At 42.4% G+C, this 72,089-nt stretch overlaps 1 protein-coding gene across 1 annotated transcript; it reads left to right on the top strand.

The window, feature by feature from the left end:
• The first annotated feature begins 62,196 nt into the window (after positions 1-62,196).
• On the top strand, positions 62,197-71,768 carry LOC127321970 (DNA (cytosine-5)-methyltransferase 1B). Its single transcript, XM_051350919.2, has 14 exons — positions 62,197-62,236; positions 63,258-63,349; positions 64,826-64,872; positions 65,834-67,283; positions 67,451-68,933; positions 69,108-69,272; positions 69,355-69,550; positions 69,636-69,747; positions 69,828-69,975; positions 70,070-70,267; positions 70,353-70,631; positions 70,720-70,881; positions 70,981-71,199; positions 71,306-71,768. The coding sequence occupies exons 3-14, from the start codon at positions 64,839-64,841 to the stop codon at positions 71,444-71,446; spliced, it is 4,587 nt and encodes a 1,528-aa protein (XP_051206879.1). The 5' UTR covers positions 62,197-62,236; positions 63,258-63,349; positions 64,826-64,838; the 3' UTR covers positions 71,447-71,768.
• Positions 71,769-72,089: the final 321 nt, after the last annotated feature.

Genomic DNA, 72,089 nt, shown 5'->3' with positions numbered 1-72,089 from the left:
TTTAAGCCTGTCAACACAGATGGTCGACATGGCCTCAAAACCAACAAGAATGAGTGGGTATAAGAGAAGGATGTAGCTAAGGGTAGATGATCCCAAGTTTTGAATTAAGTATGATTGAGCTATCTTGTACCACAAAGAGGAAGATCATGATGGCACACTCATGTTATCATCAGAAGAAGAGCTTGATGTAGTAAGAAGGAAAACAATTCTTCCTAAGCCACACATGTGTTTTATTTGGTGAGTTGCTGGTTTAACCACTAGAGGTGTTGTTCTTTGAGGTGGCTCAAGACAAAACTCAACAAGCAATCAAGACAATACATCTACCAACAGATCAAGGCAATTCATCACAACAAATAGATCAAGGCAATTCATCTAATTAGTCTTTTAGAAAAAAAAATTGTTCCCCCTAATTTTTGCAATAAGGACAATTAATCAAGGTTGCAAAAGTTGGGGTGTTATATGAATACTTTTTGGAAGTAAATGGATCTATAAAATTGATGGACTTGGATGAAATATCATTGAAGAAGCTCGACTTGTCGAAAAGTTGTTTACGACAAAGTTCAAAGAGTTGACTACGATAAGATTAGATCTTCCGTAGCAATGCTTATAGTCTATGTGGATTATTCTAGTAATCACTACATATTTCTTTTATGAGATATGCTAGTAGGATGGCAAGATACATTACTTAACAGAAGTGTGTATTAAAGGTGTATACAAGATACAACCAAAAGTTTTGCTAGTCCATGGAATACTAGATAGGTATACGAACTTCAATTGGATGAAGTAAGTATCGCGGAGTTGGAATCTTCACCAGATGAAATCTTCAAAGAGTTTTTGATTTCATCAGAGACGATGAAGAGGCTTGCATTTGCAAGAAATTAAGTGGGAGCGCTGAGACATATTTATAATACTTTATGTAGATGACATATAGTTGGTTATAAATAATGTAATTATATACTTGATTAAAAGATTTCATTGAGAATTAACTTCAATGAAAGGATATGGACTGAAACAAATTTAGTGTCAAGATCTATGAAGATAGATTGAAACACATAAATAAGTTTAAGTCAAAGTACATAGGATGGATATTGAAGTAGTTCAATATAGAAATATTAAGGAAATGTTCTTGTCATGTGAAGGTTTAACAAGACTTGAGTGTATCTGACACTCGATGAGTAAAAACACATGAGTGATTTTAGATCATGAATAATATGTACAAAATCAGATATCTTATGCTCTAAAAGTTAGGAGCATATACCAGAATGATTCATGTGATGAGTATTGAACAACAGTAAGAATATCCTTGAGTACTTTAGAAGAACCAAGGATATATATATATATATAATTTTGTATGGAGAAATGACAAACAAATCGCTGTAAGGTGTTGCACCGATATTGGTTTTGTCACATATAAAATACAATTTCAATCTCAAATTTGACAAAGTGTTGTTTAAAAGGTAGCACAATGAACTAGAAGTTGTCTATGTTAGATTTAGAAGAGTTCTAAATATTGTGATGGATTCTACAAACGAAAGGCAGAGTATGTCATTGATTTGACAATGACTGAGGATGTTACGTCAAAAGGTTCTTTGAAAACTTGGTGTAGTTCCGATAGTGTCAGAACTTTGAAGCTATATTGTGTATGACAATATTAGTGACATATTTCAGACCGCGGAATTAAGGTTCCACCAGAAGACCAAACATATTTAATGCCGAGTCATTTGGAAATGAGTGATGCGTTAAGACGCAAATGAATTACAAAATACATACGTTTCTGAGCGTGTCAGATCCGTTGACTAAAACCTCTCCCGTGAGCAAAACATGATAAAACACCGGAAGGCCAAGGTGTTATATCTTTACAAATGTAAACTATATTATTGACTCTAGTGCAAGTGGGAGACTGTTGGAGATATGCCCAAGAGGCAATAATAAATGGTTATTATATATCTTTGTGTTTATGATAATGTTTACATACCATGCTATAATTGTATTAACCGAAACATTGATACATGTGTGTTATGTGAACAACAAGGAGTCCCTAGTAAGCCTCTTGTATAACTAGCTTGTTGATTAATAGATGATCATGGTTTCGTGATCATAAACATTGGATGTTATTAATAACAAGGTTATGTCATTATATGAATGATGTAATGGACACACCCAATTAAGCGTAGCATAAGATCACGTCATTAAGTTTTTTGCTATAAGCTTTCGATACATAGTTACCTAGTCCTTATGACCATGAGATCATGTAAATCACTTATACCGAAAAGGTACTTTGATTACATCAAACGCCACTGCGTAAATGGGTGGTTATAAAGGTGGGATTAAGTATCCGGAAAGTATGAGTTGAGGCATATGGATCAACAGTGGGATTTGTCCATCCCGATGACGGATAGATATACTCTGGGCCCTCTCGGTGGAATGTCGTCTAATGTCTTGCAAGCATATGAATAAGTTCATAAGAGACCACATACCACAGTACGAGTAAAGAGTACTTGTCAGGAGACGAGGTTGAACAAGGTATAGAGTGATACCGATGATCAAACCTCGGACAAGTAAAATATCGCGTGACAAAGGGAATTGGTATCGTATGTGAATGGTTCATTCGATCACTAAGTCATCGTTGAATATGTGGGAGCCATTATGGATCTCCAGATCCCGCTATTGGTTATTGGTCGGAGAGAAGTCTCAACCATGTCTACATAGTTCACGAACCGTAGGGTGACACACTTAAGGTTTGATGTCGTTTAAGTAGATATGGAATATGGAATGGAGTTCGAAGTTTTGTTCGGAGTCTCGGATGGGATCCAGGACATCACGAGGAGTTCCGGAATGGTTCGGAGAATAAGATTCATATATAGGAAGTCATTTTCTAGGTTTGAAAATGATCCGGTATTTTCTCTGGAACGTTCTAGAAGGTTCTAGAAGAGTCCGGAAGAAATAAGGATGGAAGGTGAAGTCCCAGAGGGACTCCACCCACGTTGGCCGGCCAGCCTAAGGGAGGAGGAGTCCCAAGTGGACTCCCCACCATGGTGGCCGGCCACCCCACCAAGGAAAGGGGGGAGTCCCACTCCCCCTAGGTTTGGTCACATGGAAGGTTTTTATTGGGGTCTTATTCGGACACTTTGACCTAAACCTTGGGGCTTCCACCTATATAAAGAGGGGAGGAGAGGGGCTGGCCGGCCACCACAACATCACCATGGCCGCACCCCTCAAGGCTGCCCTAGCCGGCGCCCCCTCTCCCAAACCCTAGCGGTTCCCTCCTACCTCTCTCTCCCACATAGCTTAGGCGAAGCTCTGTCGGAGATCTCCACCACCACCGCCACCACGCCGTCATGCTACCGGGATTCCGAGGAGGATCTACTACTTCCGCTGCCCGCTGGAACGGGGAGAAGGACGTCGTCTTCATCAACACCGAACGTGTGACCGAGTACGGAGGTGCTGCCCGATCGTGGCACCGTGATCAAGATCTTCTACGCGCTTTTGCAAGCGGCAAGTGATCGTCTACCGCAGCGATAAGAGCCTACTCTTATAGGCTTTGGAAATCTTCAAGGGTTAGTCTCGTTCATCCCCTCGTTGCTCCCATCTTCTAGATTGCATCTTGGCTTGGATTGCGTTCTCGCGGTAGGAAATTTTTTGTTTTTCTATGCAACGAATCCCTACAATCCCAACCTACGGCAGTGTTCTCCCAACACCCGCCAGGCTCTATCAAGTCCGTTGGCGTGCAGGACGAAAAAGATACAGCTGACTTCCCCAGAGCCATTATATATCTTATGGTTTACGCGATATGTACGGCGCTAGAATCACTGAACGGCATTGGTACTTAGTCCTAGATGAATAGTACCCATGCAATGGAACCTCCACCATAAACACATACCATGGTTCCATTGCCCACCACATAGTCATATTCATAATTGTAAAATAATACTTTGCTTTTCAATGCAAGAGTGATAAGTATAGTACTTGCATATAGTTTGATAAAAATAATCAAATGACATGAGCAAGCGATGAACTTGCCTTTCTTGACTGCAAGATTATGCAGGCAAAAGCTACGATACGTGATAACTCCAAATTCTGAAATACCATTATCGTCCGATAAGGACAATGTTTAAAGAACTGGCAAAGATGCTATAATGCCTATTATGAGATGCAATCGCCCCGAGCATAACCTAACCCCGATGATTTAAGATTGGGTTAGTTGTAAAGATTTCTTTAGGGTGTGTTGCATTTTTAGAATGGTTCTCAAACAAGGTTATTATTAGGGTTGGTGATATTAATAGCATAAACAAGTAATATAATGTATTATAACAAGCATACACATAAAGGAATAGTGATTGCATAAGAAATCAAGAGTAGTTGTCCATTTTAAGTTCTACCGGACATGGTTGGTGATTACTTATATTATACTTCAAAAGAATAACTTTTTAAGAACAGGTTAAATAAGAATAATAACTACTATAAATAGAAGCTATGGAATTCTGGGGTTTACGATTGGATTCATTTAGTTTCACTAATAGGAACTAGTTGGTTCTTAACTTGGAATGGATTTCTATATAGCAAGTTTTGGTAGGTTTATTGCTATGGTTTCTTCTAAGCATCATATCAAAGGATGGTTATCAAGATGGTTCTATAAGTTAGCTATTAGGGTTTACTATGGTTTCTCATTTGCTTCACTAAGTAACCTCTAATGGCTTCTAAACTAGATGGTTTATTATTTCTTAAATAGGGTTTAGTTGGATAGGAGCATGTGTTGTGAATTGCTACACAAGGTTGATACTAGGGTTCATCATTATGGTTCTACTAGGATTTGATGGTTGAGGTTGATTCTAATGGTATGGTATATAGGAGTGGTGATCAATGGTACTAATCCAATTAACAAGTTAGGGTTTGCTCCTAAGTGATACTAGGGAATCATATAGGTTTTAACTAAGAATAGGGACATGAAATGATAATCTCATGGGACTTGGTTTTCTGCTAGTGGATCATAAGCATGCATTCAATTGTTGCTTATTAGGGTTCTATATGTTAAGTAAATCTCACATGATCACATGTGACACATAACTAAGGTTTTAGAGTTGCTTCTAAGGTGGAATGATCACATGAAATAATGGGATCAAGGTCTTACTCAAATTGAAACTAGGGTTTCTAAATTATGGTACAACTCCTAACTAATAATTGTCAACAAATGTGTGGTGACTAATTACTTTGAAACAAAATTAATAATGCTTTGGCATTTTATTAGTTTCACAATAATTAATAATTAAGGTAACTCTTATTTAGGTTTAATTTAGAAATGAGGGTTTAATAATTGTTATTAGGTTTTTTTAGTATTTAAATTTTTAACTAAAGATGTTTAAGTAAACAATTGTTGGGCTACCAAAATAATATTGGCTTTTAATATTTTCTTGAGTTATTACTATTTAAAGAAAATAGAAAATAGTAATATGCAAATTAGGGTTAATGAATTATCACTAATATTTAAGTGGATGCAATTATGATAAAGAAAATTAATCTTAACATTTTACTTAGTGACTGAATAGTTAAAATTTAATTTTGGAACTTCACTAATTATTGAATTCAAATTGTGTTTTAAATAAATGAAAAGGCATAATTAATAAAGTTAAAAATAAGTGAATTTTTATTTTGACACACATTTTTATTTTATAATTTATTTGAATAGAGTTTATTTTTGTGAGCATTTTGATATATTATTTATATTTTTCTGAGCAACAATGAATTTTATTTATTTTGACCAATTTTCAGTAATTTGCTGGTTTTTAAAAATAAAGAGAAATACTATTTATACCGACCTGGATCTAACCCAAGTGACCGACATGTGGGTCCTTTGACCAGGTCAAATGCCACGAGGGCAAAGACCAGTCAACTATACCTAGAGACCCCACCAGCCACGTCGAATTCGCCAGAGATGCGCCGGTGAGCGACGACGACGGCGTTCTGGCCACCCCGCGAGCGCGCGAAGTATACCAAACGAATCGCCTCTTCCTACTAAGCATGATAGTGGTGACGCCGCCACGAAAAGGTCACCGGAGCTAGCTCCGGCGTGTGTCTCCGCGGCGGTGCACGCCGGTATGATCTCGAAATCGAGCTACAAGCGATGCCGAGAAGGATTGGAGGGTGCTAGAGGTGCGCAATCTCACCAGGAAGCGATTGGAGTGGTCGATGGTGTCGATGGTGGACTAGAGCTGGCCCTATTTCGCCATTCCCGGTGATGGCCGGAGAAAAGGGAACACAGAAATTGGCGTCGCTCCGAGCTCCCCTTCTCGATTCCCTCCGCCAGGAGGATCTACGGCGTCAGGCGCATCCAACGAGCTACTACACGGAGTTTGGGGTGGTCTCCTCCGTCGAATTCGTCCTCGACTCCGACGACAGTGCTGAGACGATGCTGAGGGTTTGGGAGAACTAGAGAGGGATTGGAAGGGCAGCGAAGAACAAGGACTACACGACGATGCCACAGGGGTATTTATAGAGCTAGGGAAGCTCTCTAGCGGCGGCACGACGACGGAGATGGCCGGGATGTGTCGGTGCGTGAGGTGCACGATTTGGGCACGAATCGGGACGCACTGAAGATAAGACGGACGCGAGATCGACAGTGTGCGGTTCTGGAGGGTTTGGTGACGTCCGGGCCGAGGTTATCCGCAACGAGGACGTGGCCGGGGCTCTTCTCTGCGCCGTCGTCCCCGGAGAGGAAGACGACGACGCCTCCCTTCTTTCTTTAACGCGAAGCATTACAGCGGGTTGGGGTGGCTTCCTTCTTGGGCTGGCTTGGCAACGTGGGCTGCGGTGGCCTGCTGCGGCTGCTAAGCAAGGTAAGGCTTTCCCTCTCTTTTCTCTTTTAAATTTCTGTTTTGAATTTTGTTTTCTATTTTCTTGTTTGAATTCAAATTTAAATTCTGTTTTCTTTTGCAGGTTGTAAATTATTTGAACATCAAAACAATTTGATAAGGATACTCATTGTGTTGTTTTATTCAAACAAATATGTAACCTTTGATTAAATTTGTGTTGTTGTGAAGGGTATTCAATATTTCAAGTAGATATTGGTTAAGTGTCTGTCTGAATTACTTTTATTTAGAAACCAAATATATTCCAATGGTTTGAAAATTTATAACCTCTGCATGATAAACTCATGATTAGATTTTACTAGTACTTAGTAATATGGATTGTTTACATATTTTAATTATGGCTAGGGTTTAGCGAATGGTAAAGGAAATGGGATTGGTTCATGATTTTATGTGAATAATGGTTTTTAGGGTTTAATAAGAGTGGTTGCATAAACTCTATATTTTCTAGTCTTGCTTAGCACTTATAGTTTGAATTACTTAGAATAAATCCTAAGCTCATCCTGGTTAATTCAATTGCTAAGGTGATGGTCCAAACTATAACACATTATTCCTATTGGTCAACTAATCAATTATTTGGAATATCAAATAGGATTGGATATTGGTTTCACTCTACTCCCCAAATGACATTTAGTTCTAAAGTATGTATGGCTTGGCTTATACTTGTGATCCATGATACACAAGTTAGGGTACAATATTTTATGTGGAGTATGTCCTATGTGAAAGGGTTTAGGGTTTTGCACAAGCTTCACTAAATGGAAGTATAAATAAGCATGAGGTATGGCAGGGTTCTACTCATAATCCCAAGTGGTACTTGGATTGAAATTCAAAGGTAGTCTAGGGTTTTGGTTTATGTTTCATTAATTAAAACATAAATAGAAATGGGGTATGGTGGTGTTCTACTTAGGATCCCAATTGATTCTCAATTTGGATTGAGATATAAGCATGAGCTATGGTTCTACTTAATTGGCTAGGGTTACTCTTCCTCACTTAAGTAAGATGCTTGTATCAAGGCAATGCTAGATTGTCTCAGTTATTTGGATAAGCAAGGTTTAAATACAATATCAAGAATACTCTACACAAGGCATGAGGATTGGTCTGGGTGTAATTGTTAAGGATCTATCAATTTATGGGGTGGATGATATCTGATTATCTCACAATTTTATCTTATCATCTAAATCAACAAAGTAAGATCATGCATTAGACATGATCAACTTATTCCTCACTAATCTCTCTTCTCTAATACTTCTCTTAACACACTCACTTAGATTCTTAGGGTTTATGATCATCACCCAATTTGTAATGATCAAAGTATTGGCCTCATAATAATTCATTAGTGAATCATGGTTCTCTTCTCCAAGATCAAGTGTAAGTCAATATACTTGAGTATACCTCTTTAGGTTGAGCTCTTTTGAATAGTTAGGATTACTCTAGGGTTTATGATCATTACCAAGTTGTAATGATCATAATACTTGCTTCTCTTGGATCACTAATCCAACAAGTTCTTACTTACCACCAAAGGTTGGCTAGGTCAAGTAGGGTTTAATACTTGACTTGTACTCCTTATAGCATTAATTAATATCAATGGCTTACCTCACTTAAACAGGGTTTGAATATTAACATGTGGCTCTACTCAATGAATGGTATAAACATAATAAAATGATCCTCTCCTTTCTCTGAGGCTTAATAGGAATGAGTTGAGAAACAAGGTTGGAATGATCAAAGGTTAATGAAGAATGAATATGAATGTTCTTGACTTGGTTCAAGCATTGTAGTTGAAAAGATATACCAGGTGACTCCTGGTAAGAATTACTTATTTAGTTAAAAGACTTGGAAAAGATAAGTAAAGAATAGTTTCTTATTTAATTGCGTTTTTAGAATTATAATTGAATAATTATTCATGTGTTGTTGTAAGGAATGTCATGTTGAGATCCTTTGTAAGATCTTGTAGTTGACCCTTACTTAAGGTGTTATTATTGTGAAGCTATTCCCATTTGATCTAGCCCATAGATCAAATCATCTCTACCCAAAACAGGGTTTTAGCAAAGATCACAGTGAAGTTTATAGCGCTTGACTTGATGATCTACTTCAATTCCAGCAAGTCAAGTGAAACTTCAGTTACTGTGGTAAGTTTTATTTGAAAGCGCAAAAATTCCCCGGATTTTCTATGCATGAATGCAATGCACACTTTGGTGTTCTCTCATTTTGTAGCCTCTAAACCTGGGATATTACAACGGCCTCCTGCGAACACTGAACAAATCGGCCTGCGGCAAAGGGATTTCCCTCTCATCCCCGTCAATAAACAACATTCTATAGACAATATTTTCTAAATTAGAGTTAGTTGTGACAAATTGGTGACCCTTCATAGCAGTAATATCAAGCTTAATAGGAGCTAATTTCTCATCAGTAGGATCAATAGAAAGACCTAGATATGCAACAATACGTGAGGCAACAATTCCTCCATAAATAGGTCCCTTACTAGCTAAGTGACGAGCAATGAGAGCACCAAGATGATAAGGTGTACTTCCAGTAAGTGCAGCAACCAGAAAAGCAAGATGATAACTAGAAATGTTGCTAGTGTTCTCCCTACCAAGAATGCTAGTAGCAATATAGTAAGTGAAATATCTAATGGCAGGGAGCTGAATGTTCCTTATCTTGTCGCGCTGAATGGTACGGTCATCATCGTTGGTAACTTCTCGATAGAGTTCCATCAAAGCTTTGGGACGGTTCTCGATCTTCTTCGTTGTACCTATAGGAGTAATGTCCAATGCAGCACAAAAATCACCCAACTTCATAGTAACAGGCATATCATAAACCTTAAATTTAACTGATGGTGTGAAAGGTGAGTTGCTGAATTTAAAGCTTTCAACAAAGATTTTAGTTAGCCTATAAAATTTGATCACTCTCATCTTCCATATAGGTGGATAAGCCCACCCCATTATTGAGAAACAAGAAGTCATCAAGTAGCCCTGCATTACGCAAGAAGTCAGTGCACGGAAAGGATGAAGCATTAGGAATCCCGTTGTCCTCTTCATCTTCAAAGCTAGGTGCAATGACATCCTCATCATAGGATCGCCTAACTCGAGTGGCTGCCCTTGAAGGCCTTGCCACTCTTGTCGTGTCCATTTCGAACACTTCTCCAAAGGTGTGGTTATGCATTTTCCTTTTCTGAAATTTTCAATAATCATTATGAAAGTTGATTTTGAGACATATAAATGAGGGAAACTACTATAGGAACTTGATAGAGTACTAAACATGCATCAAAACTAATTTCTACAACTTAGAACAAGCATGCAAACTCACTTAACATGTCACCTACAGCAGCAAAATACTCAAGATATACTCAACCAAACAAAATTCTATATGGATAATCGGAGGAGTCACATAGCGGAGAACAAATCCCAAAATCTCAGCAGCAAAGATGGGCTGAGCAAGGAGATCGAAAATCTCGAGCAAGAACAACAAGAAACTCAGGTTTGAACAATGGTGGTGTGTTTTCCCGTGGAAGAGAGTGGAGTGGTAGGTGGATAAGTGAGTGGAGGGCCAGGTGGGGCCCTCCACACAGGGCGGTGATGTCGAGGGTACTCCTCGGCAATGCCCTCCGATTGGGGCTTAGGGTTGACGGAATCCTGCAAGCTGACACGAGACATCGGTTCACAGACAAGCGGGGAGAGTGATTTACCCAGGTTCGGGGCCCTCGATGAGGTAAACCCTTACGTCCTGCCTGTCTGATATTTGATTATGAAGATATTGAGTTACAATGGGGTGCCGAATAGTTCGGCTGAGATCTCGTCGAGAGACTAAGTGCTATGGTGACCTAGCCCTAGATTTTTGGTGGCTAAGATTGCTAAGATTGATTGTGTCCCTCGGCAGCCCCTCTCCTGGCCTTTATATAAGGGGCCAGGTCTCAAGAGGTCTAACCGAGTACGACTAGGTTTACAGCAATTTTAAATCTAATCTTTCCTTGTTCGGCTGCCTCCTTGTCTTGCCCGCCAAGGAATCTTCTGGTGCGCCATCCAGGTGGCCCATCTTGCCTCCAAGTGCCTTCATGGGCCTCCAACTAGACAATACAGGATAGGGCAATGCCGGTTACCCGAAGGGTAATGCCCACGCCAGTAGCCCCCGAGTGTCTAGCCGAACATAGTTCGGGTAGAGACTGAAGCATGCCTCCTTTTAATGTTCTTCTCCTTAATTGTTCTTGTTCATCTTGAATCAGCATCATCTTCTTCTGTCGGGTGCGCGTCAGTGATGACCCACAAGTATAGGGGATCGCAACAGTCTTCGCGGGAAGTAAAACCCAATTTATTGATTCGACACAAGGGGAGACAAAGAATACTTGAAAGCCTTAACAACGGAGTTGTCAATTCAGCTGCACCTGGAAACAGAGTTGCTCGCAAGAGTTTATCAGTAGTAACAGTTTATAGCAGTAACAGTAGTGAAATAACAGCAGCAGTGGAACAAAGACAGCAGTAGTGATTATAGTAAACAGCAGGATTAAAATACTCATTTTAATAGAGTACCGGAGCAAAGCATTAACACTCCGTGAACACATGTGATCCTCACATAACTGTCTTCCCCTCCGGTTGTCCCAATTTCTGTCACTTTGGGGCCTCGGGTTCCGGACAGCGACATGTGTATACAACTTGCAGGTAAGATCATAAAACAATGCATATCATAATGAAACAATAACATGTTCAGATCTCAGATCATGGCACTCGGGCCCTAGTGACAAGCATTAAGCATAACAAGTTGCGACAATATCATCAAAGTACCAATTACGGACACTAGGCACTATGCCCTAACAATCTTATGCTATTACATGACCAATCTCATCCAATCCCTACCATCCCCTTCAGCCTACAGCGGGGGAATTACTCACACATGGATGGGGGAAACATTGCTGGTCGATGGAGAGGCGTCGGTAGTGATGATGGCGATGATCTCCTCCAATTCCCCGTCCCGGCGGAGTGCTAGAACGGAGTTTCTGGTCCCAAGACAGAGTTTCGCGACGGTGGCAGCGTACTGGATGGTTTCTGGCGACTTCGACTTCTTGTCTCGCGTTTTTAGGTCGAAACCCCTTAAGTAGTCCAGAGGGAGGCGTCAGAGGCCAGCCGAGGTGGCCACACAGTAGGGCGGCGCGCCCCCCCTCCTGGGCCGCGCCGGCCTAGTGTGTGGGGGCCTCGGGCCTCCACCTGGCTTGCCCTTCTGGCTCCGTAATTCTTCTGGAAAAATAAGACCTTCGACATAAATTCCGGGGATTTTCCTGAAAGTTGGATTTCTGCACAAAAAAGAGACACCAGAGCAATTCTGCTGAAAACAGCGTTAGTCCGTGTTAGTTGTATCCAAAATACACAAATTAGAGGCAAAACAATAGCAAAAGTGTTCGGGAAAGTAGATACGTTTTGGACGTATCAACTCCCCCCAAGCTTAGCTTATTGCTTGTCCTCAAGCAATTCGATTAACAAGCGAGTGCGATAAAAGAACTTTCACGAACACATTTGTTCATATGATGTAAATATTCTCATGATATGGACAAGTACTTAGGCAATTCATAATAAGATACATGCAAATAAGATCATCTAATAGCTATGTCAATCATGGAAAGGTACCAACAAATTAATAATAAGCATCATGAATCATGTCTATCAGGACTGCAATGTTCGTAAAAGGATATGATAAAGTGGTATCTCGCTTGCCCGTATTTGAATAGCAAAACATAAATGCTCAGGCACCTCTAAAGTTCATGGAAAGACTAGAAATAGAGATTGTCAAAGATAAAAGCATCAAAGTTATACCACAGTCAATCATATTTTGGGACAAGCATATTATACTAAGAATGACAGTTGTGCTCTCAAGAAAGTGCTCAAAGAAAGGATGGTGACACAACATGAAAGTAAAAGATTGACCCTTCGCAGAGGGAAGCAGGGATTAACATGCGCTAGAGCTTTTCATTTTTAAAACAGGAGTAAAATTATTTTGAGAGGTGTTTGTTGTTATCAACGAATGGTAATGGGTACACCAACTACCTCGCCAACCAGACTTTCAAGAGCGGCTCCCATGAAGGACGTTATTTCTACCAACAAGGTAGATCATCCCTCTTCTCTTTTGTTTACACACGTACTTTAGTTTTATTATGAGTGCCACTCCCCCCAACCTTTGCTTACACAAGCCATGGCTAACCGAATCCTCGGGTGCCTTCCATCAATCTCATACCATGGAGGAGTGTCTATTTGCAAAATTAAGTTGCTTACTGATGAATCAGAGAAAAACATGTGAAGAGAATTATTAATGAAGTTATTAATTAGGGCTGGGCACCCTGTTGCCAGCTCTTATTATGAAAGTCTGTCAAAAGTAAATGACAAGGTTGAAAGATAAACACCACATACTTCCTCATGAGCTATAAAACATTAACACAAATTGAGAAGCATTTTGAAGGTTTAAAGGTAGCGCATGAGAATTTACTTGGAATGGTTTGAAATGCCATGCATAGGTATTTATGGTGGACACTTTGGAACAACTTGGTTTTCAGGGGTTTGGAAGCACGAGCAACATTCCCGCTCAGCACAAGCGAAGGCTAGCAATAGACTGGGGAGCGACAAATCAAGAGAGCGGTCACTGTCATAATCATGCTTGCGGCAAAATAAATTAACGGGGGCATAAAAGTGATACAAGAACTCTGAGGCAAAGTAAATCATCAAGGCTTAATTGACTTTTGTTCAGTCATATGCATGCATGAGCATGTGCCAAGTCGATTCAAATGAATTATTCAGAGGAGGATACCACAATGTCATACCTATTTATGAATAAAACAATGCAAGCAAACATCCATGACATGCTACTCATATTAATAAAATGGAGCTAAACATGAGAGATCATGAACTACTAGACTTTCTTAAATGACATATACCTCACATGAACCAACTAAGCATGCTCACATGGATGAGTATATGTACAAAAATGAAAACAAATAGAGTTCATATCAGCCTCTCACCACAGTCGAATTGTCGTAGATCGTCATTATTGCCTTTCACTTGTGTAGCTTGAATAATATGAAATGAAAACCACGCTCCAGCCAACGAAGAACAGCAAATATTTTTGGTGTTTTCGAATTGGAAACAAGAACAAAAGGAAACAAGCAAACAAAGCAAAATATTTTTGGATTTTCTTATAGCAAACCGACGATAGCAAATAAAGCAAAATAAATGCACGAAACCAAAATAAACAAATGGTGAAGAGAAACAACAGAAATATTTTTGGTCTTTTTGTGTTTTAGGAAAGAAACAAAGCAAAAACAAGAAAATGAAAACTCGAAAAGTCACATAAACACAAAGCAGCAGGAATTCGTCAAACTTGACAGAAGTACAGTAATCGATTTTTAAGAAATTCTTCCGCTGCTCAGCTTGAAAAGTGTTCAACTAATGAAAGTTAGATAACAACCTGGAAACATGCACAAAAATTGGCTTTGCAAAATAACGTTCTGGATTTTTTTGAGGATTTTTTTGGTATCAGTCCAGAATCTGTTTTCAGGCAGCACCTCCCCAAATATCATCTCCCTCTTATTAGAAAACCACTTTAAGAAACTAAACAAGTATATACAAGTATCCAGCAACCATAATATGCAAAGAATGAGTGATGTCAGTATACCTCCCCCCAAGCTTAGGCTTTTGGCCTAAGTGGAGATCAACCCCAGCGAGGGTCGCTGCTCCACTCCGGTGGATCATACATGGCGTAGTCATAATAAGGTCCCGGTGCAGACGAAAAGGGTGAAGGCTCCACATGCCCAAAATGTTGATGCGAAGAGCTTGCTGCATCGGATGACGAGTCGAGGTGTTCCTCGGCCTCCTCCGTGTTGGCTCTTGCATGATGGCTCCTCCCTCTATGTATGCATTCAGTGCACCTTCCGTGACTGACCAATCCTCCCTGGAATCAAGGTTATATAGAACAGGTGGAGGAAATCCTACTAGTTTTTCAAATTTTCTTAGTTGTTCTCCAAGTTTTCTTGTAAAATGTTATCTTGTAAGACAGGTTACCCAAATTAGATGAATCAGAAACAAATTCATGTTTAATCATGGATACTATGTCAAGTTTCTCTATGGGAAGCTGAATATCAAGATGGTGAGGTTCTACACCATGCATAGCTAATAAACGAGAGGCGATGAGACCTCCACAAATTCCGCCCTTCTCACGGTTAGTAGCAAGTCTATAGGCTATCAAAGCACCCAAATTATAGGTCTTATTACCTTGCAGTGCAGCAGCTAGAAAAGCTAAATCTTGGATAGATAATTTACTTGCATTCTTTCTCGCAAGAATGCACTTAGTAATGAAATAAGCAAAGTAGCGAATAGCTGGGAGTTGAATGCTACTGATTTTACCACCATCCTCTGAGAAGCTTCTTCCATGACAAATCATCTTGAAGAGGTTCAAGAGCTCTTGCGGCGATCCCCTTATCTTCTCGCATGATCCCCATTGCGGCACTCTAATTGCTGCACAAAAATCATCGAATGGCAAGTTGACAGTTTTATTATAAATTTTGTACCGAACCATGGGGTTAGATTGCGACCAATTGAATTCAAAATCCTGCACTACACACATAGTCAATTTTGCATATTGGCATGGTTCACCAACAACAAAATCATCCAACCCTGCACGAGAAATTAGATTCTGAACATCTCGCAAGATTCCTGCACTTCTCATGAAATTTGTGCACGGGTAGTAAGAGGGGTATACTCCCTCTTCGCGGTTAACTCTCATGACTTGTTGCACCTCCAATTCTTGTTGGTTTAGTTGATGCCTATTCCACTCCATTTTCTGAAATTTTCAACAATCAATATAAAATTTGATTTGGTGACATATAATTGAGGGAAACTACTATAGGAACTTGCTAGGGTACTAATCATGCATCAAAACTAGTTTCTACAACTTAGAACAAGCATGCAAGCTCACTAAACATGTTACCTACAGCAGCAAAATATTCAAGATATACTCAACCAAACAAAATTCTACTTGGATAATCGGAGGAGTCACATACCGGAGAGCAAATGTGCCAAATTTCAGACAGAAATCTGGGCTGAGCAAAGAGATCGAGAAATCTTGAGCTCTTGAGCAGAAACGCGAGTGAGAGAAAACTGGTGCTGGCTTTTTCGGGAGAGAGAAGAGAATGGGAGGAAGAGATGAAGTAGTGGGGCAAGGAGGGGCCCACACACCAGGGTGGCGTGCCCCCCTTGCTGGCCGCGCCGGCCTGTGGGGTGCCACCCTGAGGTGCCCCACTGGTCATCCCCAGGTGCTCCCAGGTGCGTCTTCGAAAAATAGGACCAACGGTATAATTTTTGTGAATTTTTGAAAACTTTGAAAAAAGCACATTTCTGGGTATTAAATTTATATTACTGGGCAGAAAAAGATTTTGAAAACTCTAATTGACTAAATAACTTTGCAAAACAAAAAAGCTACATCAAGTAGAACAAGTGGAGGAAGAAAGAAATGTTGTTTACCTCCTCTATGCATATAAAAGGTATTTGTTAACAAGGTTGATAAAGTCTTGCCACCAAATAAATTTTACATAGCATAAGAAGAATTAAACCTCAAATCAATCATGTTACCTTGAATTGTATTGATAAGGATCCAATCATAATATTTTGATATCCTTTTTGGGTTCATATATAGGACAATCAATAGCTCCAACTTTGATAGTTCTCACATTAGAAATTGTATTAACTCCACATACTTTATCAATCCTCTTGGGAAAATAAACGGTATGCTCCTTGTCATCAACATTGAAAGTAACTTTTCCTTTATTGCAATCAATAACAACCCCTGCGGTGTTAAGAAAAGGTCTCCCAAGAATAATAGACATATTATCATCTTCAGGCATTTCCAACACAACAAAATCAGTTAATATCAAGCAGTTATTAGTAACTTGAACAGGAACATCCTCACATATACCAACAGGAATAGCAGTAGATTTATCAGCCATTTGCAAAGATATATCAGTAGGTATCAACTTATCTAAATAAAGTCTCTTGTAAAGAGAAAAAGGCATAACACTAACACCGGCTCCCAAATCACATAGAGCAGTTATAACATAATTATCCTTAATAGAACAAGGAATAGTCGGTATACCTGGGTCGCCCAACTTCTTTGGAACTTTGCCATTGAAAGAGTAATTAGCAAGCATAGTGGAAATCTCCTCATTAGGAATTTTCCTTTTATTAGAAACAATATCTTTCATATACTTTGAATAAGGAGGCAATTTAATAGCATCAGTCAAAGGGATTTGCAAGAATAAAGGTTTCATCCAATCGCAAAATTTATTATAATGTTCTTCTTCCTTTGATTTTAGTTTCTTAGCATGAAAAGGCATTTGCTTTTGAACCCAAGGTTCCCTTTCATTACCATGTTTCTTAGCAGTAAAATCTTCTTTAGTATACTTTTTATTTTTAGCATGCTTTTCAGGTTCATCTTCAACATCTTCTTTATCAGAAGCATCATTCCTATCATTATCTTTATCATGTTCATTACCACTTTCAGTTTCAACATCAGAAATAGAAATACTATTAGGATCATTAACAGGTTCAGAGGATTCTACAACATTTTTATGTTTCTTCTTCTTTTTCTTTGAAGGAGCACTGGGTTCAATTCGTTGAGAATCTTGTTCAACTCTGTTGGGATGCCCCTCAGGATATAGAGGATCCTGGGTAGAAACACCGCCTCTAGCTATTACTTCATAAGCATGTTTCTCTTTAGAATTATTTTTTAACAAGTCATTTTGCACTTTAGTGAGTTGATCAATTTGAGTTTGAACCATATGAAAATGTTTAACAAGCATCTTAACATCATTTGAGGTTCTCTCCATAATATCATGCAAATTGTTAATAGCTTGAGAATTTTCCATTAAATGATTCTCTACTCTCATATTAAAATTTTCTTGCTTAACAATATAATTATCAAACTCATCTAAGCATTGAGCAGGAGGTTTTGAATACGGAATATCTTCCCTAGTAAAGCGTTGAAGAGAGTTTACCTCGATCATGGATGAAGGGGGAATTATCTTGCATAAATCTTCTATGGGGGGTAAATTCTTCACATCTTCGGATTTAATACCTTTCTCCTTAAGAGATTTCTTGGCTTCCCTCATATCTTCATCATTTAATTTAATTAAACTCCTCTTCTTGAATATCGGCGTTGGAGTTGGTTCAGGTGTAGTCCAATCATCATGATTCCGGCCTATTTTAGCCAATAATTCTTCAGCTTCATCTGGAGTTCTTTTCCTGAAAACACAACCAGCACAACTATCCAAATATGCTCTAGACTCAACGGTTAGTCCACTATAAAATATATCAAGTAAATCATGCTTTTCCAAATCATGTCCAGGTCGAGCTCTGATAAGAGAGCAAAATCTTGCCCATGCTTCAGGCAATTTCTCTCCATCTTCCTGGTCAAAGCTATAAATTTTCTGTAAAGCAGCATGTTGAGCACTAGCAGGAAAGTATTTCCGAAAGAAAACATCAAGCAAATCACCTGGACTATTAATAGAACCAGGAGGCAAACTATTATACCAAGTTTTAGCATCATACTTTAATGAGAAAGGAAAAAATTTAGCAACAAAATAAGTGCGCATCTTGACATCATCAGAAAACAAGCTACTCATAGAAGAAAGTTCATTCATATGTTCTACAACACTTTCTTTTTCAGTACCACAAAAGGGTGTTTTCTCAACAATAGCTATATGAGATAGATCAAGAGAAAAATCATAATCTTTATCCTTAATGTTTATAGGAGATGTGGCAAATTTAGGATCAGGAGACAGCTTATATCTAACAGTATGTTGTGCGAGAAACTTTTTAATTTTTCTTGCATCAGTAATAGCATTGCATTTATCAGTAAAATCATCATCAAGCTCCACATAATCCTCATCGGGATCATCACTAGAGTATTCAAGCTCAGGTGAATTAACAGGTGTAGCAGTATTTTCATTAGGAGTTTCAGCATTTTCAATTTGTCTAGACCTAGCAATTGTAGCATCTAGAAAAGATCCCAATGAACCACTATCATCAAGCACAGCAGAAACATCATCAATATTAAAAGAATTTTCAGATTCAGCAGAAGTACCAGCAAGTGAAGCTTGTGGTGGTGAAACAAGTTGACTTATCACAGATGGTGAATCAAGAGCAGCAAAAGGTACTCAGAGTTGTACCTTTTCTTGTAGTGGATGGTAATATGGCGACTTTAGGATCGCGAGATTTACCCATGATGGAGAATTTGCAGCGAACAATATCAATCCAAGTGAACTTCGAAATAAAGCTATGCTCCCCGGCAACGGCGCCAGAAAATAGTCTTGATGACCCACAAGTACAGGGGATCGCAACAGTCTTCGCGGGAAGTAAAACCCAATTTATTGATTCTACACAAGGGGAGACAAAGAATACTTGAAAGCCTTAACAGCGGAGTTGTCAATTCAGCTGCACCTAGAAACAGACTTGCTCGCAAGAGTTTATCAGTAATGTGATTTATAGCGATAATGATAGTGAAATAACGACAGTGAGTGGAACAAAGACAGCAGTAGTGATTATAGTAAACAGCAGGATTAAAATACTGTAGGCACGGGGATGGATGACGGGCGTTGCATGGATGAGAGAAACTCATGTAACAATCAAAGCAGTGCATTTGCAGATAATAATAAAACGGTGTCCAAGTACTAAACAATCCATAGGCATGTGTTCCGTATATAGTCGTACGTGCTCGCAATGAGAAACTTGCACAACATCTTTTGTCCTACCAGCCGGTGGCAGCCGGGCCTCTAGGGAATCTACTGGATATTAAGGTACTCCTTTTAATAAAGTACCGAAGCAAAGCATTAACACTCGGGAACACATGTGATCCTCACATCACTGCCTTCCCCTCCGGTTGTCCCAATTTCTGTCACTTTGGGGCCTCGGGTTCCGGACAGCGACATGTGTATACAACTTGCAGGTAAGATCATAAAACAATGCATATCATCATGAAACAATAACATGTTCAGATCTGAGATCATGGCACTCGGGCCCTAGTGACAAGCATTAAGCATAACAAGTTGCAACAATATCATCAAAGTACCAATTACGGACACTAGGCACTATGCCCTAACAATCTTATGCTATTACATGACCAATCTCATCCAATCCCTACCATCCCCTTCAGCCTACAGCGGGGGAATTACTCACACATGGATGGGGGAAACATTGCTGGTCGATGGAGAGGCATCGGTGGTGATGATGGCGATGATCTCCTCCAATTCCCCGTCCCGGCGGAGTGCCAGAACGGAGTTTCTGGTCCTGAGACGGAGTTTCGCGACGGTGGCAGCGTACTGGATGGTTTCTGGCGACTTCGACTTCTTGTCTCGCGTTTTTAGGTCGAAACCCCTTAAGTAGTCCAGAGGGAGGCGTCAGAGGCCAACCGAGGTGGCCACACAGTAGGGCGGCGCGCCCCCCTCCTGGGCCGCGCCGGCCTAGTGTGTGGGGGCCTCGGGCCTCCACCTGGCTTGCCCTTCTGGCTCCGTAATTCTTCTGGAAAAATAAGACCTTCGACATAAATTCCGGGGATTTTCCTGAAAGTTGGATTTCTGTACAAAAACGAGACACCAGAGCAATTCTGGTGAAAACAGCGTTAGTCCGTGTTAGTTGTATCCAAAATACACAAATTAGAGGCAAAACAATAGCAAAAGTGTTCGGGAAAGTAGATACGTTTTGGACGTATCAGTCAGCACTCCCGATGGGAGTAGCCCCCGAGTCTAGGTACGGATGCTTGCAATTCGTGCGTAGACTCAAGTTGTACCACTCGAACGTTCTGCTCTGCCAAAGTTTTTCTGCAAGTCTTCATAGGTCATCCGATATATTTTCCGCATGCAAGGGATAATGAGTAACGTGCCCAACTTTTGATGGTTAACTACCGATGGCAAAACAACGTTACCCTACACAGAATCAAGTCCCCGGGCATGATCCTGGAGTGCAAAAAAGTTCTGTCGGGTGCGCGTCCAGCGCTCCCGATGGGAGTAGCCCCCGAGTCTGGGCACGGGTGCTTGCAACCGGGTGCAGACTCGACCTAAGCAATCATCTTTTTCTTCAATCTCTTTTCTTCGAGTCCTCATTATGTTGGGTGCGCGTTCAGCGCTCCCGATGGGAGTAGCCCCCGAGTGTGGGCACAAGACCATCCGATGTTTCTTCATTTTCTTCGACTGCTCACAACAATCTTTATGACATCACTGTTGACGTGCTGCTGCTGTGGTTTGATTGACAAGACTTGACCTGATGGGCCCACCCTAGTTCTGCGCGGGCAGTTTTTAGGAATTGACCAGTGCACGCGCGGCGACCGAGGCGTCTCCTCGATTCTCGCACAACGTGGGAATAATGGGCCGCCGGTTCCGTTCTTTCTTTAAACGCCACGTGTACAGCCAGATCTGATCCACCTCCCACGACGTCTGTGGGGTTATGGCCACGATCTTGCATAAATCCTTGCGGCATAAATAGAGGGCCTCCTCGTTTTTACTTTTCACGCCTCATACTGCTCATCTTCTCGTTCAAGCTTTCCTGCCTCCTCTGTTCCTCCTTCAGAAGCTCTGCACGCCATGGGCAAGAAGAAGAACGCCAGCACCTCGGACGCGGCCAAAGTCAGCCGCGACTGGAGCGCCTCCGCCATTTCCAATCGCGATGTGAACAAGCTGCGCACCCTCGGCTTCATCTCCGCATCTGATGACGACATTCGTCTTCCAGGTGTTGTTTCTCGCCCAAGGCCCCCGAAGGGCTTCACCGTCATGTTCGTTGCCTTCTTGTTCCGCGGTCTCTCTCTTCTAGCCCACGAGTTCCTTCGCTCCCTTCTTTTCTTCTATGGGATTCAGCTCTGGCAGCTGACCCCAAACTCCATTCTCCACCTCTCCATCTTTATCACCGTTTGTGAGGCCTTCCTTGGCATTGACCCCCACTGGGGTCTTTGGAGGAAGATCTTCTATGTGAAGCGTCACAACGACAGCAATGGCCCCCCCCCGTCGTCGGTGGCGTTGGCTTTGTCGTCAGGAAGGAGGTCGACTACTTCGACTACCCGATGAAGGAATCCGTCTAGGGCTGGCGCAACAAATGGTTTTACCTGCGAGATCCCGTGGTGCCTGGGCGGCGCTCAAATCTCCCTCCCTTTGAAGACGTCATGATAGCTCACCAGAAGAAGTCCTGGCGAAACGCCCTTTCTCCCGAAGAGAGGGTGACAGCCGACAGGCTGTTCGAGCAGATCGTCGTCCTGAAGAATTCGGGAGGCTTGACGATGTGCGGCACTGAAGTAGTTTCAGTGTTCTTGCAACGTCGAGTGCAGCCGCTAATGTCTCGACCCCACCAATTATGGCTTTATACTGGTAAGGGCGACAAGTCGAGGGTCAGCTCTACCGACTTGTCGGTAGACGAACTTCGAGACGAGGTTCACCGCTTGACGTGCCTCAGTATGAAGGATAATATTGTTTTGACATCGGCTCGTTCCCCTTATGACTTTGACCATCTCCCGACTGAGGTAATCTTTGCTGCTCCTTGCTTGCTTTCATCTCTTCTTTCTTCATTGTGCTTTACAAACTTCCCCTTTTTTTTTCTTGATAGGCCTCCTCCGTCGTTCAATGCTATCCTCCCACACCGGAAAGTGGTGTGGAACCAGAGGACGACGATGACGATTCTGAAGAGACCGAGGACGTCCAGCAGGTCTTTGAGGACAGCGATGTCCAAGAGGACGACACTGCCGAGGATGCTGCTTTCACCAGGAGCAAGCGTCGCAAGAAGATAGACGAAGATTTTATTACAACAGCTTAATCAAGTCCCAGCGAACACGTTGGAGCTTCTCCTGCCGACAAGGGGCCGTCAGGCTTCTTTGCTGCCGAAGATGACCTGGAACTGTGAGCATCTTTACTCCTTCGTAACTTGTCCTTTGTCATTCTGTATGCTAATCATTCTTTTTTTCTCAAGTAGCTCTGATGATGATCATGTTCCTCTCGCAAAGAGGGCTAAATTATCTGTCGAGAAAACGGCATCAGCTAAGGACCCGAATCCTTCTCCTTCCAAGTCGATGCCTCCCACAAGGACGGCCGTGGAAAAAATTCCAGTGTCGAAGGTTATTCCTCCTGGCGATGCTCCTACTTCGTCGGCTGCTCGCGACCACGTAAGTATTTAATCTACCTTGTTTTGCTGAGTTTTTTTTATATCAACTGAGTCTTCTTGATTTCCCTTGCTGCAGCCGATTTATGCCACAGTCGATGCTGTGGCAGATTTCGCTGAGCAGTTTACCCGACTAGAAGTTGAAAACGCCCAGCTTCGGAAGACTGTCAAATCTTTGGCTGATCAAGTGCTGGAGGCCAACAGGCTCGCCACCGATGTCAAGAATGAAAATGCCTTGCTGAAGGAGGAGTTGAAGAAGCTGAAGCGGCAGATGGAGGATGAATAGGATGCCAGGCATGCGGCAGCGCTTGCAACCGATAAGAAGGAAGGCGTCCTCCGCGAATCCATCAAGGATTTATTGGGTAAAATTCATGACACATAGTTTCTTTCTTGGTGTTTCCTTACTGGCTACTGATCTGTCTTTCTTTGAGAGGCCGCCAATATAACCATCACTCAACGCCATCAGCTTCGGGAGGACTCTACATCCGATGCCCTTTCGCTCGCAGCTGAGTCCAATGTCCAAGTCCTTGGACTTCTGCAAAAGACTAAAGGAGCATTGTCGAGGCTATACTCGATGATCTTCCCAAAGATGAAGCAGGACAAGATTCTTGGTGAGATGGTGGATGCTTTCCTTGTCGATTCTTCCGAGCCTGTGGAGGTATTGAAACACCGTTCCCGCTTGTTTGGGGCGGTCCTTACTTTCCAGCTGCTAATGGGCCATGGGATGGGGTCGGACTTAGAGAAGTTGTCTAAGGCATTGCCTGTGGATGATGACAATCATTTAATCGACCTTGAACCCTTCAAACGATCGGCAGTGACATGTGCCAATCAATTCCTGAAGTTGGTAGATGAAGCACATGCCAAGCCTATTCCTGAAGCTGCCCCTGGCTCATCATCGACGATTCCTTGAACTCTTTCTTGATTAATTGTAAATAAGACCAATCGCAATTTGCCTTAGTCCTGTTTTGTTTCGGCTTTGTTGCCAATTCGAACAATCTTTTGAATGTAACATATATGCCAAATGCTCCCGATGGGAGTTTTTATGTTAATGTCGTTCTGAACCAAAGATTGTACTGTAGATCCCTTCATCTTCTTCCCATGCCGAGTTTTTTCCAAATCCTTCGACTAACGATGAATCTGACCTTGTTCGCCGCTTACGTGACCAAGTGTCTCGTTTGAATAAAGACATCACTTCTCTTTGCGCAATGGCATCGTTGGTGAAGAAAAAGGGGGAAATAGCAACTGCTATTGAGCAATACGCTCTCGATGGCCTTCATGTCGCTACCGAAAGTTTGGGCTGTAAGTGTTAACCCATCTTCTGATTCCTGACGTAGCTTGGATATTCTTTTAACTGATATTCGTTCCTTTTCAGTCGTATCTTCAGATAAATCTGAGGAGAACAAGAAGATCCATGAAAAGGTCGAGGCAATGACTGACGTTGCTCACCCGAAGCACGATTTATGGCTGCATCGTCCGAAGGCTGTTATCATGGCTAAGTTTGAGTATCGAGTAGAGAAGCTGCATTACTACTTTGATAAGTTCCACGCCCATCTCACGATGGTTTGGAATACTTTGTTCCCTTTGGATCAGGCACCCGACACTTTGTCTGCTCTGTTTACCCGATTTAAATCTCCTGAAAGGATTCGACAGCTGGTGCGGAAAGAGCTTCTGGCTGGTGCTAAACTTGCCTTTGCTTCAGTTTTGGCATGTCATCCATCTTTAGACTTGAAGGCCGTAGCAAACATCGAAAGGAGTTTAGGTCAATCTTATGATATCGCTAGAGGTCCTGCATATACCATTATCTCTCGGATGGAGTTGGGCCTCGAGAGAGATCTGAGGGACCGAGGAGACCAGGGAGCCCAGTCATGAATGTAATAACCTTGTACCTGCATAAGATTATTTTGTATAAATTTACTCTGTGCGTTGCACACTATGTTAGTTCGATTGGTAATTTTTTGTCGGGGACAGCTGAGTGATCAGTTCAACCTGCTCTCCCGACGACTTCGTTGTGATTTGCAATTTTATTGCGAAGTCGATATGTAAGTTTTATAAGAGCGAGACCCATCGACTTAGTCGAGGGAATTAGACGCTTGGCTTCGTCACGCGGTGCACCGGTTTGAGCCTTATTTTGTGATAATGTAACCATCGACTACAGCACTCGCGTATTTTCTCGAGGCTTGGATTGGTTGTTTTTGTGTGTCATTAATCTTAGCTCCCGTTGAGAGTATTTAATTAATGACACTCTGTAAGCGTATTTTTTAGGCCAGCGCTCCCGATGGGAGTAGGAGCCAATGGTAGGGGCTCCGAACGATCTGTTTGGGTAATAGGGCCTGGATTAAGAAAAAAGGTAGAAAACCTGATTAGAACTTTATTCATAACGCAAAAGCAACCTTAAGGGCTGTCGAGTAATAAAAAACAATTGTATCCTATGTATAGAACCGTCGCAACTATGCGATGTTCCATGGATTCTCAACGTCTTTTCCTGAAGCTGGGTTTTTGAGCCGATATGCTCCTCCTGGTATCACTTCAGTGACGATATATGGTCCTTCCCATGGGGATTCAAGTTTCAAGGGTCTTTCTTGCTTCAGCCGAAGTACCATATCCCCAACATTAAAGCTTCGACTGCGTATTCGTCGGATGTGATAATTTCTCAACGCCTGTTGGTATACCGTTGATACGTCTCCGATGTATCGATAATTTCTTATGTTCCATGCCACATTATTGATGATATCTACATGTTTTATGCATACTTTATGTCATATTTATGCATTTTCTGAAACTAACCTATTGACGAGATGCCGAAGTGCCAGTTCCTGTTTTCTGCTGTTTTTGGTTTCAGAAATCCTAGTAAGGAAATATTCTCGGAATTGGACGAAATCAACGCCCAGCATCTTAGAATCCCCGGAAGCATCCAGAACACCCGAGAGCCGCCAGAGGGGGGCCACAGGGGCCCCAGATGACAGGGTGGCGCGGCCAGGGCCTGGGCCGCGCCCCCCTATTGTGTCATCGCCTCGTCGCCCCTCCGACTCCGCCTCTTCGCCTATAAAAAGGTCCCTGACCTAAAACATCGATCGGAAAAAGCCACGGTACGAGAAACCTTCCAGAGCCGCCGCCATCGCGAAGCCAAGATCTGGGGGACAGGAGTCTCTGTTCCGGCACGCCGCCGGGACGGGGAAGTGCCCCCGAAAGGCTTCTCCATCGACACCGCTGCCATCTCCACCGCCATCTTCATCAACGCTGCTATCTCCCATGAGGAGGGAGTAGTTCTCCATCGAGGCTAAGGGCTGTACCGGTAGCTATGTGGTTAATCTCTCTCCTATGTACTTCAATACAATGATCTCATGAGCTGCCTTACATGATTGAGATTCATATGAGTTTTGTATCACAATTCATCTATGTGCTACTCTAGTGATGTTATTAAAGTACTCTATTCCTCCTGCATGGTGTAAAGGTGGCAGTGTGTGCATCATGTAGTACTTGGCGTAGTTTATGATTGTGATCTCTTGTAGATTGTGAAGTTAACTATTACTATGATGGTATTGATGTGATCTATTTGGTTATGTTGATCTATCTTGCACTCTAAGGTTATTTAAATATGAACATTGAATATTGTGGAGCTTGTTAACTCCGGCATTGAGGGTTCGTGTAATCCTACACAATTAGTGGTGTTCATCATCCAACAAGAGGGTGTAGAGTCTAGCACCTATCTATTTATTCTGTTATGTGATCAATGTTGAGAGTGTCCACTAGTGAAAGTATGATCCCTAGGCCTTGTTCCTAAATACTGTTATCGCTGCTTGTTTACTGTTCTACTGTATTTGTACTGTCCGCAATATTACCACCATCAACCACACGCCAGTCCTGGATAGCAAAGCACTTTGCTGGCGCTGTTGCTACTGCTCATACTTATTCATACCACCTGTATTTCACTATCTCTTCGCCGAACTAGTGCACCTATTAGGTGTGTTGGGGACACAAGAGACTTCTTGCTTTGTGGTTGCAGGGTTGCATGAGAGGGATATCTTTGACCTCTTCCTCCCTGAGATCGATAAACCTTGGGTGATCCACTTAAGGGAAACTTGCTGCTGTTCTACAAACCTCTGCTCTTGGAGGCCCAACACTGTCTACAAGAATAGAAGCTCCCGTAGACATCAAGCACTTTTCTGGCGCCGTTGCCGGGGAGGAAAGGTAAAAGGCACTCATACTCCGGTTCCAGGTAACTAAGTACTTTTCTGGCGCCGTTGTGTTTGTGCTCAAAGCTATTTCCTTTAGATCCTGCAATTGCATCTTTTTGTTTCTTGTTTACACTAGTAAGGCATAATGGACAACAATGAGCTTCTTACTCTATTTCCTGATTTAAGACATGGATGGTTTGATCCGAAAATTAAAAAAACCCATGGAACATATTAGCATGAACACATTGAACACCATTGTTGCTAATGATATGGAAAATTCTAAGCTTGGGGAAGCTGGTTTTGATGAGCATGATCTTTTTAGTCCCCCAAGCATTGAGGAGAAAATTTTCTTTGATGATACTTTGCCTCCTATTTATGATGATTATAATGATAGTAGTCTTTTGGTACCACCTGTTATGGAGGATAAATTTGATTATGATTACAATATGCCTCCTATATTTGATGATGAGAATAATAATGATAGCTACTTTGTTGAATTTGCTCCCACTACAACTAATAAAATTGACTATGCTTATGTGGAGAGTAATAATTTTATGCATGAGACTCATGATAAGAATGCTTTATGTGATAGTTATATTGTTGAGTTTGCTCATGTTGCTACTGAAAGTTATTATGAGAGAGGAAAATATGGTGGTAGAAATTTTCATGTTACTAAAACACCTTTCTATGTGCTGAAATTTTTGAAGCTACACTTGTCTAGTTTTCCTATGCCTGTTGCATTATGCCTACAAAACTTGTTTATTTACAAGATTCCTTTTCATAGGAAGCATGTTAGACTTAAATGTGCTTTGAATTTGCTTCTTGATGCTCTCTTTTGCTTCAAATACTATTTCTTGGGAGTGCATCATTAAAACTGCTGAGCCCATCTTAATGGCTATAAAGAAAGAACTTCTTGGGAGATAACCCATGTGTTTTTTTTACTACAGTACTTTTATTTTATATTTGTGTCTTGGAAGTTGTTACTACTGTAGAAACCTCTCCTTATCTTAGTTTTGTGCATTGTTGTGCCAAGTAAAGTCGTTGATAGTAAGGTTCATACTAGATTTGGATTACTGCGCAGAAACAGATTTCTTTGCTGTCACGAATCTGGGCCAAATTCTCTGTAGGTAACTCAGAAAATTATGCCAATTTACGTGAGTGATCCTCAGATATGTACTCAACTTTCATTCAATTTGAGTATTTTCATTTAAGCAAGTCTGGTGCCTCAATAAAATTCGTCTTTACGGACTGTTCTGTTTTGACAGATTCTGCCTTTTATTTCGCATTGCCTCATTTGCTATGTGGGATGGACTTCTTTGTTCCATTGACTTCCAGTAGCTTTGAGCAATGTCCAGAAGTGTTAAGAATGATTGTGTCACCTCTGAACATGTGAGTTTTTGATTATGCACTAACCCTCTAATGAGTTGTTTTGAGTTTGGTGTGGAGGAAGTTTTCAAGGGTCAAGAGAGGAGGATGATACAATATGATCAAGAAGAGTGAAAGCTCTAAGCTTGGGGATGCCCCGGTGGTTCATCCCTGCATATTTCAAGAAGACTCAAGCATTTAAGCTTGGGGATGCCCCGGTGGTTCATCGACAAATTATCAGGTTCCTTCTCTTGAAACTATATTTTTATTCGGCCACATCTTATGTACTTTGCTTGGAGCGTCTGTTTGTTTTTGTTTTTGTTTTTGTTTGATTAAATGCTTGTGTGGGAGAGAGACACGCTCCGCTGGTTCGTATGAACACATGTGTTCTTAGCTTTTAATTTTCATGGCGAAAGTTGAAACTGCTTCGTTAATTGTTATATGGTTGGAAACGGGAAATGCTACATGTAGTAATTGGTATGATGTCTTGAATAATTTGATGCTTGGCAATTGTTGTGCTCATGATTAAGCTCTTGCATCATATACTTTGCACCTATTAATGAAGAAATACATAGAGCTTGCTAAAATTTGGTTTGCATATTTGGTCTCTCTAAAGTCTAGATAATTTCTAGTATTGAGTTTGAACAACAAGGAAGACGGTGTAGAGTCTTATAATGTTTACAATATGTCTTTTATGTGAGTTTTGCTGCACCGGTTCATCCTTGTGTTTGTTTCAAATAGCCTTGCTAGCCTAAGCCTTGTATCGAGAGGGAATACTTCTCATGCATCCAAAATCCTTGAGCCAACCACTATGCCATTTGTGTCCACCATACCTACCTACTACATGGTATTTCTCCGCCATTCCAAAGTAAATTGCTTGAGTGCTACATTTAAATTTCTATCCTTTACCTTTGCAATATATAGCTCATGGGACAAATAGCCTAAAAACTATTGTGGTATTGAATATGTACTTATGCACTTTATCTCTTATTAAGTTGCTTGTTGTGCGATAACCATGTTCCTGGGGACGCCATCAACTACTCTTTGTTGAATATCATGTGAGTTGCTATGCATGTTTGTCTTGTCTGAAGTAAGGGAGATTTACCACCAAAATGGTTAGAGCATTGCATACTGTTAGAGAAGAACATTGGCCGCTAACTAAAGCCATGATCCATGGTGGAAGTTTCAGTTTTGGACAAATATCCTCAATCTCATATGAGAAAATTAATTGTTGTTGAATGCTTAAGCATTAAAGAGGAGTCCATTATCTGTTGTGTATGTTGTCCCGGTATGGATGTCTAAGTTGAGAATAATCAATAGCGAGAAATCCGATGCGAGCTTTCTCCTTAGACCTTTGTACAGGCGGCATAGAGGTACCCCTTTGTGACACTTGGTTAAAACATGTGCATTGCGATGATAATCCAGGTAATCCGAGCTAATTAGGACAAGGTGCGGGCACTATTAGTATACTATGCATGAGGCTTGCAACTTGTAGGATATTATTTACATGATGCATATGCTTTATTACTACCGTTGACAAAATTGTTTCTTGTTTTCAAAATCAAAGCTCTAGCACAAATATAGCAATCGATGCTTCCCTCGTTGAAGGGCCTTTCTTCTACTTTTATGTTGAGTCAGTTCACCTATTTCTCTCCATCTCAAGAAGCAAACACTTGTGTGAACTGTGCATTGATTCCTACATACTTGCATATTGCACTTGTTATATTACTCTATGTTGACAACTATCCATGAGATATACATGTTACAAGTTGAAAGCAACCGCTGAAACTTAATCTTCCTTTGTGTTGCTTCAATACCTTTACTTTGAATTTATTGCTTTATGAGTTAACTCTTATGCAAGACTTATTGATGCTTGTCTTGAATGTACTATTCATGAAAAGTCTTTGCTATATGATTCAGTAGTTTACTCATGTCATTACCATTGTTCTGATCGCTGCATTCATTACATATGCTTACAATAGTATGATCAAGTTTACGATGGCATGTCACTCCAGAAATTATCTTTGTTATCGTTTACCTGCTCGGGACGAGCAGAAACTAAGCTTGGGGATGCTGATACGTCTCCGACGTATCGATAATTTCTTATGTTCCATGCCACATTATTGATGATATCTACATGTTTTATGCATACTTTATGTCATATTTATGCATTTTCTGGAACTAACCTATTGACAAGATGCCGAAGTGCCAGTTCCTGTTTTCTGCTATTTTTGGTTTCAGAAATCCTAGTAAGGAAATATTCTCGGAATTGGACGAAATCAACGCCCAGCATCTTAGAATCCCCGGAAGCATCCAGAACACCCGAGAGCCGCCAGGGGGGGGCCACAGGGGCCCCAGATGACAGGGTGGCGCGGCCAGGGCCTGGGCCGCGCCCCCCTATTGTGTCATCGCCTCGTCTCCCCTCCGACTCCGCCTCTTCGCCTATAAAAAGGTCCCTGACCTAAAACACCGATCGGAAAAAGCCACGGTACGAGAAACCTTCCAGAGCCGCCGCCATCGCGAAGCCAAGATCTGGGGGACAGGAGTCTCTGTTCCGGCACGCCGCCGGGACGGGGAAGTGCCCCCGGAAGTCTTCTCCATCGACACCGCTGCCATCTCCACCGCCATCTTCATCAACGCTGCTATCTCCCATGAGGAGGGAGTAGTTCTCCATCGAGGCTAAGGGCTGTACCGGTAGCTATGTGGTTAATCTCTCTCCTATGTACTTCAATACAATGATCTCATGAGCTGCCTTACATGATTGAGATTCATATGAGTTTTGTATCACAATTCATCTATGTGCTACTCTAGTGATGTTATTAAAGTACTCTATTCCTCCTGCATGGTGTAAAGGTGGCAGTGTGTGCATCATGTAGTACTTGGCGTAGTTTATGATTGTGATCTCTTGTAGATTGTGAAGTTAACTATTACTATGATGGTATTGATGTGATCTATTTGGTTATGTTGATCTATCTTGCACTCTAAGGTTATTTAAATATGAACATTGAATATTGTGGAGCTTGTTAACTCCGGCATTGAGGGTTCGTGTAATCCTACACAATTAGTGGTGTTCATCATCCAACAAGAGGGTGTAGAGTCTAGCACCTATCTATTTATTCTGTTATGTGATCAATGTTGAGAGTGTCCACTAGTGAAAGTATGATCCCTAGGCCTTGTTCCTAAATACTGTTATCGCTGCTTGTTTACTGTTCTACTGTATTTGTACTGTCCGCAATATTACCACCATCAACCACACGCCAGTCCTGGATAGCAAAGCACTTTGTTGGCGCTGTTGCTACTGCTCATACTTATTCATACCACCTGTATTTCACTATCTCTTCGCCGAACTAGTGCACCTATTAGGTGTGTTGGGGACACAAGAGACTTCTTGCTTTGTGGTTGCAGGGTTGCATGAGTGGGATATCTTTGACCTCTTCCTCCCTGAGATCGATAAACCTTGGGTGATCCACTTAAGGGAAACTTGCTGCTGTTCTACAAACCTCTGCTCTTGGAGGCCCAACACTGTCTACAAGAATAGAAGCTCCCGTAGACATCAACCGTCGTTCGTGCCAAGGCAATATCTCGTGCCTTGTCAAGGAGGTCCACAGCATCCTGCAGCGCGATGTTGGAAGAGGATTCTGTGTATGCTGTCACCCGAGGAGCTTCAAACCGAACATCGGCTGGCAGAACTGCTTCGGCTCCATGCACCAAGAAGAATGGGGTGTACTGAGTCGACCTCTTAGGTGTAGTACGCAAACTCCAGAGCACGGATGGTAACTCCTTGACCCAGGCTCCAGCTGCACCTGTAAGGTGTTTCTTGAGGCCATCCCCTATTAGACCATTGATCCTTTCCACCTAGTCGTTGGTCTGTGGGTGGGCTACTGATGCAAACTTCAATTTGATTCCTCCGTCATCACAAAATTTTCGAAACTCTTTGGAATCAAAGTTAGATCCGTTGTCTGTGACGATACTATGGGGCATACCAAATCGACAAGTTATTCCTCTGAAGAACTGAACTGTTGTTTCGGCTTTGTGGTTTCGAACGGGTACTGCCTCGATCCACTTGGTGAACTTGTCGACTGCGACCAATAAGTACGTGTGTCCTCCAGGCGACGACCTCGGCAGTGGTCCAACTTGGTCGAGTCCCCACTGAGCAAAGGGCCATGCCAGAGGTATTGTCATTAGATCTGTCCCAGGGGCGTGCGGCTTCGGAGAAAAGCGCTGACATGGGTCACATTTCATGACTAGATCTCGAGCATCCGACGCCGCCGTTGGCCAGTAAAATCCTGCCCTGAAGGCCTTTGCCACAAGGGCCCTGCTTCCTGCATGGTGTCCGCAAGTTCCCTCGTGTATCTCGCGCAACAGTGCTTTTCCATCGTCAATGGCGATACACCTTTGGAAGATACCCGAGATGTTGCGCTTATAAAGCTCGCCATTAACCACAGTGAAGGCTTTTGACCGTCTGACGATTCGCCTTGCTTCCACAGAATCCTCCGGCAACTCCTGCTTCGTCAGGTATGCTAGGAATGGTTTGGTCCATAATGGCTCGAGGAGGAGGACTTTCTCCGCTGATGGAGGTAAAGGTTCTTCAACAGTTTGTTGCTGGCTTGCCTCTGATTCATCAGTCGACAGTTTTAAGGGTGCCGAAGCTTTCTCTTTTATCGATCGCTGAGTAATGACTTCGTAGAACACTCCGTATGGAATGGGGGAGCACATGGACCCGATATTCGCCAGAGTGACGGCTTCCTCGTTGCTGGCTCTGCCGATATGTTTGGGCTCACATCCTTAAAATTTGGCTTCCATATTTTGATACAACTGTCGATAGGCGATCATGTTGTCACTGACCGCGTCACATAAGTTCATCGACAGCTGCACAACCAAGTTTGAGTCTCCGTAGATTTCTAGACGAGTTGCCCCGCATGCCTTCGCCATCTTCATTTCGTGCAGCAGTGCTTCGTATTCTGCTTCGTTGTTTGTTGGCAGGGAGAAATTCATACGTAGTATGTACTTCATCTTATCTCCCTGTGGTGATATCAATATCACTCCTGCTCCTGCGCCCGTGCTCCGTTTTGACCCATCGAAATACATTGTCCATGATCCCGACATGTCGGGTGCTGCTGGTGTCTGTGACTGGATCCAATCTGCCACGAAATCTGGAAGGACTTGGGATTTTATCACCGTTCGATTAACGTAAGTTATGTCGTATGGCGCTATCTCGATGGCCCATTGGGACACTCGACCCGTGGCTTCTGGGTTAGTCATTATGTTCTTCAATGGTGCTTCACTTACGACGACAATCGGGTGCTCCGTGAAATAATGTCGCAGCTTGCGAGCCGACTTCCATACTGCATATGCCAGCTTCTGATGATGAGGGTATCTTTGTTTTGCGGGTGTGAGTACTTCACTGAGGTAATAAACGGGCCTCTGAACACCCTGGACTTTTCCTGCTTCTTCTCGCTCAACAACCAAAACGCTGCTGAAGACTTGTGCTGTTGCAGCTATGTACATAAGCAGCGTTTATTTCTCGCGCGGGGTTACGAGGACCGGGGACGTCGACAAGATTTTCTTTAGGTTGTCGAAGGATTCCTGCGCCTCCTTTGTCCACTCGAACTTTTCTGACTTTTTCATCAGGTTGTAAAAAGGCAAAGCTTTTTCTCCTAGCTTGGCGATGAATCGAATAAGCGCTGCTAAGCGTCATGCCAATTGCTGCACTTGGTGCAGATTCTTTGGCGGCTCCATGCCGAGAATAGCTTTGATCTTCAAAGGGTTAGCTTCAATTCCTCTGGCTGAGATGAAGTACCCGAGTACTTGCCCCCCTGGCACTCCGAAGAAGCATTTTTTGGGATTCAACTTGATTTTGTACTTGTCTAGGTTGTGGAAAGTTTCCCGCAAATCATCGATGAGAGTGGCGGCGTGCGTCGTCTTCACCACGATATCGTCGATGTAAACTTCGATGTTCCTCCCAATCTGCTCTCCAAGGCAAGCCTGCATGCAATGTTGCTAAGTTGCCCCTGCGTTTTTCAACCCGAAGGTCATGACGTTGTAACAGAAAACGCCGTGTGGGGTGATGAACGCGGTTAGCTCCTGGTCTTCTTTCTTCAGCTTGATCTGATTATACCCGGAGTATGCATCAAGGAAGGAGAGGCGATCGCATCCAGCTGTGGAGTCGACTATCTGATCAATACGAGGCAGCGGGAAGTGGTCTTTCGGACAATGTTTATTAAGGCTGGTGTAGTCTATACACATGCGCAGAGCGGTGGTGTCCTTTTTGGGTAGCATGACAGGGTTGGCCACCCACTCGGCTTCCTTGAGCTCCCGAATGAATCCTGCTTTACGGAGTCGACTGATTTCCTCGCCAATTGCTCTTCTCTTTGGTTCGGAAAATCGGCGCATTGACTGCTGCACTGGTTTAGCTGTCGGGTCAACATTAAGGGCGTGCTCAGCGAGTTCCCTAGGGATACCTGGCATGTCGGATGGTTCCCATGCAAATATCTCCCAGCGCTCACGGTGGAACTCGATGAGCGCGCCTTCCTATGCGTCAGTAAGGTCAGCCGATGTATTGACCGTTTTCTTCGGGTCAGTGGGGTGCACCTGCAGCTTCTTGGCTTCCTTTGTAGCGTCAAACTCGTCGGATCTTACGTTTCGATTGTCGGCTGGTGGTTGCGTGTGATCTGTAACGGCGTCGACTGCGTTGAGTTCTTCCTTGGCTCCGAATTTCGAGGTGATCTTCTGGAAGTCCCTGTCGCAGTTATCTGATCGAGCAAAGCTTCCATGAACGGTTATCGGGGTCCCGTTGTTGCCTGGCATCTTCAGTTTTAAGTATGCATAATGGGGTACGGCCATGAATTTGGCAAACGCGGGCCTGCCGAGGATGGCGTGATACTGAGATTCCCAGTCAACTATTTCGAACTCGATCTTCTCTTTCCTGAAATTGTTGGGCGTGCCGAAGACCACATCCAATGATGTTTTACCAAGAGAATAAGCGGGTCGAGTCGGTATAATGCCGTGGAATCCTGTGTCGGACTCTCTTAGCATATCGACTGTTAGACCCATTGCTCTCATTGTGCTGGCGAATAATAGGTTCAGGCCACTTCCTCCATCCATTAATACTTTGCTCATATTGTACCCTCCAATCTGTGCTTCAAGAACAAGGGCTGCGTGACCAGGCCTCGGAACAGATTTCGGGTGATCCATCCCGCTGAAGGAGATACTCTGTTCTGACTAGTCGATGAAATCGGGTGTAACGACCATGGCAACTTCCGCATATTTTACTTCCCGGGAGAATTTTTTGATTTCTCTCTTTGAAAAGCTGGTTTTATGGATGATGTTGACTTGCCCGCATGGTTCCAGAAACACCTCAGTTGGTACATGCTCGCCTCCTCCTCCGGTACGTACGGTTCCGGTACGTATGGTTCTGGTGGATAGTTGTAGGGCCCTGCCCTTCTCTCCATTGCGTGAACTCTTGACATGGCCTCGGCTCTGAGGTCGTCGCATAACTGCCGAATTTCCAGAAAATGTCGACAGTTCCTTAACAGGTGACTGGATTTCTCTCGACCATCCTTCGGATCGATGTAAGAGTGGAGGTAACATGGTGCCTCAAGCTGCTCTGTAGCCGATAGATATGGTGAGCGGGTGCGACCCTTGATTGATAACGCGTCGTGGCATCCTTGTTCGAACTGACGAAGGTGAGCTGTTGTTCGTCCTTCCTCCTCGCGGTGCGAGTCCCTTCGTCTTTTCCTTCGCCCTGTCGTGACGTCGAAATTTCCTCGGTTGCTCTCTTGTATGTCCCTGGGTGGAACTTTTAGGGTTGCCATTGGAGGAACGCCTTCCGAAACCGCGGCCTTCAGGCCGGATGTGCTAGTCCTAGGGAGGCGAAGGAAGCCTCCGGAGTCGATGATGAAGTGGACACCAACGAAAGTAGCATCCATGTCGCCAGACGATCCTACAGGGATCAGGTGAGGCGCTTTGTTGTGCGGCACGAACTCGAAGGACCCGCAGCGGACTGAATCTCTTGGTTCTGCTGGCGTCGGTGATTCGAGTAAGAATGCCGCAGATGTGACTGGTACTGCCGATGACTTGCCGGGTGCCGACAGGCTTCCCACAGACGGCGCCAATTGTCGAGGGTACTCCTCGGCAATGCCCTCCAATTGGGTCTTAGGGTTGACAGAATCCTGCAAGCTGACACGAGACATCGGTTCACAGACAAGCGGGGAGAGCGATTTACCCAGGTTCGGGGCCCTCGATGAGGTAAAACCCTTACGTCATGCATGTCTGATCTTTGATTATGAAGATATTGGGTTACAATGGGGTGCCGAATAGTTCGGCTGAGATCTCGTCGAGAGGCTAAGTGCTATGGTGACCTAGCCCTAGACTTTTGGTGGCTAAGATTGATTGTGTCCCTCGGCAGCCCCTCTCCTGGCCTTTATATAAGGGGCCAGGTCTCAAGAGGTCTAACCGAGTACGACTAGATTTACAGCAAATTTAAATCTAATATTTCCTTGTTCGGCTGCCTCCTTGTCTTGCCCGCCAAGGAATCTTCTGGTGCGCCATCCAGGTGGCCTGTCTTGCCTCCAAGTGCCTTCATGGGCCTCCAACTAGATAATACAGGATAGGGCAATGTCGGTTACCCGAAGGGTAATGCCCACGTCAGGCGCGCCCCCCATGCTGTCCGCGCCTACACATGGGGTGCAGCCCTGGGGTGCCCCACTAGTCAGCCCCAGGCACTCCCAGGTTGCAAATTAAAAAAATAGGACCAGTGGTATATTTTTTGTAAATTTTTGAAAACTTCGAAAAATGCACATTTCTGGGTGTTAAAATAACTGTTTCAGGGCAGAAAAGGATTTTCAAAATTTTAAACAACTAAAGTATCTTGCAAAACAAGTAGTATTACAGAAAGTAAAACAAGTGTGGAGAAAGAAAGAAATGTTGTTCAGCTCTTCCATGCATTTAAAATGTACTTGTTAACAAGGTTGATCAAGTCTTGCCATCAAATAAATTTTACATGACATAAGAAGAAATAAACCTCAAATCAATCATGTTACCTTATATTGTATTGATATGGACCCAATCATAATATTTTGATATCCTTCTTTAGGCTCATATATAGGACAATCAATAACTCCCACTTTGATAGTTTTCAAATTAGAAATTGTATTAACTCCATATACTTTATCAGTCTTCTTTGGAAAATAAACACTATGCTCCTTGTCATCAACATTGAAAGTAACTTTTCCTTTATTGCAATCAATAACAGCCCCTGCAGTGTTAAGAAAAGGTCTTCCAAGAATAATAGACATATTATCATCTTCAGGCATTTCCAACACAACAAAATCAGTTAATATTAAGCAATTATTAGCAACTTGAACAGGAACATCCTCACATATACCAACAGGAACAACAGTAGATTTATCAGCCATTTGCAAAGATATACCAGTTGGTATCAACTTATCTAAATAAAGTCTCTTGTAAAGAGAAAAAGGCATAACACTAACTCCTGCTCCCAAATCACATAGAGCAATTCTAACATAATTATTCTTGATGGAACAAGGGATAGTCGGTATACATGGGTCTCCCAGCTTCTTTGGAACCTTGCCATTAAAAGAGTAATTAGCAAGCATAGTGGAAATCTCCTCATTAGGAATTTTCCTTTTGTTAGAGACAATATCTTTCATGTACTTTGAATAAGGAGGCAATTTAATAGCATCAGTCAAAGGAATTTGCAACAACAAAGGTTTCATCCAATCACAAAATTTATTATAGTGTTCTTCCTCCTTTGATTTAAGCTTCTTAACAGGAAAAGGCATTTGCTTTTGAACCCAAGGTTCTCTTTCATTACCATGTTTCTTAGCAATGAAATCTTCTTTAGTGTACTTTTATTTTTAGCATGCTTTTCAGGTTCATCTTCAACCTCTTCTTTATCAGAAACATCATTATCATTATCTTTATCATGTTCATTGCCACTTTCAGTTTCAGCATCAGAAATAGAAATACTATTAGGATCATTAATAGGTTCAGAAGATTCTACAACAGTTTTATGTTTCTTCTGAAGGAGATATGCCCTAGAGGCAATAATAAAGTGGTTATTATTTATATCTTTATGTTTATGATAAATGTTTATATATCATGCTATAATTGTATTAACCGAAACATTAGTACATGTGTGATATGTAGACAACAAGAAGTCCCTAGTATGCCTCTTAAACTAGCTTGTTGATTAATGGATGATTAGTTTCATAATCATGAACATTGGAGTTATTAATAACAAGGTTATGTCATTGTATGAATGATGTAATGGACACACCCAATTAAGCGTAGCATAAGATCTCGTCATTAAGTTATTTGCTATAAGCTTTCGATACATAGTTACCTAGTCCTTATGACCATGAGATCATGTAAATCACTTATACCGGAAAGGTACTTTGATTACACCAAACACCACTGCGTAAATGGGTGGTTATAAAGGTGGGATTAAGTATCCGGAAAGTATGAGTTGAGGCATATGGATCAACAGTGGGATTTGTCCATCCCGATGACGGATAGATATACTCTGGGCCCTCTCGGTGGAATGTCGTCTAATGTCTTGCAAGCATATGAATAAGTTCATAAGAGACCACATACCACGGTACGAGTAAAGAGTACTTGTCAGGAGACGAGGTTGAACAAGGTATAGAGTGATACCGAAGATCAAACCTCGGACAAGTAAAATATCGCGTGACAAAGGGAATTGGTATTGTATGTGAATGGTTCATTCGATCACTAAAGTCATCGTTGAATATGTGGGAGCCATTATGGATCTCCAGATCCCGCTATTGGTTATTGGTCGGAGTGAGTACTCAACCATGTCCGCATAGTTCACGAACCGTAGGGTGACACACTTAAAGTTGGATGTTGAAATGGTAGTACTTGAATATGGAATGGAGTTCGAATATTTGTTCGGAGTCCCGGATGAGATCCCGGACATCACGAGGAGTTCCGGAATGGTCCGGAGAATAAGATTCATATATAGGATGTCATTTTATGTGAATTAAAATGTCGCGGAAGGTTCTATGGAAGGTTCTAGAAGGTTCTAGAAAAGTCCGGAAGAAACCACCAAGGAAGGTGGAGTCCACATGGGACTCCACCTCCATGGCCGGCCAACCCTAGTGGGGGAGGAGTCCCAAGTGGACTCCCCCTTAGGGGGGCGGCCACCCCCCATATGGGAGGTGGAACTCCCACCTCTAGTGGGAGTCCTAGCTTGGCTAGGTTTCCCCTCCATATGGAAGGTTTTTGGTTCGGGTCTTATTCGAAGACTTGGAGACCAACTCTTGGGGATCCACCTATATAATGAGGGGCCGGCCACCCCAAGACCACAAGCTGGCCGCCCCCCTTGAAGTGGCCGGCCACCCCCTCCCAAACCCTAGCCGCCCCCTCTCCTCCATATCTCCCGCGTAGCTTTAGCGAAGCTCCGCCGGAGTTCTCCACCGCCACCGACACCACGCCGTCGTGCTGTCGGATTCAAGAGGAGCTACTACTTCCGCTGCCCGCTGGAACGGGAGGTGGACGTCGTCTTCATCAACAACCGAACGTGTGACCGAGTACGGAGGTGCTGCCCGTTCGTGGCGCCGGAACCGATCGTGATCAAGATCTTCTACGCGCTTTTGCAAGCGGCAAGTGAACGTCTACCACAGCAACAAGAGCCTCCTCTTGTAGGCTTTGGAATCTCTTCAAGGGTGAGACTCGATAAACCCCTCGTTGCTACCGTCTTCTAGATTGCATCTTGGCTTGGATTGCGTGTTCGCGGTAGGAATTTTTTTGTTTTCTATGCAACGTTATCCTACAGTGGTATCAGAGCCGTGTCTATGCATAGATGGTTGCACGAGTAGAACACAATGGTTTTGTGGGCGTTGATGCTCTTGTTATCTTTAGTTTGAGTACTTTGCATCTTTGTGGCATAGTGGGATGAAGCGGCTCGGACTAACTTTACATGACCGCGTTCATGAGACTTGTTCCTCGTTCGACATGCAACTTGTATTGCATAAGAGGCTTTGCGGGTGTCTGTCTCTCCTACTATAGTGAAGATTCAATTTACTCTTCTATTGAAAACATTAGTATCAACGTTGTGGTTCATGTTCGTAGGTAGATTAGATCTCTCTCGAAAACCCTAAACCACGTAAAATATGCAAACCAAATTAGAGACGTCTAACTTGTTTTTACAGGGTTTGGTGATGTGATATGGCCATAATGTGATGATGAATATGTATGAGATGATCATTATTGTATTGTGGCAACCGGCAGGAGCCTTATGGTTGTCTTTAAATTTCATGTTGAGTAGTATTTCAAAGTAGTTGTAATAGTTGCTACATGGAGGACAATCATGAAGACGGCGCCATTGACCTTGACGCTACGCCGACGATGATGGAGATCATGCCCGAAGATGATGGAGATCATGTCCGTGCTTTGGAGATGAAGATCAAAGGCGCAAAGACAAAAGGGCCATATCATATCACATATGAACTGCATGTGATGTTAATCCTTTTATGCATCTTATTTTGCTTAGATCGCGACGGTAGCATTATAAGATGATCCCTCACTAAAATCTCAAGATAATAAAGTGTTCATCCTTAGTAGCACCGTTACCAAGTCTTGTCGTTTCGAAGCATCTCGTGATGATCGGGTGTGATAGATTCAATAAGTACATACAACGGGTGCAAGACAGTTTTGCACATGCGGATACTAAGGTGGCCTTGACGAGCCTAGCATGTACAGACATGGTCTCGGAACACGTGATACCGAAAGGTAGAGCATGAATCATATGGTTGATATGATGAACACTTTGAGTGTTCACCATTGAAATCACACCTTTTCTCGTGATGATCGGGTTTAGGTGCGGTGGATTTGGTTCGTGTGATCACTAAGACAATGCGAGGGATATTGTTTTGAGTGGGAGTTCACCTAGATTTTTAATTATGTTGAATTAAAATTTCAACTCAATTTGTCATAAACTTAGTCTAAACTTTTGCAAATATATGTTGTAGAGATGGCGTCCCCAATCAATTTTAATCAGTTCCTAGAGAAAGAAAAACTTAAGAGCAACGGTAGCAACTTCACCGACTGGTTCCGTCATGTGAGGATCTTCCTCTCTGGCGGAAATATGCAATATGTGCTTGATGCACCGCTAGGCGACCCTCCTGCAGAAACTGAAACCGATGAAGTAAAAGTTGTTTACGAAACTCGGAAAATACGGTACTCTCAAGTTCAGTGTGCCATCCTATGCAGTCTGGAATCCGATCTTCAAAAACGTTTTGAGCACCACGATCCTCATGAGTTGATGAAAGAGCTGAAAGCTATTTTTGAGACTCATGCGGCCGTGGAATGCTATGAAGCATCGAAACAATTCTTCAGCTGCATGATGGAAGAAGGCAGCTCCGTTAGTGAGCACATGCTCGCCATGACCGGGCATGCGAAGAAACTCAGTGACTTGGAAATAGTGATTCCTAACAGACTGGGGATTAATCGTGTCCTTCAATCACTGCCACCAAGTTACAAGAACTTCGTGATGAACTACAATATGCAGAACATGAACAAGGAGTTACCTGAACTCTTTGGCATGCTAAAAGCTGCTGAGATTGAGATCAAGAAAGAGCACCAAGTGTTGATGGTCAACAAGACCACCAGTTTCAAGAAACAGGGCAAGTCTAAGGGAAAATTCAAGAAGGGTGGCAAGAAAGCTGCCACGCCTCCTGTGAAACCTAAGAACGGCCCTAAGCCTGATGCTGAGTGCTATTACTGCAAGGAGAAGGGACACTGGAAGCGTAATTGCTCCAAGTATCTGGCTGATCTGAAGAGCGGCCTTGTCAAGAAGAAGAAAGAAGGTATATCTGATATACATGTTATAGATGTTCATTTCACTGGTTCTCGTTCTAGTACCTGGGTATTTGATACTGGTTCGGTTGCTCATATTTGTAACTCGAAACAGGAACTAAAGAATAAACGACAACTGCTGAAAGATGAAGTGACGATGCGCGTTGGAAACGGATCCAAGGTCAATGTGATCGCAGTTGGCACACTTCCTCTACATCTACCTTCGGGATTAGTTTTAAGCCTAAATAATTGTTATTATGTACCTGCGTTGAGCATGAACATTATATCTGGATCTTGTTTAATGCAAGATGGTTATTCATTCAAGTCTGAGAATAATGGTTGTTCTATTTTTATGAATAATATCTTTTATGGTCGAGCACCACAAAAGAATGGCTTATTTCTGTTAGATCTCGATAGTAGTGATACGCACATACATAACGTAAATGCTAAACGAATTAAATTGAATGATAATTCTACTTATATGTGGCACTGTCGTCTTGGTCATATTGGAGTGAAACGCATGAAGAAACTCCATACTGATGGATTACTTGAATCACTTGACTTTGAGTCACTTGATAGATGCGAAGCATGTCTAATGGGAAAAATGACTAAGACTCCATTTTCTGGTATGATGGAGCGAGCTACTGACTTATTGGAAATTATATATACCGATGTATGCGGACCAATGAGCGTAGCATCGCGCGGTGGTTATCGTTATGTTCTAACCTTCACAGATGATCTGAGTAGATATGGGTATATCTATTTCATGAAACATAAATCCGAAACTTTCGAGAAGTTTAAGGAATTTCAAAGTAAAGTAGAAAATCAACGTAACAAGAAGATTAAATTTCTACGATCTGATCATGGAGGTGAATATCTGAGTTATGAGTTTGGCATGCATTTAAAGAAATGCGGAATACTTTCACAATTGACACCGCCGGGAACACCTCAACGTAACGGTGTGTCCGAACGTCGTAATCGAACTCTCTTAGATATGGTTCGTTCTATGATGTCTCTTACTGATTTGCCGTTATCATTTTGGAGTTATGCATTAGAGACAGCCGCATTCACTTTAAATAGAGCACCATCAAAATCCGTAGAAATGACACCGTATGAATTATGGTTTAATAAGAAACCTAAGCTGTCGTTCCTGAAAGTTTGGGGTTGCGAAGCCTATGTAAAGAAGTTACAACCGGACAAGCTAGAACCCAAAGCGGAGAAATGCGTCTTCATAGGATACCCTAAGGAAACTATAGGGTATACTTTCTATCACAAATCCGAAGGCAAAATCTTTGTTGCTAAGAACGGAACCTTTCTTGAGAAAGAATTTCTCACTAAATAAGTGACTGGAAGAAAAGTAGAACTCGATGAGATTGATGAATCTATACTCGTTGATCAGAGTAGCGCGATGCGGAAGTTGTACTGTACCACCTACACCGGCAACAGAGGAAGCTAATGATAATGATCATGAAACTTCGAACGAGGAAACTACTGAACCTCGCAGATCGACAAGGGAACGTACCACTCCTGATTGGTATGATCCTTGTCTAAATGTCATGATTGTGGATAACAATGATGAGGACCCTGCGACGTATGAAGAAGCGATGATGAGCCCAGATTCCAACAAATGGCAAGAAGCCATGAAATTCGAAATGGGATCCATGTATGATAACAAAGTATGGACTTTGGTAGACTTACCTGATAGCCGAAAGGCTGTCGAGAATAAATGGATCTTCAAGAGAAAAACAGATGCTGATGGTAATATTACTGTCTATAAAGCTCGACTTGTCGCAAAGGGTTTCCGACAAATTCAAGGAGTTGACTACGATGAGACTTTCTCACCTGTAGCGAAGCTAAAATCTGTGAGGATTTTGTTAGCAATAGCTGCATTTTTCGATAATGAGATTTGGCAGATGGATGTCAAAACGGCGTTCCTTAATGGAGACATTGAGGAAGAGTTGTATATGGTACAACCCAAAGGTTCTGTCGATCCTAAAAATGCTGACAAAGTATGCAAACTTCAGCGTTCAATCTATGGACTGAAGCAAGCATCGAGAAGTTGGAACCGACGCTTTGATAAGGTGATCAAAGACTTCGGGTTTATACAGTGTCATGGAGAGGCCTGTATTTACAAGAAAGTGAGTGGGAGCTCTGTAGCATTCCTGATATTATATGTAGATGACATATTGTTGATCGGAAATGATATAGAACTATGAAGCAGTGTTAAAGGTTATTTGAATAATAGTTTTTCAATGAAAGACCTTGGTGAAGCATCGTATATATTAGGCATCAAGATTTATAGAGATAGATCAAGACGCCTAATAGGGCTATCACAGAGTACATATCTGGACAAGATTCTAAAGAAGTTTAGAATGGACGAAAGTAAGAAAGGGTTCTTACCTATGTTACCGAGCAAAGTCTTGAGTAAGACTCAAGGACCGGCTACGAGAAGAAAGAGAAAGGATGAGTAAAATCCCCTATGCCTCGGCGATAGGGATCTATCATGTATGCCATGCTATGTACTAGACCGGATATAGCACATGTTGTTAGTTTGACTAGCAGATATCAAAGTGATCCAGGAATGGAACACTGGACAGCGGTCAAGAATATCCTGAAGTACTTGAAAAGAACTAAGGATATGTTTCTTTGTTATGGAGGTGACCAAGAGCTCGTTGTAAGTGGTTACACCGATGCAAGTTGGAACAACGATCCCGATGACTCTAAGTCACAATGCAGGTACGTGTTTATATTGAATGGTGTTGCGATAAGCTGGGCAAGCTCGAAGCGGTGCACGGTGGCGAAGTCTTCAACGAGAATCAGAGTACATAGCGGCTTCGGAGGCTTCATCGAAGCGGTATGGATGAAGAGGTTCATTATAGAGCTCGGTGTGGTTCCTAGTGCATTGGACCCATTAATCATTTCTTTGTGATAACATGGGTGCCATCGCCAATGCACAAGAGCCAAGGTCACACAAGAGGCTGAAGCATATCAAGCTGCGTTACCACTCGATTCGCGAGTACATCGAAGATGGAGAAGTAAAGATTTGCAAAGTACATACTGATCTGAATGTAGCAGATCCGTTGACTAAAGCTCTCCCTAGGGCAAAGCATGACCAACACCAGAATGCCATGGGTGTTAGGTATATTACAATGTAATCTAGATTATTGACTCTAGTGCAAGTGGGAGACTGAAGGAGATATGCCCTAGAGGCAATAATAAAGTGGTTATTATTTATATCTTTATGTTTATGATAAATGTTTATATATCATGCTATAATTGTATTAACCGAAACATTAGTACATGTGTGATATGTAGACAACAAGAAGTCCCTAGTATGCCTCTTAAACTAGCTTGTTGATTAATGGATGATTAGTTTCATAATCATGAACATTGGATGTTATTAATAACAAGGTTATGTCATTGTATGAATGATGTAATGGACACACCCAATTAAGCGTAGCATAAGATCTCGTCATTAAGTTATTTGCTATAAGCTTTCGATACATAGTTACCTAGTCCTTATGACCATGAGATCATGTAAATCACTTATACCGGAAAGGTACTTTGATTACACCAAACACCACTGCGTAAATGGGTGGTTATAAAGGTGGGATTAAGTATCCGGAAAGTATGAGTTGAGGCATATGGATCAACAGTGGGATTTGTCCATCCCGATGATGGATAGATATACTCTGGGCCCTCTCGGTGGAATGTTGTCTAATGTCTTGCAAGCATATGAATAAGTTCATAAGAGACCACATACCACGGTACGAGTAAAGAGTACTTGTCAGGAGACGAGGTTGAACAAGGTATAGAGTGATACCGAAGATCAAACCTCGGACAAGTAAAATATCGCATGACAAAGGGAATTGGTATTGTATGTGAATGGTTCATTCGATCACTAAAGTCATCATTGAATATGTGGGAGCCATTATGGATCTCCAGATCCCGCTATTGGTTATTGGTCGGAGTGAGTACTCAACCATGTCCGCATAGTTCACGAACTGTAGGGTGACACACTTAAAGTTGGATGTTGAAATGGTAGTACTTGAATATGGAATGGAGTTCGAATATTTGTTCGGAGTCCCGGATGAGATCCCGGGCATCACGAGGAGTTCCGGAATGGTCCGGAGAATAAGATTCATATATAGGATGTCATTTTATGTGAATTAAAATGTCACGGAAGGTTCTGTGGAAGGTTCTAGAAGGTTCTAGAAAAGTCCGGAAGAAACCACCAAGGAAGGTGGAGTCCACATGGGACTCCACCTCCATGGCCGGCCAACCCTAGTGGGGGAGGAGTCCCAAGTGGACTCCCCCTTAGGGGGCCGGCCACCCCCCCATATGGGAGGTGGAACTCCCACCTCTAGTGGGAGTCCTAGCTTGGCTAGGTTTCCCCTCCATATGGAAGGTTTTTGGTTCGGGTCTTATTCGAAGACTTGGAGACCAACTCTTGGGGATCCACCTATATAATGAGGGGCCAAGGGAGGGGGCCGGCCACCCCAAGACCACAAGCTGGCCGCCCCCCTTGAAGTGGCCGGCCACCCCCTCCCAAACCCTAGCCGCCCCCTCTCCTCCATATCTCCCGCGTAGCTTTAGCGAAGCTCCGCCGGAGTTCTCCACCACCACCGACACCACGCCGTCGTGCTGTCGGATTCAAGAGGAGCTACTACTTCCGCTGCCCGCTGGAACGGGAGGTGGACGTCGTCTTCATCAACAACCGAACGTGTGACCGAGTACGGAGGTGCTGCCCGTTCGTGGCGCCGGAACCGATCATGATCAAGATCTTCTACGCGCTTTTGCAAGCGGCAAGTGAACGTCTACCGCAGCAACAAGAGCCTCCTCTTGTAGGCTTTGGAATCTCTTCAAGGATGAGACTCGATAAACCCCTCGTTGCTACCGTCTTCTAGATTGCATCTTGGCTTGGATTGCGTGTTCGCGGTAGGAAATTTTTTGTTTTCTATGCAACGTTATCCTACATCTTCTTCTTTTTCTTAGAAGGAGCACTAGTTTCTTTAGCTCGTTGAGAATCTTGTTCAACTCTTTTGGGATGCCCCTCGGGATATAGAGGATCCTGAGTAGAAACACCACCTCTAGTTGTTACTTCATAAGCATGTTTTTCTTTAGAAGTATTTTTTAACAAGTCATTTTGCACTTTAGTGAGTTGATCAATTTGAGTTTGAACCATATGAAAATGTTTAACAAGCATCTTAACATCATTAGAGGTTCTCTCCACAATATCATGCAATTTACTAATAGCTTGAGAATTTTCCATTAAATGATTCTCTACTCTCATATTAAAGTTATCTTGCTTAACAACATAATTATCAAACTCATCTAAACATTGACCAGGAGGTTTTGAGTAAGGAATATCTTCTTTATCAAAGCGTTGAAGAGAATGTACCTCAATTGTGGATGAAGGAAGAGTTATCTTACATAAATCTTCTATGGGAGGTAAATTCTTCACATCTTCAGATTTAATACCTTTCTCTTTAAGAGATTTCTTGGCTTCCTTCATATCTTCATCATTTAATTCAATCATACCCCTCTTCTTCAATATTGGTGTTGGGGTTGGTTCAGGTGTAGTCCAATCATCATGATTTTGGCTTATTCTAGCCATTAATTTTTCAGCTTCGTCTGGAGTTCTTTTCCTGAAAACACAACCAGCACAACTGTCCAGGTATGCCCTAGACTCAATTGTTAGTCCACTATAAAATATATCAAGTAAGTCATGCTTTTCCAAATCATGTCCAGGCCGAGCTCTAAGAAGAGAGCAAAACCTTGCCCAAGCTTCAGGCAATTTCTCTCCATTATAAATTTTCTACAAAGCAATATGTTGAGCACTAGCAGGAAAATATTTTCGAAAGAAAACATCAAGCAAACCACTTGGACTATCAATAGAATCAGGAGGCAAACTATTATACTAAGTTTTAGCATCATCCTTTAATGAGAAAGGAAAAATTTAGCAACAAAATAAGTACGCTTCTTGATATCATCAGAAAAAAACTACTCAAAGTAGAAAGCTCATTCATGTGCTCTACAACACTTTCTTTTTCAGTACCACAAAAAGGTGTTTTCTCAACAATAGATATATGAGATAAATCAAGAGAAAAATCATAATCCTTATCCTTAATGTTTATAGGAGATGTGGCAAATTTAGGATCAGGAGACAGTTTATATCTAACATCATGTTGTGTAAGAAGCTTTTTAATGTTACTTGCACCAGTAGTAGCATTACATTTACCAATAAAATCATCATCAAGTTCCACATAATCTTCATCAAGGTCATCACTAGAGTATTCTACAGACTCAGGTGAATTAACAGGTGTAACAGTATTTTCATTAGGAATTTAAGTATTTTCAATTTGTCTAGACCTAGCAATTGTAGCATCTAGAAAAGGACCCAATGAACCATTATCATCAAGCACAGTAGAAGCATCATCAAAATTATCAAACCAATTTTCAGATTCAGCAAAAGTACCAACATGTGAAGCTTGTGGTGGTGAAACAAGTTGATTTATCACAGATGGTGAATCAAGAGCATCAGAGGTACTCAGAGTTGTACCTTTTCTTGTAGTGGATGGTAATATGGCGACTTTAGCACCGCGAGGTTTACCCATGATGGAGGATTTGCAGCGAACAATATCAATTCAGGTGAACTTGCAAATAAAGCTATGCTCCCCGGCAACGGCGCCAAAAAATAGTCTTGATGACCCACAAGTATAGGGGATCACAACAGTCTTCGAGGGAAGTAAAACCCAATTTATTAATTCGACACAAGGGGAGCCAAAGAATATTTGTAAGCCTTAACAGCGGAGTTGTCATTTCAGCTGCACCTGGAAACATACTTGCTCGCAAGAGTTTATCAGTAGCAACAGTTTTATAGCAGTAGCAGTAGTGAAATATAAGTAGCAGTGTAATAAAGACAGCAATAGTGATTATAGTAAACAGCAAGATTAAAATACTGTAGGCATAGGGATGGATGAACGGGCGCTGCATGGATAAGATGACTCATGTAATAATCAAGACAAGGCATTTGCAGATAATAATAAAACAGTATCCAAGTACTAAATAACCATAGGCATGTGTTCCGTATATAGTCGTACGTGCTCGCAATGAGAAACTTGCACAACATCTTTTGTCCTACCAGCCGGTGGCAGCCGGGCCTCTAGGGAAACTACTGGTAATTAAGGTACTGCTTTTAATAGAGTACCGGAGCAAAGCATTAACACTCCGTGAACACATGTGATCCTCATATCACAGCCTTCCCCTTCGGTTGTCCCAATTTCTGTCACTTTGGGACCTCGGGTTCCGGACAGCAATATGTGTATACAACTTGCAGGTAAGATCATAAAACAATGAATATCATCATGAATCAATAACATGTTCAGATCTGAAATCATGGCACTCGGGCCCTAGTGACAAGCATTAAGCATAACAAGTTGCAACAATATCATAAAAGTACCAACAACGGATACTAGGCACCATGCCCTAACAATCTTATGGCTATTACATGAACAATCTCATCCAATCCCTACCATCCCCTTCAGCCTATAGCGGAGATTTACTCACACATGGATGGGGCAAGCATGGATGGTTGATGGAGAGGCATCGGTGGCGATGATGGCGATGATCTCCTCCAATTCCCCGTCCCGGCAGGGTGCTAGAACGGAGTTTCTGATCCCGAAAATAGAGTTTACGATGGCGACGGAGTTCTGGATGTCTTCTGGCAAATTGGTCGAACCCCAGTGCGTTTTTAGGTCAAGGGCTTTAAGTAGTCCAGAGGGGAGCGTCGGGGGCTGGCCGAGGCGGCGTCACCATATGGCGGCGCGGCCCAGGGGCCCACCGCGCCGCCATGTGGTGTGCGCACCTCGCGCCCCCCTCCGTCTGGTCTTCTGGCTCCGTAGGTCTTCTGTGAAAATAGGACCATTGCAATTATTTCCGGAGATTGTCCTGAAAGTTGATTTTCTGCACAAAAATAAGACACCAGGGCAATTCTGCTGAAAACAGCGTTAGTCCGTGTTAGTTGTATCCAAAATACACAAATTAGAGGCAAAACAATAGCAAAAGTGTTCGGGAATGTAGATACGTTTTGGACGTATCAGTGGTGTAGGGCTGGGGAGGGCCGTGGCCGCCGGAGTAGCATCGGGCGGACGCCCGTGTCGCCTAACGCGTCGCTGGAGCTCATGCTCAATTGTGCCTAAATAATCGATCGACTCTGTTGATATTATTAAATCCAACTATGGCAACGATATTTATCTTGGCCCCACCACTATGTATTAAGAGTACTCCCTTTGTCAGCTCAATAAAAAAAGTACTCCCTTTGTCCCAGTTCACAAGGCTGACGCTTATTCCTAAGTCGTAAATTTGAACATGATAATACAAGATATATATATTGCAAAGCATATAGTATCATTACAAAGATCACATATTATACGCACAAATTCTATGAACTAGGACAGATGTAGTAGTGTGTGAACTAAGGGGTGGTTAAGGGATTTTTTCTGACAGGGTTCGGGCTCATAAGCTACGGAGTGTTGTGTTTAAGAGAATTTGTGAGGAGCTAAATCCCACATACCCACATGACCACTATTGTCCTTCCAATGTCTACCCCCAGAGTGCACCACTAACTATGGGAATCAGGATCTCCATTATTCATTTCTTGATGGTCGACAAATGAAAGGGGCAGATTCTGACACTGTTGTGCCAAATAACCCTGTCTTGCACCAGCAATAATGTCCCTCATGTTCATAAGGCAAATACTATGCGGCCAACGTTCACATAATAGTCTGAAGAACATAATCACACTTTATACTGCCTTGCAAACAATTCATATAGTATTTGCCTTGTGAACAATTCATGACACAGTGGATGTCATGGTATATGTTCCTCCTAAATGACAGGCTAGAGAGGCTTACTAAATTACCAAGGATGCCCTCCCACCTACCATGTGGGAGGGTAGTAAGGTTCATTTATTGCAAAATGACCAAAGATGTCCTCCCACCTACCATTTAGGAGGGTATTTATGGTCATTTATTGCGAAATAACCGATAATTTCCTCCCACCTACCATTTGGGGTGGTAGTTGGGGCCATTTCTTCCTAAATGACTGAGGCTGCCCTCCCACCTACCACGTGGGAGGGTAGTTCGGGTTATTTCTTGCTAAACAACCAAGGATGCCAGTCATGGTGGTAGGTAGGAGGGGTACCATGGTAAAGCTTGGTTCACTAGTCCATGATGGAATAAGAAATTTGTGTGGTGCATAGTTCATGATAGACTAGTTTCCCTAACACCTCACACTAATGGGTTCATTGCTCTCGAGTCTTTGTGTTGACTTTTTGACCATGAATTGGAGCTTTGACCTTGTTGACTATGACACGGTTGGGGGTCCTTGTTGACTATTGGGTTGATTTTTCTTGAATTTTGTCCATGTAGGCACCTAGTAAGCTTGGAGTCCCACTAGGAGGAGGGTGACACCCATTATTACAACACCAAAAAAAATGGATAAATAGATAAAAAACATGTCAAATACATACCACCTAAAAACCACCAACAGCTGCACACGGTTGGAGGTGATTAAATAATCGATAAAGGGGAAAGCTATATCGGGGTGAAATTTCCTCCATTTTCACTCTCTCTCATGTGTGTATATATATGCTCTCCCTCTCCTTCACCCCCTCCCCCCACACATACCGCCTCCTTCCTCCCTGGCTAATCTTAATGGCGATGAAGGGGAGACAATCTCAACCTTTCCCCTAGTAGATCCACCATACTTTGGTCCTTAATGTTTATTTTAGGTTTTCTCTCGTAGGATCAAAGAATCTGATGATATTCCTTCGTGACGTATATTGGGAATGCAATGTTTGTCTCCCACAGCGATGGTGGTGTCCAGGTTTGTCTTGATCCTGAGTTGTCTGAATTTGGTGCTTCATATTTATCATTGGTTGTTTCTGGTGGAAAATAAGTTGGGTCTTTGTTGATACGTCATGATCATCCTTCCTACACAACAATATGGTGCTCGTTCCTTGCCGCTTCCTTCCTTGAACGTTCTTTCTTAATAAACTTTCTACATGTCATAACTCGCCTCGAAACCAAGTTGCTTTTGGATATTTTTTACCGCGCTTCTTTCTCGTTGGGACGCGGTCTACTTTAAGAAGCTAAGCCTCCATATGAAACCCCTAATTACCCATTTGAGAGTTCAAACTGCACGATATTTCTTTATAGGACGCGCATTGGTCTCTCTACTGGTGTCTTGTTATGTGCAATTTTTTCCGGTTTGTGGATTTACGTCTTGCTCCCATGTTTCATTATTCATCAACCTTGGCACACATGTGATATTAAGTTGTAGACAAATGTGCTCCCTCTACTTTTCCATGCCCATGTGTTTTATTGTTTCTTTCTCCTGGTTCACAATTGAGCGTTGCATGGGAGGCATGCCTTCTCCAATTAATGTTGTTTGACATGAGCCTTTGGGTGACATATGAGTGTGTGAAATTTAGAGTTCATTGTGGCGGTGCTGATTATATCTTAGAATCCATCGGCGATGCCTCATTGTCAAATGTTCGCAGAAGATTGGCGTGTGTCATTTTGCTATCATGTATTGTACTGATGGCAAAGTTGTAATTTTTAATTGTGGTGTGGTATGTATGTATTGTGGATTGCCTTCCATTGTTAGTTCTTTGGACCTAGTTTGATCTTATCTAATGAATGATCTTTGTTAAAAAAACAATTGGTTAGCTATACGTTCCAAATAAGAAAAAGTGGGGCAAAAAATCGAACACAATCACGACCATTTACGCCTAAAATAAAAAATACCACCATATGGTTAGACGGCTTGTAGTGGGATCCTGATGACCCCACAAATTTTTAGAAGTTATTAAATCTATGATCTTGAGGGCTTAAGGTTTGCATCGATGGACGAAGAGGAATTGAGCTATCACTTTTTTGTGGGAAATAAGGTGGGCTTATAGAGTTGGCCCGAAAACCCAACTATTATAACCTAGACTTTGCTAGGCTTAGAGGGTATGATGCACATCATAAGTTCCGTGCCAATAGAGAGTTGCACAATTGGTGGCAAACCTTTTGTTGGGGTCGGAGGCTCACCCCGGGAGAGGGACAAGGTTCCAAACCTCGAATTCTCCAAGGAACCTTCGGGGGAAACAAAAAAATTCCCGCAAGTGTACAACCTTTTTGTGAAATGCAAAGACTTGCGTGAGGTTTTAAGCGCTAGAAATTTAGGGGACAACATGCAAATCATGTTTTGGACAAGTTGAAATACAGGAAGGATATGTCTTCCTTAATTAACTGAGGTATGTGGTTGCAATAGATCGGTGTATTTTATTTGCTTCACACCATTACCCTCCAACAAAGCAGACCCCTAATACGGTTTCCTAGCGATTAAAAACAATGAAACCGCCAATATGTTGTCTCTTATCATATTACGTTAGTTTGTTATTCATGTTGTCATCAACACCAATACCACACATGGGGGGATTTTCCTTTCAACTTTCATGGGTGATTTTGACATGTAATTAAGTGTAAAAGATCATGATTCGCCATGCAAAAGGTGGCTACTTGGAAGTGGTCTACCTTTTCTCACGCTCATTAACATGAATGAAACACACTTAGTTGTTCCACAAGAAAAGCCACTCTACTTCTACTTCCATTTTTTGGAGGAAGACTCTTACATGGTAGTGTAAAGTTTACAACCATCATCCTCTCTGTCGGAGGTGATCACTTGGAAACATGCAAACTTTTTTACACTCCCATTAACATGAATGACACACACTTGGTTCTTCCACAAGAAGAGACACTCGACTAGATGACACTAGTCGACTGCACAATCAAAAGTGAGATTGAAGATGATGAATCCCCAAAAGTTAACTTGATCTCTAGGTCCAAATGCTCGTCATCCTCGATAATATTCTTTACAAAGCTTCCACCATATATAAGTGCCACTACAAAGAAGATGTGATAAAATCCTCAAATAAATCCACAATGGTATGTGTGGCCACCACCTCACGATAAGATCCACCGTGTCCAAGGCACTAAGACCAGGATTGTATTAGCTAACCGTAGTTCAAGATGCCATTGAGATCATAGGCAAGTGTCAGTATTGAAAAAATGGCTTATCCACCAACGTGCATGTATCGACGATCACGAATATACTCATCACTTGACCCTTTTCCTCTTCGGAATGAACCTGCTCTAACCTTTCCCAATGACCAGAGAGTGGTACATTTACGTGGCGGTACCCATTGACTACTTCACCAAATGGATCAAAGTTGTGCCTCTCACTGCCATCACCTCACGAGATGTGCATAATTATTCTGGAATGACATCATACGCTGCTTTGGTGCCCCAAGGGAGATAAGCTTGGATAATGGAAAAAATCGTGTCATGACATTCAAAATTTCCATGATACAAGAGGCTATCATGACTACATAATATTACATACAAATTACACAACATAGAATTTTGAAACATACACATAGCATATATATTAGTGACATAAGGATAACATAATATCGGACCTCATCATATACGTACATTGATTTTTTGATAAAGACTTGCATCTAATGTTACCTTACCTCCTTTTAAAAACACCTAATATACACGATGAAATGAACGAATAAAACAAAAAAAACATGCCAAAGATAGACCACCTAAACACCACCACTAGTTGTACACAGTTGGAGGTGATTAAATAAATGTCCAGACGAGGAAATATATATCAGGTGACACCCCCTTTCACTTTATATCCTATATATCCCTGTTCCCCTCTTCTTCAGCTCCCCCAGTCGCCGCCTCCTCTCCCCCCAACTCATCTGAATGATGATGAAGGGGAGAGATGCTCGACCTTGCCTCCTTGTAGATCCACCCTAGTTCTCTCCTTAATGTTTGTTTTAGTGTTTCTCTCATAGGATCAAGGGGTTTGGCGAGATTCCTTTGTGATGTTCATTGGGCATGCATTCTCTTTCTCTCTCTTTCTCCCTCAACGACGGTGATGTCCAGGTTTGTCTTGATCTCGAGGTGTCCATATTTGGTGATTCATATATATCATTGGATGTTTTGTTGTTCGGGAAGGGGAGGGTGGGGGAGAAGTTTGGTCCTTGCCGAGAGTTCCTCATCATCCTCTTCGGCCTTGCGACAATTTGGTGCTCTCCCTTTGCCGCTTCTTTCCTCACCCATTATTTCTTAATAAACTTTCTACATGTGGCCACCCGCGCCATCTACTGGTAGTTTTTCTCAAAACCAAGTTGCTTTTGTGGATTTTTTCTGAACGTGCTTCCTTCTCACTGGGACGCGGTCTCTTTTGGGGAGCTACATCTCAATATATATGAAACCCCTAACCACCCATTTCAGACTAAATTGCTCGATCTGGCTTTAGAGGGCACACATTGATCTTTGTAGTGGCGCCTTGTCCTTATGCAACTTTGGCTGATGTGCGGCCCTCTAGCTTGCTCCGACATGTCCTTGTTGACACATAGATGATATTAAGTTGTCGATAAATGGGCTCATGCGATGTTCGTTTCTTCCTCTTGCTAACAATCGAGCGTTATATGGGAGGCAAAACGGTCCAACGATGTTTGGCTGTAGCCATTTTGGTGACATTTTTTCCAATCGATCCTCAAAGGGGATCGATTTTCATTACCATAATGATAGCGAAAAACATGTGTGAAACATAATAAATATGTGACATAAGGATAACATAATATCGTATCTCATCACATACATCTTTCGTTACCTAGCCACTTTTTAAAACACTCAATAGACCCTATTGTTTTAGTAATTGAACAAAAAATGGTAGGGATGCCTCACGTAGAATAGTATATGAGACACTAGTAGTTAGCGAGGGTATGTACGCCGGCCTAACAGGCGAAGTTCGTGGTACACCAACAATGATCGACATAACAATATTTTTTAAATATGGATGTCTGCCTCGACGGAGCGCAACTTGGTACTTTTTTGGGGGCAGAGCACCGAGTGAAGAGGCTACTTGTATGCGGCTTGGGTTGTCATGAACTTCCCAAGTGTCGTATCCAAGTGTTCCTCTTGTTGATGTTGGCCCGATTCATCATGAACTCAAGAGTTCCAAATGCTAGAACTTCTTGTCGTGAACTTGGAGCTCTAGCTCTCGCCTTTTGCATTTATTCATGTGAGAATGAACAATACATGTTTCCCATGAGTATCTATTTATAGGCTAGAGAGGCTTACTAAATTACCAAGGATGCCCTCCCACCTACCATGTGGGAGGGTAGTTAGGGTTATTTATTGCTAAATGACCAAAGATGTCCCACCTACCATTTAGGAAGGTATTTATGGCTATTTATTGCAAAATAACTGAGGATTTTCTCCCACCTACCATTTGGGATGGTAGCTGGGGTTATTTATTGCTAAATTACCAATTATGCCCTCCCACCTGCCATGTGGGAGGGTAGTTGGGGTCATTTCGTCCTAAATGACTCAGGCACCCTCCCACCTACCATTTGGGAGGGTAGTTCGGGTCATTTCTTGCTAACTGACCAAGGATGCCCTTCATGGTGGTAGGTAGGAGGGGTACCATGGTAAAACATGGTTCACTAGTCCATGGTGGAATAAGGAAGGTGTGTGGTGCATAGTTTATGGTAGACTAGTTTCCCTAACACCTCACACTAATGGGTTAATTGCTCTTGGTTCGTTTTACTTTTTGGCCATGAATTGGAGCTTTGACCTTGTTGACTATGACACGGCTGGGGGTCCTTATTGACTATTGGGTTGATTTTTCTTGAATTTTGTCCATGTAGGCGCCTAATAAGCTTGGAGTCCCACTAGGAGGAGGGTGATACCCATTCTTACAACACCAAAAATACGGATAAATAAATCAAAAAACATGTCAAAGACATACCACCTAAACACCACCACCAGCTGTACACAGTTGGAGGTGATTAAATAATCGAGGGGAAAGCTATATCGGGGTGACATTTCCCCTTTCACTCTCTCATGTGTATATATATGCTCCCCCTCTCCTTCACCCCCCACGCACCGCCTCCTTCCTCCCTGGCTAATCTCAATGGTGATGAAGGGGATACAATCACAACCTTTCCCCTAGTACACCCACCATATTTTGGTCCTTAATGTTTATTTTATGGTTTCTCTCGTAGGATCAAAGGATCTTACGATATTCCTTCGTGACGTCTATTGGGCATGCAATGTTTGTCTCCCTCAGCGACAACTGTGTCCAGGTTTGTCTTGATCCCGAGTTGTTTGAATTTGTTGCTTCATATTTATCATTGGTTGTTTCTGGTGGAAAATAAGTTGGGTCTTTGTCGATACGTCGTGAACATCCTTCCTACACAACAATATGGTGTGTGTTCCTTGCCGCTTCCTTCCTTGCATGTTCTTTCTTAATAAACTTTCTACATGTAACCACTAGCCATCTTTTGCTAGTTTTCCTCGAAACCAAGTTGCTTTTAGACATTTTACCGTGCTTCTTTCTCGTTGGGACGCGGTCTACTTTATGGAGCTAAGCCTCCATATGAAACCCCTAACCACCCATCTGTGAGTTCAAATTGCACAATATTTCTTTAGAGGACACACATTTTCATCTCTAGTGGTGTCTTGTTATGTGCAACTTTGTCCAGTTTGTGGATTTATGGCTTGCTCCCATGTTTCATTCTTCATCAACCTTGGCACACATGTGATCTCAAGTTGTAGAAAAATATGCCCCTTCTACTTTTCCATGCCCATGTGCTTTTTTGTTTCTTTCTCCTGGTTCACAATGGAGCGTTGTATGGGAGGCATGCCGCTCCAATGTTGTTTGACATGGGCCTTTGGGTGACATATGAATGTGTGAAATTTAGAGTTCATCGTGGCGGTGCTGATTATATCTTAGAATCCATCGGTGATGCCTCATTGTCAAATGTTTGCAAAAGATTAGCATGTGTCATTTTGCTATCATGCATTTTACTGATGGAAAAGTTGTAATTTTTAATTGCGGTGTGGTATGTATGTGTTGTGGATTGTGTTGCATCTTCAGTTCTTTGAACCTAATTTGATCTTATCTAATGAATTATCTTTGTTTTTTAAAAAACAACAACGATTGGTTAGATATACGTTCCAAATAAGAAAAGAAGGGGCAACAAATCAAACACAATCACATATGTTTATGCCTAAAAAAATACCACCATATGGTTAGATGGCTTGAAGTGGGATCTCGATGACCCGGTAAAATTTTAGAAGTTATTAAATTGATGATTTCGAATGCTTAAGGTTTGCATCGATGGACAGAGAGGAATTGAGTTGTCACCTTTTTGTGGGAAATAAGGTGGGCTTATATAGCTGTCCCGAAAACCCAATTGTCATAACCTAGACGTTGCAAGGCTTAGAGGGTATGATGCACATCAGAAGTTTCGTGCCAATAGAGAGTTGCAAAATTGGTGGCAAACCTTTTGTTGAGGTCAGAGACTCACCCCGGGAGAAAGACAAAGGTTTCAAACCTCGGATGCTCCAAGGAACCTTCGGGGGAAACAAAAAGTTTCCCGCAAGCGTTCAACCTTTTTGTGAAATGCAAAGGCTTGCCCGAGGTTTGAGCACTAGAAGTTCAGGAGACAACCTGCAAATCATGTTTTGGACAAGTTGAAATACGGGGAGGATATGTCTTCCTTAAATGAGGTATGTGGATGCAATGTATAAGTGTAGTTTATTTGATTCACACCATTACCTTCCAACAAAGCAGACCCCTAATACGGTTTCCTAACGACTCAATAAAATGAAACGACCAATATGTTGTCTCTTATCATATTAGGTTAGTTCATTATTCACGTTGTCAACAACACCAATACCCCACATGGAGGGATTTGCATTTCAACTTTCATGGGAGATTCTGACATGGAAGTGTAAAAAACAAAGATTCGCTTTGTGAAAGGTGGCTACTTGGAAGTGGTCGACCTTTTCACACACTCGTTAACATTAATGAAACACGCTTAGTTGTTCTACAAGAAGAGCCACTCTACTTGTACTGCCATTTTTTTGGGGAAGACTCTTACATGTCAGTGTAAAGTTTACAACCATCATCCTCTCTATCAGAGGGATCACTTGGAAACATCCAAACTTTTTTACACTCTCGTTAACATGAATGACACACACTTGGTCCTTCCACAAGAAGAGACACTCGACTAGATGACACCAATCGACTGCACAATCAAAGGCGAGATTGAAGATGACGAATCCCTGAAAGTCAACTTGATCTCTTGGCCCAAATGCTTGTCATCCTCGATAATATATTCTTTACAAAGATTCCACCATGTATAATTGCCTCTACAAAGAAGATGTGATAAATTCCTCAAATAAATCCACCATGGTATGGTGGCCACCACCTCGTGATAAGAGCCACCGTGGCCAAGGCACTAAGACAAGGATTGTATTAGCTAACCATAGTTCAAGATGCCATTGAGCTTATAGGGAAGTGTGTGAATATTGGAAAATGGCGAATCCACCAACGTGCATGCATGTATCGACGATCACGAATATGCTCATCACTTGGCCTTTTTTCCTCTTGGGAATGAACCCGCTCTAACCTTTCCCAATGACCAAAGAGTGATACATTTACGTGGTGGAACCCATCGATTACTTCACCAAATGGATCAAAGTTGTGCCTCTCACCGCCATCACCTCACGAGATGTGCATAATTATTCTGGAATAACATCATACGCTGCTTTGATATCCCAAGGGAGATAAGCTCGGATAATGGAAAAAAAATCGCGTCATGACATTCCAAATTTCCATGATACCATAGGCTATCGTGACTACGTAATATTACATACAAATTACGCAACACCGAATTTTAAAACATACGTTGAGCATATATATTAGTGACATAAGAATAACATAATATCGGACCTCATCACATACATGCATTTTTTTTGATAGAGACTTGCATCCAATGTTACCTCACCTCATTTTAAAAACACCTAATAGACACGATGAAATGAACGAACAAAACAAAAAAGAACATGCCAAAGATAGACCACCTAAACACCACCACCAGTTGTACACAGTTGGAGCTTGGAGGTGATTAAATAATTGTCCAGGCGAGGAAATATATATCAGGTGACACCCCTTTCACTATCTCTCCTATATATCCCTCTGACCCCACTTTTCTTCAGATCCCCCGCCACTCCGCCACCGCCGCCTCCTCCCTCCCCCCGACTCATCCGGATGATGAGGAAGGGGAGCAAGGCTCAACCTCGCCTCCTTGTAGATCCACCCTAGTTATCTCCTTAATGATTGTTTTAGGGTTTCTATCGTAGGATCAAGGGGTTTGGCGAGATTCCTTTGTGATGTTCATTGTGCCTGCAGTCTCTTTCTTCCTCAACGACGGTGATGTCCAGGTTTGTCTTGATCTTGAGGTGTCCATATTATTTGATTCATAAATATCATTGGATGTTTTGGGGTTCGGGAGGGGGGGGGGGAAGTTTGGCCCTTGTCGAGAGGTCCTCCTCATCCTCTCCTTGCGACAATTTGGTGCTATCCCTTTACCGCTTCTTTCCTCACCCATTATTTCCTAATAATCTTTCTACATGTGGCCACCCACGCCATCTATTGCTAGTTTTTCTCAAAACCAAGTTGCTTTTGTCGATTTTTTCTGACCGTGCTTCCTTCTCGCTGGGATGCAGTCTCTTTTAGGGAGCTACATCTCAATATATATGAAACCCCTAACCACCCATTTTGGGACTAAATTTCTCGATCTGGTTTTAGAGGGCACACATCGATCTCTGTAGTGGCTTCTTGTCCGGCTTCTTGTCCTTATGCGACTTTGGCTGATGTGCGGCCTTCTAGCTTGCTCCGTCATGTCCTTGTTGACACACACATGATCTTAAGTTGTCGACAAATGGGTTCATGCGATGTCCGTTTCTTCCTCTTGCTAACAATCGAGCGTTATATGGGAGGCAGAACGCTCCAACGATGTTTGGCTGGAGCCTTTTGGGTGACATTTTTTCCAAGCGACCCTCTAGGGGGATCGATTTTCATTACCATCATGATAACGGAAAACAAGGGTTATGGAGGGGGGAGGGGGGAGGGGGGGGGGGACTATATCTGATGGCAAAGTTGTCATTTTAAGGCTGTGGTATTGTCCCAAGTTGTGGATTGTTCGTCGTGGGTTATTTGATCCTGGTTTGACCTTATCCAATGAATGATTGTTGTTTTCAAAAAAAAAAAAGAACACAACAACAAAACAATCAGCTAGATCTAGGTTTGAAATATAGAAAAAAGGAGGGGCAACAAATCAATCACAATCACAACCGTTCTCACGCGAGATGATTGGACGGCTTGAAGTGGGATCACGATGACTGCGTCAAAATGAAGAAGGTATTAAACCTACGATTCAAATACAATTTTGTTCCTTGTAAACGTAGATTTCGATTCTGAAGGATAACTTTACTCCAACCATTTGAACCGATACATAATATGGAAGGAAACAGGTGGGCCGAGCTGTGAACGGCGTAAAATTGGAAATAAACTGGACAGAAAAGCAAAGACAGGATGGGTTTTAATTGCCTGGGATCTGGCAAATGCGGAGGGCAGTGGGCGGGGGCAACGGCAAAAAATTTGGGGTTTCGGCGCTCCTCCCGCCAAGGGAACCCGCCCAAGCCCCGTGCGCCGCCGCAAACCACCAAAACCTTCCCGTTCCGCGCCTCGCATCACGCCGTCCTGCCGTTGCCGCTATAAATCCCGCCACCACGCGCCCCAAACCCCCCTCCCCCTTTTTCGTTCGCCCGCCCGCCCGCGCCGCCGCTCTCGGGTCTGCTCCTCAGGCCTCCTTCCCCCCGTCGCCTTCGCCGCCGCCGGCGAGGACGCCGCGCAGGTAAACCCGCGACCTCGTTTTCCCCCTCTCGTTCATGCCTGTTTCCCTGTACGCGGATTGGTTACGAGGTCTGTGGGGGCCGCGCGTGCTCCGGTAGTCGCTAGGCTGCGCGCTGTCTGACTGCCGATTCGTGCTGCTCCGGTAGTCACTGCTCGCCGTGCCGTTTGACTGGCGGTTCCCGCGGGTTACCCGTTGTTTCCGCCGGCGAATCGCCCCCATGCTGCTCGGGCCCTGAATCCAGGCGGGGCAGGCCGATGGATTCCTTCGCCCCGCGGTTCGATTTAGAGGGGAGGGATTCAACCGCGCCCATTCCGGATCCTGGGTGCCGCCGCCGCTGCCGTGCCAGCTCTGTATCCCGGTGGGGATTTACTCGATTTATTATGTACCCATCTATTGGTTGCCGGTTAGGAGAGTTTGTCGTTATGTTGCTGCAATCGAGCGCTGCTTCTACTTGGAACAAGGGGGAACGGATAGGTTTTCAGTAGTAGATATTTTGTGCCGTGGTGCGATTTTTAGGATTTGCAGGTGGATTAGCAGCCGGAATCGCGTGGGCTGCTCTAGTTTTCTTTTTAGCTTTCTAGAAAGGTGGTGCGTCTTGTTGGGGCTGGGGCTAATGGGGCAGTTCCATGGGAACCGTGCCTGCCCATTTTCGGGCCGGATTTGTTCCGGTGTATCGCCCTTGTCGTCTTCTGATGTCTGTTGTGGAGGTTTTACCTTGGAGGGTCTGTGGTGCCAAAGTAACCAATCGTGCTTGCTTTGGTGTGCTTAGTTTGGCGGAGTTTCCCGTGCGCCTGACTATTCTTATACTAGTTGGTTTCTTTGAGGTGGTCTTTGTAGGGGGTTAGAAAATTGCTATGTTGTCAAGTGGTGATTTACGACTTTATGTACTCATGGTTCTTGCAAAAACGTTAACAGTCATTCTGCACTAGTGCTGGTGCTGCTTAAATTCTGTTTAAGTTGATATCTCCCCCAAATGTATTAACCTGTGCTTCTGCATCTTTGTGATATTTGTGCATTGCAGGAGTAGTGGATCAGTGTTTTGGGTTAACCTTCACCTTGAATTGTCTGTGGCCTCAATCTGCCTCTGATTGTTGCAGCTGGTGAATCTCCCAGGTAGTTCTGACTAACTCCATGCCATTTTAATGAATGCATCAGTTCATGAATTTCTGTTTTTTATATCATGTGGAGGTTGGGTTGAGCCAATAAATGAATCTGTATTTTCAATGGGTTTTATCAACAGTAGAACCAAACACTCATCTTAATGTGTTGTTTTGGAATTGCTATCAAGTGCAAATGGGTTTGTCTTCTTTGCATGGTTTAGAATTGTGCTTTTGGTTGTCAGCGGTCCAATGCGTTAAGCCTTTTTTTAATGTGATTCAGTTGTGTTTATGCTGTTACTGGTTTTTTTGTGACAAGTTTATGCTGTTACTGGTTTTTTTTGTGACAAACTAGTGCTAATCAACCTTTGATGTGTTTTATTATGGTCAGTGATGCATTTGTCGGAAGTTTTCATTACTCTACTGTTGAATAGGTTAATTTAGTACATTCTCTTAATGCAATATAGCTGGGTATTTTCACCAAATCTTCTGGATTTTCTATCTGTATTTGTGAAAAGAGCTATGTGCACTATCTTCAATTGGTGTGGTACTGCTAGGCTTGCTTCTGCTTTATTTAGTGGCTTGGTCCAACCTGAGCTGGTAGATTTTGTGCACCTTTTTTCATTTGCATATTGTTAGTTGTTTCTCTCCAGGGTAACATTTGACACATCTTTAACTGTGGTTACCTTGCTAAGTGCTACTTTCCAGGCAATTTGTGAACTTGTGGATACACTGATTTCATTATAGCTCTAGTATTTGTCAAAGTTTCCATGTTTGCGAACTGTAGTTGTTGAAATGTTACTACCATCATTGTATAATTTCTATATGGGAAGAAGACAAAAGTAAGGGTTTCATGATGGCTGTTACTTCCTACGCCCTATCATTGGTAGATGTTGAGGTCTACTTTCATAGTTTATCCTTTCCATAATATGCTGTTCTATGATTTGTTATCATTTTATCTTTAATTTTTTTAAATGCTATATGCTTTCTTAAACCATGTGCTACTGAAAAACTGCATTTAAGATGCATATTATATGTGTTGTTTCCATGCTATTTTCTCTATTCCAAATAAACGGACTACATAACTTAAAGATATGATGGAATCAAAATCCCATTCCTTTATAAGATACCCTGAAATAGCCTAGCAGGGCATTGCTGCTACCCCATTGTGTAGGCAGTATTTGTCTTCTCTGGGATTCTTCCCTTGTCCCTTCTAAAACAATCTGTAAATATGTTGCTCTTGTTAATTGAATAGGCAATATTCTTGGCAGTTTCCCCAGAAAAAAAAATCGCATCCCCTTACCTGTTTTGTATATGTTTCAACAATTCACTTTCAGTTTTTTCTTGTATAAAATTTTGACCTTTATACTTGTAATTTTGACAAATTGTGTTGCCCAGTTGATCTTTTGAAGTACTTAATTTGGACTGGCAGTAGGCTTACTGCATTTACTTTCTTACTGTTGACATGACTGACTAATTCTAAATTTTACAGGGAGACGTCAGTTATGGGGAAGAGTCCACGTTCTCCTGTTACCACAGGTCCTGTCCTCGATTACCTTCTTGTTACTTGTTGTCAGTCTTTCAGTTAATGGCATGGTTATATCTGTTTTCTGAGTACCGTGTAATACATCCAGTGTGCTTTTCTTGTACATATGCTCTGAGATTGTAAATTTGAGATCTCATCTGACTCTTGTTTGATGTTGATGTGTTACATGTCTCTATTTTACTGGCTCCCACCCAAGATTATAACACTTTAGAAACCAATGGTTCACTTTTAACACAAATATTCTGCCATGTCTTACATATCAGGTGAAAAAGAGTTCAACTATATGCATGATAGACATGGAATGCATGCTTAAGTTTCAACGATTCTTAGTAGCTAGATTATTTGCCTCTATGTTTTCAAGGATTGAATTTCTACCAGTATGGACATTATAGTTTTGCTTGTGTAGAAGCAAAGTTGGTTCCCTGATGATGAATGAACCAGCATCATGTTTAGTATTAGACCGCATAAAAATAGTAATTCACATACTTACTAATGTTGGCCAGTCGTCCAGTTAGTAGATGCCTTATTTGAAGCCTTCACTCAGATTGGAGATAGCAGACCGCTTAAGCTGCTATTACTGCTCTCTGTTGTTCTTTTCTCTTCTCACCCCTACATCTAAGTTGAACCTGTAGTTTGAATCAGCTTCAAGGATTGGGGTTGTATTTGCTAAGATGTAGAGATAGATATCCTTGCTTCCTATCCTTTGTTAGATACGATGTTTTAATATGGTAATGCCTTTGAGAGATATGGCTAAAGATGGTAACCTTCAATGGAAGGAGGCCCATCTATATAACAGTTTCTTATTAACACTTCAGATGGTTGAAATTCTGTTTCATTAATATCAATGATATCACTGCTCTCTGTTTCGTCCCTCTTGATTTTTTTTTCTTTTGTTAATCATTCTGGTTTCTTTCGGATTTAGTTTTTGATTATTTTCTGAATGGTGATTTTCAGGAACAAAAAGGTGCAGAGCAAAGCCACAAAAGAAGGGTGAAGAATCCACTGAAAATGGAAAATTGGAGAACAGCCCCCAGGATGCAACAAATGGTGTTGAAAAGGGTACTGGTACTGCTGCTCGGAAGAGGCCAAGGAGGGCAGCAGCCTGTTCTGATTTCAAAGAGAAATCTGTTCGTCTATCAGGAAAATCTTCTTCTGTCATGATCAAGAAAAATCGGATGGAAGAGGAGGAAATAGATGCAATCAACCTGACAAAACTAGGGCCAGAAGATTTACCTCCTTGCCGGAAGCTGATTGATTTCATATTGCATGATGCAGATGGGAATCTGCAGCCCTTTGAAATGTCTGAAATAGATGATTTTTTCATAACAGCTCTCATCATGCCTGCGGATGATGATCTAGAAAAAGAGCGTGAAAGAGGAGTACGCTGTGAAGGATTTGGACGCATTGAGGACTGGGCAATATCTGGTTATGATGAAGGTACTGCAGTGGTCTGGCTCTCAACAGAACTTGCTGACTATGAATGTGTGAAGCCAGCTGGCAATTACAAATCTTACTACAGCCACTTCTATGAGAAGGCACAGGTGTGTGTTGAAGTTTACAGAAAGCTCATGAGATCAGTAGGTGGGAATCCTAACCTGAGTCTGGAAGAACTGCTTGCTAGTGTTGTTCGTTCCATTAATGCTATAAAAGGTTACACTGGAACAATGAGCAAAGACTTTGTGATTGCCACTGGCGAGTTTGTATACAATCAGCTTATTGGATTGGATCAGACATCAGGCAGTGATGATCAGAAGCTTGCTACACTGCCGGTTCTTCTTGCTCTAAGAGATGAGTGCAAGTCTCGAGTGGAGCTAACCAAGAGGCTGTCTAACATCTCAAATGGAAGCCTGAAGATCAAGGATGTGAAATGTGAAGAGGTCGCTGAGGATGATGATGAGAAATTAGCAAGATTATTGCAAGAAGAAGAACAATGGAAGATGATGAAGAAACAGAGGGGTAAACCAACCCAAAAAAATGTCTACATCAAAATTAGTGAAGCTGAGATTGCAAATGACTATCCTCTGCCTGCATACTATAAACCATCTAGCCAGGAAATGGATGAGTATGTATTTGATAGTGAGGATAGCATGTTCTCTGGTGATGTGCCAGTAAGAATCCTCAACAACTGGGCTCTATACAATGCAGATTCCAGGCTTATCTCTCTGGAATTAATTCCTATGAAGTCTGGTGCCGAAAATGATATAGTTGTCTTTGGATCTGGGTTTATGAGAGAGGATGATGGCAGTTGCTGCTCCACTGCTGAGTCTGCAAACTCTTCGTCTTCCTCAAGTAAAGCTGATAACCAGGACTCAGGAGTTCCAATATATTTGAGCCCAATAAAGGAATGGGTTATAGAATTTGGTGGCTCAATGGTTTGCATAACCATTCGAACTGATGTGGCCTGGTAAATGTTCCAGCCAGTTCCTTTCAGCGTATTTTATCATCTAATCTTTATGGCACTGTCTGCTCAGTGGTCTCTTAGTTGAATCTTTTTATTTCTTTCTTTGGGCCATAGTTTTTAGCAATTTCTGCCTGCACTCCATTTGACCCTCCATTTGGCATGTATTTCAGGTACAAACTACGACAACCAATAAAGCAATATGCTCCTTGGTGTGAGCCTGTACTGAAAACAGCAAGGCTTGCTGTTAGCATCATCACCCTGCTAAAAGAGCAAAGCCGTGCCTCAAAGCTTTCTTTTGTTGATGTCATCAAGAAAGTGGCAGAGTTTGACAAAGGGGATCCTGCTTATGTATCGTCCAACATTGTGCTAGTTGAGAGATACATTGTGGTCCATGGACAGATCATACTTCAGCAGTTTACAGATTTCCCTGATGAAACTATCCGACGAAGTGCATTTGCCACTGGTTTGTTAATGAAGATGGAGGAGAGACGACATACAAAGTTGTCTGTGAAGAAGAAGGTTCAAGAAACGAGGGGGCAGAATCTGAACCCAATTGCAACTATGGGAACATCATCAAAAAGAAAAGCTATGCGTGCAACCACAACCAGATTGATCAACAGGATATGGAGTGATTACTATGCACACCATTTCCCAGAAGATTTGAAGGAGGAAGATGGAAATGAAGCAAAAGAAATTGATGATGAGCAAGAAGAAAATGAAGACGAGGAAGCTGAAGAAGAGGTACAGATTGAAGAAGAAAAGGTTCCAAAGACTCCACCATCAACACGGTCTCGAAAATTGAAATCACAAGCTATCAAAGAAATTAGATGGGAGGGTGCATCAACTGGGAAAACAGCTTCTGGAGAAGCTTTATACAAATGTGCATACTCTCGAGAACTCAGAATAGCTGTGGGAGGGGCAGTCACACTAGAAGATGATTCAGGAGAACTAGTGATATGCTTTGTTGAATACATGTTTCAGAAACCTGATGGTGGAGAAATAGTTCATGGAAGGATCCTACAAAAAGGTTCAGAGACTGTTCTCGGCAATGCTGCAAATGACAGGGATCTTTTCTTGACTAATGATTGTTTGGAGTTTGAATTGAAGGACATCAAAGAATTGGTGCCTGTTAATCTCCAATCAATGCCTTGGGGTCACAAGTATAGAAAAGCGAATGCTGAGGCTGATAAGATTGACCGGGCAAGAGTGGAAGAGAGGAAAAAGAAGGGTCTGCCAACGGAATATCTTTGTAGAAGTTTGTACTGGCCTGAGAAGGGCGCTTTCTTTTCACTACCACGTGATAAACTGGGTCTTGGTAGTGGTGTCTGTAGCTCTTGTGAGCATAGAGAACCAGATTGTGATGAGTTAAAAATACTCTCCAAGACCAGCTTCATCTACAAGGAAGTTACCTATAGTGTCAATGACTACTTGTACATTAGGCCAGATTTTTTCTCCCAAGAAGAGGATCGTGGTACATACAAGGCTGGAAGAAACATTGGCCTAAAGCCCTATGCAGTTTGCCATCTGCTGGATGTTCGTGAATCTGCTGGTTCTAAAAAAGTTGACCCTGCATCAACTAAAATCAGTGTTCGGAGATTTTATAGACCAGATGATATTTCATCAGCCAAAGCTTATTCATCAGACATCCGAGAGGTTAATATTGTTCTCCCTTTTTCTATATGTTTCTACGTTTGATGTTCAAGATACCATCATTAGTTCCTTGCATTACATACTAGATGTAGTAGAAGTCTAGTCTCGTACTTAGCAAGATCATTCTCCTTCAATTGCCTTCAATACATTCTCTTAACCTTTGTTTGCTTGATTCAGGTATACTATAGTGAAGATATAATTAATGTGCCTGTGGATATGATAGAGGGGAAATGCGAGGTCAGAAAGAAGGCAGATGTCTCAAATTCAGACCTTCCAGTGATGGTTGAACATGTATTCTTCTGTGAACATTTCTATGATCCTGCCACTGGAGCTCTCAAGCAGGTTAGTTAGCTGACGTGACTTTTTGATTCTGTAACTGCTAGATTTGATAGTTAACTGATTGTATGATGCATGCCTGGATCAGTTGCCTTCAAATGTAAAGCTCATGTCTGTGGTACGGAAAGCAACTGGTGCTTTGAAAAAGAACAAGGGAAAGCAGATTTGTGAAAATGATGAACATGATTCAGGCAAATGGACTGAGGTGCCCAAAGAGAACCGCATTGCAACTCTTGACATTTTTGCTGGCTGTGGAGGATTATCAGAAGGGTTGCAGCAAGCTGGTATGCACTTCCTTTAGTTTTTAGCATGAACATGTTGGCTTTCAAAGTTCAAACTGATTTATTTTCTCATTGTTAAATTCCTCAGGTGTATCTTTTACTAAATGGGCAATTGAATACGAAGAACCAGCTGGTGAAGCATTTAGGCAAAATCACCCGGAAGCTGCTGTGTTTGTGGATAACTGCAATGTCATTTTGAAGTAGGTGGAATTGTTTTATTTTCGTGTGCTTTACTTACTTAATTTCTGTAGCTCAATCAGGACTACTTGTGGTAATGCAGGGCGATTATGGACAAATGTGGTGATGCTGACGACTGTGTTTCAACTTCTGAAGCTGCTGAACAAGCAGCTAAACTTGCTGAAGAAAACATCAAGAACCTTCCTGTCCCTGGTGAAGTAGAATTCATAAATGGTGGTCCTCCCTGTCAGGTATATATTGTTTTGCTAAACATATGTAACCAAATTGCTGTCCATTTTTTTTAACCAATTGATTGACTTATGTATATTCTATTTCTGTTACCAGGGATTTTCTGGGATGAACAGATTCAACCAAAGTCCATGGAGTAAAGTTCAGTGCGAGATGATTTTAGCATTCCTCTCTTTTGCAGAATATTTCCGTCCCAGATACTTTCTTTTAGAAAATGTTAGGAACTTTGTTTCTTTCAACAAAGGGCAGACCTTCCGACTGGCAGTTGCATCTCTTCTGGAGATGGGATACCAGGTGCTGATTCTTGTCACTGTCTACTTAAAATGCTTATGTTAGCACTTTGAATCTGTATTTTAACAGTTGTTCATCTGTTCATTAGGTTCGGTTTGGAATCTTAGAAGCAGGGACTTTTGGTGTTGCACAGTCCAGGAAAAGGGCTTTCATTTGGGCTGCTGCTCCTGGAGAGACTCTTCCTGACTGGCCAGAACCTATGCATGTGTTTGCTAGCCCTGAACTGAAAATAACACTGCCTGATGGCAACTACTATGCGGCTGCCAAAAGCACAGCTGGTGGGGCACCTTTCCGTGCAATAACTGTTAGAGATACAATTGGGGATTTGCCAAAAGTAGAAAATGGTGCAAGTAAACTAATACTTGAGGTAAGTTTTACAACAATGTCATCATTATTTTTCTTTTCTTTTTGCTCTTGATCCCCACTTTAAGTGAATTCCCCTTCTTTTGATGTAGTATGGAGGTGAACCTGTCTCTTGGTTCCAGAAGAAGATAAGAGGTAGCACGATTGCATTGAATGATCACATATCAAAGGAGATGAATGAGCTAAATCTCATAAGATGCAAACACATCCCAAAGCGACCTGGCTGTGACTGGCATGACCTACCAGATGAGAAGGTAACGTTACTGTCCTCCACTCTGTAGATGCATTCACCATATTTCTGTTAATCTTAGTCTATGCCTCCCTGCTGGTGTTTATTCCCAAAATGTGCGCAGGTCAAGCTATCTTCTGGGCAAATGGTTGACCTGATACCTTGGTGCTTGCCTAACACCGCTAAAAGGCACAACCAGTGGAAAGGGCTCTATGGTAGGTTGGATTGGGAGGGTAATTTCCCCACATCTGTGACAGATCCCCAGCCCATGGGTAAGGTTGGCATGTGCTTTCACCCTGACCAGGACAGGATCATCACTGTCCGTGAGTGCGCGCGTTCTCAGGTAAGCCAAGCAGCTCTACATCCATCCCCATCTGCATGCAGATACTGTTAAGCATGTTCAAGATACTGCAAGGGACAGTCTGACTCAAACCTATACATGTGTGCAGGGCTTTCCTGACAGCTACCAGTTTGCGGGCACAATCCAGACCAAGCACAGGCAGATTGGCAACGCTGTGCCACCCCCTCTTGCCTTTGCACTTGGGAGGAAGCTGAAGGAAGCTGTTGATGCGAAGCGCCAGCAGGCATAACTTTGTTCATGAGAAGCATCTCTAGATGATGAGCAGATGCTATGAGTTTATCTAGATTGCTCGTGGCTAGCATTGTAGTCACATGTCGAGGTTAATGATGTGACAATTATGAATTTCCTTAGTTGATTGTGATTTTTATGGGTCGTATGGACTCCTTGTTGTATATCTTAGATGTGTGCTGACTGGCACCCTGATTCAGGGTTGTCTGGTTGTATTTGAACAATTGCATGATTTCGTAGTGGCTTGTGGGCAGCTACTGCCCTGTGTACTTGGTATGGAACTACCTTTTACAACAAAATATATATATGTTCTATCCTGGATTCGCCCCACTGTCTCATTGCCTTAAGCTGGGTGTCGATCTTCAGAATTGGTTAGCACCAGTGGTACACGGCACAACAACAGGACGGAGAAAAGGCTCTATCATCATGCTCACAGCATGATGGCTGTGGAAACTGGAAGCACCTGAATGACTGATCCAGGATGAACTCCGTGCCTGGCGTGCAAGTGTCGCGTGTTATCGTTCTTAGAGAACTATCAACTATGGTTAAGGGAAAATTCTAATCTTTCAATGCAAGGTGTACTGGTGAAGAAACAGTTTGATGGCCTCTTGTGGTAGCCGTCCAGGACGCACTTTTGTTGACGA

The sequence above is a fragment of the Lolium perenne genome, chromosome 2 (genome assembly GCF_019359855.2).
Source record: "Lolium perenne isolate Kyuss_39 chromosome 2, Kyuss_2.0, whole genome shotgun sequence".
NCBI classification, from domain to species: domain Eukaryota; kingdom Viridiplantae; phylum Streptophyta; class Magnoliopsida; order Poales; family Poaceae; genus Lolium; species Lolium perenne.
The sequence above is the reverse complement of the archived record's forward strand: the minus strand, read 5'-3'. Positions and strand labels throughout refer to the sequence as shown.

Excerpts from the sequence above, each read along its gene's own strand:
- LOC127321970 (XM_051350919.2), top strand. The coding sequence starts at position 64,839 with ATGGGGAAGAGTCCACGTTCTCCTGTTACCACAG. Across the intron at positions 68,934-69,107 it reads ATTCATCAGACATCCGAGAG|GTATACTATAGTGAAGATAT; the intron begins GTTAATATTGTT and ends TGCTTGATTCAG. Across the intron at positions 69,551-69,635 it reads AGAAGGGTTGCAGCAAGCTG|GTGTATCTTTTACTAAATGG; the intron begins GTATGCACTTCC and ends TAAATTCCTCAG.